Below are 59,985 nucleotides of genomic sequence, written 5' to 3' on the forward strand. Positions count from 1 at the left end.
CTCAAAGGGTAGTGCAATACACTTCAATCGCCATGCAAATTGCTCTTAATAACAAAACCATAAGATGATGGTCTGTGAGGGAAACTGCAGGTAGAATACAAGTTTGGCTGGACTTAGAACAGTGCAACTAAAACCTACTTTGAGAAGCACATATGATGTACTCCCTCCATCCCATATTAAGTGACTTTCTATTACATGTATCTAGACGCTTTTTAGACATAGATACATCCATATTTGGACAAATTTGAGTCACTTAATATGAGACGGAGGGAGTATATACATATGCTGTGGATTGGTGGTCGCTATCCTCCGCGGCTGAAGGTGTTGAGGAAAGGAACAGCCACTTTGATTCCGCTTGTGGCGTGGTGGATCTGGAAGCGTTGCGACCATAGCACCCTTAACGAATTCATCCTAACAATCAAATCAGATGGATGTTCCTAAACTACAGCATGAGCAGCAGGCCTCCTACTTTTAGGCTCGGAAACACTATTGTTCCCCATTCTGTCAATACATCGAGACACAAAGCTTTTACGTTCTTTGGAAAAAGAAAACGTATACAATTACACATATAAACCATCAGGATGCTTACCGGTATTGCTTTCTTGAGCAAGTGTAAAATGATAAAGACCAGATATGTCAAGGGACATATAAAGTTACCTGGAGATGATAAAAATAGGACTCATAATTAGATCCTTCTGACCCTTATTGCTAGCATGTCTTTTGTCCAAAAGGTCCAAAATCTCAGCTGTAAAAGACAAATCGTAATGAGTAAACATATTGCTACGCAAATAATACAAGTCATGACTCGTCATGGGCCAATTCAGCAATATCTCACTCATGGTACCTGTGAAAGTAGAGTAAAAAATACCCTGTCCTTTGATGAACTTTGCACTACTTCATGTAAAACAAACCAATACACCCCTATCATGGCTGAGTAGTAAAGATTAGTAAAATTTCGTAACCATGCTGACTGAAAAGTATTCAACTGTATATAAAGCAAAATGGCACTGGAAAGACAAGTTTCTTGAACTGAGGTCATTGTTAGTATTGAACAAACCGGAAAAAGGCACATGTTAAGAACCAGTTGCTCTGGAGAAGAATGAAATTGTCAATGCACAAGTGGAGGAATATAGAGGACTTATTCCATCCTCGCAGCAGCAGCCAGTAGTGCTAGAATGGAAGAACAGGAAGATGGCATCTCAACTACACATTTTGATGAGCTGATATGAGTCGAACTGTTGAACTGAACGAGCCAGGATAGTCCAACACAAAAGGTGCAACAGCCAACAGGTCAACATGAGCTCACGTGAGTAAAAATTTCACTTCGTTTGCACCTCATAACAAGAGAAAAGTCAACCGGCTAACACATCAGTCATATATAGATTGCAAATACTAAAAGACAGCTAACATTAGCATGAAGACCATATATATTAGCCCTGAAATTTGTTGCCATATATCAAAAAATTTGAAAAATGTATTGCAACCTTGGCACCTAGAAATGGGCTTCGAAATATTTTGGCATGCATTTAATCAGCAGTTCTGACACCCGTACCATCTATAGTCTACCCCTCGCTTGCCATGCAACTTTGTTCGAATTTTCAGACAAATATCAGCCATACTATTCCTAAATATTCATGGCAACAGCAGACGAGTGTAAAACCAAATAATTTGGGGACTTATTGAGGGAAGTAGAAATGTAGAATGATCATAATATTCAAAACAGGGATGCGTAACACTGCCAGTTTTGAAGTGATACAGAAAAAGCATCAAAATGCCTGCTCACTGCAACAGAAACCCTAATATAAATATTGCTAGACTTGCCTCAAGCTCGAGCATGGACAGCCAACCTAAACATAGCTCAAACACATATCTCTTGGCAAATCTTACTAGAAAAGTCTACTATGGTAGCTGCACCAAATGATGCAGTACCATGCAGTCTAAATCAACAAAAAACGTTGAAAGTACGTGACATTACTACACACAACCTACCATTGATCAGGCTTGCCATACTGTTGCCAGCAGAAGATAAGGAATGCATATTCTCTATTTTCTTTTTGCCAAATATTCCACATCAGGCTATTGGTTAAGGATATGGAATCCTAAGACAAAAATACAAATAGTAGCACAAAAGAAAGGATACAACTGAACTGCAAATATAATTCTACAATCACGTGTGCCAAGCATACATCACCTAATTGACCAAAACAGGCAAGAGAGACTGAACAGGAGAATAATACCAGATGCGAGCATCCTTTTGTTCACCAGTACAGACATGCCAAGATTAAAGGAAATGCTTGATGGCTACAGAGACTAGCTTGATATACAAATGCCATCGAGGGCCCAACACTACTCCAAAGATACCCTTTCTGATACATTGAGCATATCTACTCCAAGTGAGCCTCTCTCCATAACAGCAGAACAAATCAGATGAGTTGATCACCTGTCAAGTAATAAAAGTTATATGAAGCTACATTCAGCGCAAACATGACCGTTAAGAGTAACACACTATTTCATTGTCATATGATGTTTTCTATGTGCAATCGATAAATATGACAAATAGTCCGTAACCAAAACCTTTGACCAAGCCAAGCTACTGGACACCCTATCTTTAGAGAGGAAAACAGCACTATATATGTTGTCTTGTAATGAAGAATGGCAGCGTTTGGAAAGACAGAGCTGCAGGGGGAGTGAAAACAGGACAGTTGAAACGTATCCATGATTTGTAAATATAGTATCCGACAACATAAGCAGAGAGCAGCAGCAAGTATCATAACAAATGTAACAAGCCCATGGTTTGTAAAGATACAGGAGGCCCCAATCCTCCACTTTAAACTTGTTAACTTGCAACCTGCGTATGTACATACCTGCTACCTATGTGATTAAATGAAGCAAGAACATGTAACCTCATCAGAGAGAGATGGTCGCTTAGCCTGACTAGATCTACTTTGCTCAAAAAATGTGCCCGAGTCTACAAGGTGTAGTATCAATCAGAATTGCACATATTCATCAGGGAGTTACCAGTAAGTTCTGCTATTCTATGGATACAGTATGATGAATTGATTATAATATTGGTACAATCCTGCTCGTGCAATGTGTATCAGGTCTAGCTGCCTCCCTCAGATTGCCCCTTGGCTGCGGCGACCAGACACCTAGTCAGCAGCAAGTCGGCATTGGATGTTTCACTATGGCACATCACCGTACCCAAAACACATGACATTAGCACAAATTACACCAAGATAACCTGACCACAACAGGCAAGAGATTTAGCAACCTGATACTGAACCAAGTAACTGTCAGCTAAAGTTCTTCGTTCTTATGACAGATAATATTCAACTCTGCACCTACACTAAACACCAATTTAATGCTATCGACGGAGCAGCGAATTCAGTCCACGCCTCAAGAATATCATAGGAAGTTAAAACCAACCCAATGTGACGTAATCCCTGGACATAATATAGTTGGTGAATTACATTACCCCGTTCCAGGGATCACATCCCCACCTTCCCACAATCCTACTGTATTTTTAGCAACCTTCAGATCCACACTCAGAAGTTGGAGGATACACATGTTACATATACCAGCAACGTCAGAAATTCAGGATTACTAATACAGTCTGCTACTCCAGTATAGCTGATAGAAATTAACATTGAACTGCAATCTCAGCATGTCTCTCTGTTTCGCACATTATCACACCAAAGCGAACAATGCAAGCAAACATATAGTAACCAGCAAGTTAATTCATGTATTTCGACAGCACCAGACAGCAGAAAACAGTATAATTATTCGCATGGAACTTGAATCCTCGAACGAAACAACATAAGCGGTTGATTCCGCTGAAACAGCAAACCCTAGATTCAAGCGCCCCACCTCACTTGCAGTAGCGGTCGGCCTTCTTCCGCACGCGGTCGTCCAGGGCCTCCTCGACGGTGCGGTCGCGGGAGGTGCGGGCGGCGTTGGTTGGGTCGTACCCGAACTTCCTCGTCTCCACGGGGAACAGCTCCTCGTACTTCATCCGCTTCGCCGCGTCGATGGTGTAGTCGCCGCCCGCGTCTCCACCCTCGGCACCCTCCGAGGGCGCGGGCGCCGCGGCTTCCGCGTCAGCGTCGGCGGGGACATCGGCGGCTGGCTTCTTGTTCTTCTTCTGCTTCTGCTTCTTGGGCTTGCGGAGGGTGGCGGCCTCGCCGCCCTTGAAGACGAGGCGGCCGGGCTTCGCTTTCTTGTACACGTCCGACATCGAATCGCGGGTTCGAGATGCTGGTGCGTCGCGCTCGCGCGGCTGGTATCGAGGTCTGCGTTGTATGAGATGCGGTCGAAGTCGGACCGGGGTATAGCCGGCCCGGCACGCCCGCAACTTATCGGACTTAGCCCGGCCCGGCCCACTACGGCGTAAGGCAAGCCTAAAGTAAACAATTTTGTACTACCTCCGTTTAACAAATAATGTCTCAACTTTGACTAAATTTAAATGCACCTATACACTAAGTCATGTCTAGATACATCTAAATTTTGGCAAAGTTCAGACATATTTTGTTGGACGGAGGGAGTATGAAAAACTTTATAATTTTATATAGAGCACAACTCTATGGTATAATGCTGTCGAGATTCAATGGAGGTCATGTCCAACGAGTATATCAAATCACCTATATAAATGCTAGTGGAATTAGCCCAGTTGCACCAACAACGGATGAACATTGGGCCACCAAGCTTTACTAGTGTGGTTGCAACGACGATGAAATAAGTGTGAACGAAGTATATACATGTAACGACTATGCAATGCGGAAAAAATGATAAGATGTTATTCTACATTCTCCGTAAAGAGACAGTGATGGGAGAGTGAGCTACTTTTTGAGAGACATCATTTCTTCGATATTAGGTGAATTCGTTTTTGTTATACGTCTTTTCCATCCTAGGTCCTTTCACATGCTTTCTTGTTCACCCATGCATAGGCGGAGCCAGAGCTCCGACAAAGCCTGGGCACCAGAAAATCTGAATAAAACAATTTTCAAGTAACGTATATTCAATACATATTACGATAATACAAGTGCTAGGGTTGACATTTAATAAAGAAAAAGTCATGACAATCATATCTCAATTAGATCACAATATTGCTTGTAAACATAAATAACGCAAAATATGGTAACAAACAAGTCACTAGCCAATAAGCCACCATCAACTTGCAACAAGTCGATAACAAAAGTCCAAAATTCGATGTCAGTCCACACTTGATCAAGGTCACAAGAGATAATCTAGATAAAAAATGAATTAGTAAAACATACATTTTTTGTTGCAATTATGAGATATCAATTCATAGGAATTGAGAAAATAAACATACCACGAGGTGCTATTTTTTTTTTACGGAACAATGAGGTGCTAGTTAGGCCTATGGTCCTTTACGAGACGTCATGGCTTGAAACAAAAGAAAAATCCTAATTTCAGATCAACTAATCAAGCAATGTACCATGAAAGAAATACTCTCTCTGCTACCATGCTGCATATATACAGAGTGGGCAATTCAATGTCTCAAACCCTCAAATCACTCGAATGCGATTAGAAAAGGTGAAGGAGGAGGCAGATCGATCGGTTTCAGGCTTCGTCACTTTGATCGATTCGGCAGGAGAAGACCAGGCCCAACCGTTCAAGGCCCAAATAAGAAGAAGAGCCCATAACAAAATTAAAAGTTTAGAGGCACAGGAAAAGAGAAGGGGAGATGAACTGTTGTGGCCCAGCCCGGACATAACAGATCGATCTATTTGATTGTTTGTCGTCTTCGGGGGCACGACAGGGTCCAGATCCCTCCATCCTTCGCCATGGTTCGACAGAGCTCCGGTAGGAGGCGGCCTGGAGCCCGGGCACGTGCATGTGGTGTCCCCACGGTGGCTCCGCCGCCCCATGCGCCCTTTTTTTTATGCACCGTTGGTAAACTTGCATGGTTGGCTATATCGCCGCACACCCTTTACTCGTGTGGAGCACGGTGTCATCATTGTTGCCGCCTAGCTAAAGTGTGGATATTAAGTAGACCGGGTTTTTTAGTGCAAGAGCTAGGAGATAACAAAATAAGTTAAGAACGAACAAGGTACTAAAATGTGGAGAGGTTTAGACGACTCACCACATTGTTTTCTTCTTCTAAAAATAACGTCGAGAGACTTAAACGACAATGTCAATTGTCCTATAGTAAACAGATGTTTCTACATGAGGGGCATAGGGAAATGTTGTATCACCATATAGCTCCATTTTATACGCGCCAGCAAGCAAATTATACTTAACAATCCAACCGTGTATCAGCTGTCTAATTGGAAGTCCATTCTCTTCCGAAATGTGGTTCTTGCTGGGAGTTGAAATAACGAATCAATCGCTACAAAGATTCATCCAAGCAAACGGGCAGAACGAAATTAACCCTAATCCAAGATAACCCCAAATGCAAGTACGGAACCGTCCTTCCCAGCACAACACGGCACCGGGCCGCGCTCACTGACACAATGACACGCAAGTACGCAACCAGACACGCCAGCGAAATTTTTCAAAAACTTTTTGAAAATACAAAACATGGCCCCGGAAAACGGCAAAATTTATCGAACCGTCGGCGTGTTCTTCCCAAAAGCAATTGGCGCTCTGTTCGGCGCCGCCCCGCTTCTCCCATTCCTCAGGCCGCCCAAAATTTCCCGGCCTCCTCGTCTTCCCCCGCAAATTCTCGCGCTCCCCACAGCCGCGCCTCCTCGGATCCTCGCCTGCTGCGGAAGCACGGAGTGCTACACCCGCACCCTCCCGCGTCCTGCCCCCAAACCCTAGACCCCAGAGGAAGCCGCAGGCCAGCAGCCGCCGCCCCGATGCGGCGAGCCTTCGAGGAGATCTCCGACGAAGAGTGGTCAAACCACACCTTCAAGCCTTCGCGCGTCCTCAAGCGCCCCCACCGCACCTCCCAGCCAGCGGCGCCGCCTCCCCCTCCCATCGAGTCCTTCCGCTACGACCGGAAGGCTTCATCCGCTGTCGGCACAAGCAAAGTCACCGTCGTCCTTTCGGACGACGACGATGACTTCGAACTGGGGGGAAACGTCAGGTCGCGCCGCGCCGGGAAGAGCTCGGGCGTGCTCAAGCCTCCGCAGCATAGCAACCCTCCTAGGCGGGGCCCTGTCTCCAGTGTACCCTTCCGGCACAACCCTCAACCCTCGAAGGCCGCCATCACCGCGGCGTTCTCTCACGATGACGATTTCGTCATCTCAGACGATGATTTCGATCTTCCTGTTTGGAGGACATCGCGGCGGGGGCGCTCCACTGGTCGTCGTCTGGCAACTGCCACTGTTGACCTCTCCGAGGGAGAGGAAGAGTTAGACCTCGCCTATGAGGACTCCGACCTCGCTGACGACGACTCTGATGACCTTGCTGACGATAATTCTGACCACCCTGATCCAAGGCCATCACGGCCGCGCCGCACCACTGGTCGCCGCTTTGTGATCGAGGACGATGATGACAGTGATGGCTCTGCTGCTGTGGGTGTCATGGAGGTAGGAGACGGAGAAGAGGATGATGAGATTAACTTGTCTGAGCTAGAGAAGGAGGACGATGATGATGGGGACTACAATGGGGAGAGGAGTGTGAAGGTGGAGGAGGTAGATGGGGACGTGGTGGGGAAGGCATTGCGCAGGTGCTCACGCATTTCAGCTGATCTGCGGCAGGAGCTGTATGGTTCTTCAACACGGAACTGTGAAAGTTATGCTGAGACAGATGCCTCCACTTGCCAGATTGTCACTCAGGTACACTTGTATGTTTTGATGCAGTTTACAAGTCTTGAAGAATTGTTTTTTTCCTGCCTTTTTTATGCAATGGGATACGTAAACAGGAAGATGTGGATGCTGCATGCACATGTGAGGAGTTGGACTTCGAGCCAGTGCTGAAGCCATACCAGCTCGTGGGGGTGAATTTCCTTGTACTGTTGCATCGGAAAAAGATTGGCGGAGGTGAATTATTTTTGAATTGAGCTTTTGAAACTGCATGCTTGTTGTTTGCCAGTAAAGTTACCTATGCTTAAGAATCACTTGTTGTTTGAAGTATCACATAGCATGCCATTAAATTGATGGAGTCAGTAAAGTTACCTATGCTTAACAATCACTTTTTGTTTGAAATATCACAAAGCATGCCATCAGATTAAGGAAGAGACTTCACCCCACTATTTGTTACTTTGCGTTAATTTGCTTATATCTGGCTTAGCAGTAAGTACATTCATAACATGACACTTGCAGCTTTAATCTTCTGGAACAAGAAGCTGTTACTCCCTCCCGCCGGAATTACTTTTCGAAATATTACATGTATCTACACGCTTTTTAAACATAGATACATCCATATTTGGGCAAATTTGAGACAAGTAATATGGGTCGGAGGGAGTAGTTTTTTTCTGTCCATTACATCTAAAATGTCCGAAATAGAAATTAACTTGTTGAAAATCACTTGGATGCTAGAAATATTTTTGGGTCACATAGAATTTATATACAGGTGTGACCAATTCACGGCAAAGTTGCACTGTGTATGGATCAATGGTTTTGTGTTAACAATCAGGATTTCCACTCAGCAAAGGAGCTAAACCTTCTCCCATGCCTGTTATGAGCTAATGTACTGGACCTAACTGTAGAGATTACGGTTCCTAACTAAATGTATTCAGGGGTATCAGAGTAGTACAAGTCAATAATCATACTGATTCTTTTCAGTTATTCTTACCATGTTATATGTTTTCCCATGCTCGACTGAATTATTCATGCAAACCTATCTCTTTTTTGTACAGCAATTTTGGCTGATGAAATGGGTCTTGGCAAGACAGTCCAGGTAAGAAAACCAATAATGTCAAGTAAAATGGAAGAGAACCAATCATTGTAAATTGGTAATGACATCATATGATAGCCTAAGTTAGAACAAGGTAGGGAGGTTTGCTGTGTAATGAAATATCAGAGCAGATAGATGATTCCGTCTTATGCTAGCTAAGGCATTCAGTAGGTTGGGATGTAAGGTATACCGGTTCAAATTTGTTATTTTCGCACCCAATCCACTCATATTTTGCCATAATGGACTGTTGTTCTTGTTGATATCAACCTTTTGGTCATTATAAGCATGTGCCATAAAATGTGACCTGATTGTTTCAACGTGAGATGTCTGAGAATAAACTGATTGTAGGGTGCTCTATACTTAAGTACTTCTAGTGCCAATTCATTATTCATCAACCCTGAATGTTCAAACTTGGGTCTTTTTTGTAGGCTGTGACTTATCTTAATCTTTTGCAACATCTGTATAATGACCCGGGTCCACATCTCATAGTTTGCCCGGCTTCAGTGTTGGAAAATTGGGAAAGGGAACTTAAAAAATGGTGTCCTTCATTTTCTGTCATCATGTTTCATGGTGCTGGAAGGGCTGCCTACTCGAAGGAGCTAAGTTCCTTAGGCAAAGCCGGCTGTCCACCCCCATTCAATGTCCTTCTTACTAGCTACTCACTCTTCGAAAGAAAGAGGTTTGTAGTTATTCCTTATGTGGACAACACAGTCCTATAGATATCACAAATGACCAGCATATGTTTAGGAGATTTATGTGTTACTTTGATCCATAATGTAGTGCTCAACAAAAGGACGACCGCAAGGCCCTCAAAAGATGGAAATGGAGTTGTGTATTGATGGATGAAGCACATGTGCTAAAAGATAAGGGCAGCTTCCGATGGAAAAATCTTATGGCCGTCGCTCAACATGCTCGTCAGCGGCTCATGCTGACGGGTACTCCACTCCAAAATGATTTGCATGTGAGTCTTGCCTACAAGTGTTTAAATTTAGTTGAAGTTAATCCCAGCATCCCATGGTTGTTTTGTAATTACATATATAAAAATACATCTGCATATGTGATGGAGAAATGAAAGGACACTCCACTTTGTAAAAGCACTGACTATATGGTTTGGGGACATTTTACAAATATTCTGCATAATCAAAGATTAGTGAAGACATGAAGGTAATTAGCAAGTCAATTAAGGATTTGTAACAAGTACTGCCTTTTGGTTCAGAACTAATGTTCAATGTTGCTCAAGATCATATGCTTTGCATTATTACTAGGAATCAGTAATTTAGTATCTAAAGCCTCTTTGTTGTACATAATACTTGTGGCTCAGTGCTATTCACTATGAATGATCCCTTTCCATCTTATGGTTTGGTGTTTGCAGTTTACTTAGATGAAATACTAGCACTGAACTTCTGATAGCTTTCTATCCGTAGTAATCTGAAATAGACACTCCAACTGCTTAAACTTTATTTTCTTTTAGTTAAATTACCACATTTGGCATTTTCTTACATGAAACTGCTATTTGATTTGATATGATCTGCAGGAGCTATGGTCATTGTTGGAGTTCATGATGCCTGATATATTTGCCACTGGAGATGTTGATCTGAAGAAGCTGTTGAATGCAGAAGACCATGAGCTAATTTTGCATATAAAGTCCATTTTAGGGCCATTTATTCTTAGACGTTTGAAATCAGATGTTATGCAGCAACTTGTTCCGAAGACGCAACATGTATATGGTCTTAATCCTTGGCTATCAGCAATTGCTGTTATGTTGATATTTCAATTTTGAACTTAACATTGATCCCGGTTTGCAGGTTAATTTTGTCTCCATGGGCTCAGAGCAGTATAAAGCTTATAAAGATGCCACAGAGGACTATCGAGCTGTTTGTCAGGCTCGTAGTGCAAAGTCTTCAGTCCAACTTTCCAATAATTTGTCTGGGTTAATTCCAAAGCGTCAAATATCAAACTATTTTATGCAGCTCCGTAAGGTGAGCATATCTTCTGGTGCAAAGTTCAGGAAAGTGTTTATGTCTGCCTCTAATGTTGTCTCATCGCTCCACAGATTGCGAACCACCCTTTGCTTATAAGGCGCATTTACAGCGACAAAGATGTCGAGCGAATTGCAAGGTTGATGTACCCTAAAGGCGCATTTGGTTTTGAATGTCCCTTGGACAGAGCAATCCAAGAGCTAAAGAACTCCAATGATTTTGCTATTCACCAAGTATTGTTATTTCCTCTACCTGTTGTCGTAATCAGCTGGTTCACCTTCTATATTGACTTTGGTTACTGAATTATACTGGGTCTTTTACTTTGCTGGCTAATATCCATTATTTTGCTTGTTAATATCTTATCTTCTACTATCGTACATGTCAAATAATTAAGTATGGCCACAAAAGAATACTATGGATTTGTTATCATTTCTCAATGGTTGTACTGGGTAAAGCATGATTTTGCTGAGAACATACCTTATGCCCTAAATTAGATTGTTCTTAATATTTTCTTTGGGGGCAATTGTATAATTTGTTTCTCATTTTCTCCTGCAGCTATTGATTTCATACGGCGATACGGGTACAAAGGGCGCCCTAAAAGATGAGCATGTTCTTGGATCAGCAAAATGTCAGGTGTATTTCTTTTCTCTAATAAAAAAACATGAAAACTTTCAGTCCTAATCATTAGATCTCAGATAAACGGATCAGACTAAAGGTGGAACCTGTAATCACTTAACGCATTTAAGTGATTAGTGGTTCCACCTTTCATCTGGTTCGTTCATTTGAGATCTAATGGTTTGAATTGAGAGTTTTCATTCAATGAAGGTTCTCACTTGATACGTCCTATAACAATTCATGGTTTACCTTTATTTCTACTTTATTCTTCAGGCCTTAGCAGAACTTTTACCTTCTTTAGCAAATGATGGCCACCGAGTTCTCATATTTAGCCAGTGGACAACAATGCTGGATATCCTTGAATGGACATTGGAAGTAATAGGAGTTACCTATAGACGTCTTGATGGGGGGTTAGTTCTTCCCTCAGCATTTTTTAAATGAACTGTAGTATAATTCTTTACTTATAAGCTCCTGTTTGTTTCAGCACCCCAGTTATTGAAAGACAGACTATAGTGGACACTTTTAATAATGATCGTTCTATAGTTGCATGTTTGCTCTCCACAAGAGCTGGAGGCCAGGGGCTGAATCTAATAGGAGCTGATACAGTCATAATACATGACATGGATTTTAACCCCCAGATGGATCGGCAAGCTGAAGATCGTTGCCATCGTATTGGGCAGCAGAAACCTGTCACTATCTATAGGTGATATTCCAATGCTCTTTGGATTTATTTATTTTCGCTGCTTCTAGCTGGTTCAGAACATGATTCCACAAGCATATTTGACACTTTCATATTTCCAGCGTAGTTTATTTCTTTTAACTTGGGAGTATGTTGAAATATTAATGACTTTTTCTTAGTACTAGTAATTTGCATTTATTATAGGTTATAGGTTGTTTCTTTTACCCTCCTTTTGGATTCTTTAGTATGGTTACTGGTGATAAGCATTTCAAAAGTATGAGCTTTGCAGGAACCTCTAGTGAATCGTTCTATTGTATTTCTGAAGACAAAGTTCCTATTCTTTTCATCCTTTCTGATATGTTTTTGGCCTTCTGCATTGCCCATGCAATTCAAAGTCTGGAGGATTGTGCTGGAAATTACAAAAGAAAAAAAATTCCTCTGTCACTGGAGAGAGCATTTTGGCTCCTCGGAGAACAGACTTAAAAATACCAAGCATTCTGATTTCCTACACATGTACATGTCCGTGACTTGTGCGCGTGCAAGTTGTCTTGAAAAAAGTAACATTTTTCGCCCTGGGCAAAACTAAAGAGCACAAAACTTGTACCCCCCCCCCCCACCCACCCAACACACACGTGCGCGCGCGCGCACATCCATAATAATGTCTTGGATTTAGTGGAAAATTTGTACTAAATCCAAGACATTATCATGCAAACATAATTATAAACACTGAATGCTTTCTTTTGATTCAGGCTTGTGACAAAGGAGTCAGTTGATGAAAATATATATGCGATAGCACGGAGAAAGCTAGTATTAGATGCTGCAATTCTTCAGTCTGGAGCGGATGTAGATGATGAAACTGATGTACCTGAGAAGACAATGGGAGAGATTTTGGCATCTCTTCTCCTGGTGTGAAGAACTTATCATTGAGTGGCTTGAAGGTATACAAACCTACGCGCAGTGAATGCCCTTGGCTGGAATACCTGCAGAGAATGTCCTTGGCCGGAATAGCTGGAATAATTCTCCGTTCTTTGCTTCATAAGTAACACACTGATGTGGCTTTCTTGATGCTGACCTTTTTAATATTTCATTTTGTTGTCATCTAGTACTATTTTGATCTACAAGTGATCTTCTGCAATCCACTGGACAGCCAAGCTGCTTCTGTTCGATGCTCTTCATCAGTGACAGTGTATAAGCTTAACAAGTTAACATAGCTTGCAAATCAGAAGTCACAGAACAAAAATATACTTTTGTACTGGATGAGATATCAAAATTACATGCTCATTACTGAAAGGGATGATAGCTGAAGTTGCAATTATATGGCTGAGATTTGACTCACCAATTAACATTTTGCCCACTTCTGTCTTCAGGTATACTTTTGAATTCTGTATCTGTAAAACTGCAGCCTGCTGCGCCTCTATTAGTTACTGCCCTTCTATATGATATTTCTGCTGAATTGGTCATCGTAATTCATACATGAAACAGGATTCTGTTCTGCGGTTGCGTCCTGGAGTGAGCCCAGTGATTGTAAATGTGGAAATGGAATGTTGTACTACTTGATCTCTGTGAAACAGTGAATTTGTTTGTGTAGTGTGCTCTAGTCCCTGTCTCTGTCGACAATGATTTTGATTGATCTTGTTTGATTTAATACTTCTGTAGTGATTTTCTGATGTCGGCAATAAGGTCGTCCCGTCGCTCATTCGTGGTAGTGATCTGGTTTATTGATACTAAAATCCTTTTGACTACATGTTCAAGGCTTTCCCCATGAACAAGAAACATATATTGTAGTGGCGTGGGAGTTGTTGGATGCTGTAGGAGTGTATTCTGTGCGTGTATGCATGTAGTTCCTTCCGTTGTTTCCTAGTTAAATGAAAGCTGAAAGTCTTCTCCCTCAGCATACTGTTGCTTGAATAGTGTGGTCAGATGTTAAGCGCCGGTACGTGCAGAGTTTAAGAAAAAAAACACAATACCTTATGTAGCTTGATATTGACGTGGTTTCCGTAGCGAGAAGCACCTACATGTAAAACCCTTTATTTGTTTCCCCTCATAAAATGGAAGAACCATACGCTCTTCTTTTGATCGCAAAAACAAAAAATGCATCCACATTACAGTGAGTGATGATCCTTCCACTGCGCATGACTAACATAATTCCAAGGATGCTTCTATTCAGATAAACCACATTCCGGGGAATGCTGCTGCCGACGCCAAAGCTTGTACGTATCTCTGCTGCACGGCCCACTGGTTCTGGCAATCTGGCTCTGTGATGTGTGCAATCAATCAAGTAGAAGGCTGCGTCACGGCCTGGCTCAGGAGCTGCTGTCTAGCCGCACACATGATGGAGGGAATCATTTGGAACGGGGGAATTTGTCTCCGGACGATGGAAATGACTTCTCGTGGATGGATTTGAATTTGTTGTCCGTCGCTGCTGGGCAAAGACTGGCTCGTGGGCTCGGTTCTTGGGCCATTTGTTGCTCCCTCTGCGCGTCTTTTAAGCCTCTCTCATCGCCGTCGTCCGGATGTCTGGGAATTGTCCCGGCCTGTGTCTTGTGTTTACGTACTTCTGGCAAGGTGTTGGGCTAAGCGACACCGGGAAGCGGCCATGCCGCGGCGTACTGGTGCGGTAGAAATCATCGGATGGGAAAGGTGAGGGGGAGGGGGAGCGTTCAAACAAGTCAACTAAACACTCCCGTTCTCTGGGAAATTGAATGGAAAAAGTTCAATCTGCTGTCGTAGCGATGCGAGCTCACAAGGCCATTCTTGTCACAGCGTGTCTGTTGAAGATTCGCTTCAAAATGTCAGCTATCTGCTTTCTTTCGCGGTGTCCAACATGATAGCCTGGTCTTAGGCCTTATCCGATGTAACGGTGCAAACTTTACTTTTTCTCTCTGCACCGGTTCATCACATTAGAGGACCAAAAGTTAGGGAAATCAAACTCCAAGATTCCTTGCACCGGTTGATGTATATGAACCGATCCAAACTTGTGAAATGGTGGCGGACCTCACATGTCATTAGGATGAGAAAGGAAGAAAGAATGCATAGTTGAATAAATTAACTGTTACTTTTCAGCAATGTGGGTCCCAGTAGGTAATAAAGAGATGGTGCATGCCATTGTAGCCAAATGCCAAAACAAGCACCGGTGCAAACTTTTGGAGTTTGCTTCACCTACACCGTGAAAGGCTTTATATATATAGAAAAACTCTTTTGCGGTACCTTGAAATTAACTTGGATCGTACATTTTGTTTGATATAACTATAAGGGTTTGATTAGTTGTTACTTCTTGATACTCTAGTTTAGATATACGAAGGATTAAAACATAACCTAATATGAAGTGTTTATGTAACCATAAAGCTAATTTGAAAAATTATACTGTACTACCTGTGTCTCTTGAGAAGTAGATGTACCAACCTAGATGTATATATGTGAGCTGCGCCAGTGAATAACTGAATATACCGACCGCAAGGTGAACTTATATGGAAGAGCCATGTTAAACATGAATAGATCCATTAACTCCACTTCTTCTGGGAACTCACAGGTTGCATTTCCCCTATGCCATTCTTTGTGACCATCAACTCTCGTACATCCCTCCGGCCGACACCCTCGTACATCCTCGTGTAAATAAGTTACGACTTGCATGCATGCATGCTCTGGTCCTTCTCCTTGTCATGCCCATGCATGTACTGATGAACACAACACCGAGGGGAATCTTTGCATCGTTTTGTGCCCATGCATGCATGGAGGCGCTCGTGCGTGGGGTCTACTGTCTAGGGCGCACGAGGCCCGTCCAGCCGGCCTGGGAGATCTACTTGGAGGCGTCCCGTGAACCCTCTTCTCTTTTGTCCCAGCGTTTTTATCTGGCGCGCGCAGGCAACGTCGGTATCATACCATACGTACGTACGGAGGCCGGCCGGGGCGCCGGCGAAAGCCATGATACATATGCATGTCTTTTGGACCTGTCAGTGTAAGATCCCGTTCGCTCTCCGGTCGCTCTCGCCGGCGACACCAATCATGCATTTGCAAAAGCATGGTTTTCCACTTTCACTTCAGCTCGATCTCTTCTCGCATGTACACTATGTTTTTCCTGTTGTAATTTGTTTGCGCGTAGCATATAGTACTTCCCAGCTTAGACCTCCTTAGATGTATACTCAGTTGCACTAGCGTTAACCTAAGCACCTAAGTTTTGTGGGCTTGGATAAACCCAAGAAAAATGAAGAGTCAAGGCCTGTTCCACGCACTACTCATTGCACATGGATAAACCGAAAACAGTATGCATTTTTTTTTTAGCAAACCGAAAACAGTATGCATGGACGGTTATTTTAATGCAAACGGTTTTTATGCAAACCAAAACAGTTTATGGTTGGCCAACAGCCCACTTAGGCCCATCAACCCAAAGAGGACGTCAAACCCTAATCCACGGCTCCTCTAAAAAAATCCACGGTTTCTCTCTCTTCTCCCTTCGCTCCCTAGATGCAGCGCATACATTCTCTCCTTCCGGGCTCCATACTGCACGTCGCTGTCGTTGTTGTGTTTGTCTCAACCTTCAACCTTTTCATCCGTACTTCTGCTTTCCTAAAGAAAGAAATTCCCCGCATGCATATAGATCTTGTCAATGGGCAGAGTAAACGCGAATTAATGCAGCCTTGGACTATGTTGCCGGAAAAAATAGAGTGCTATACGGGCTAGCTTTCGACATCGTCCTTGTTGTCTGTTTTTATCTTCTTTGATTTGATGATCGTGCTGTGAGACTTTGACTTGAAAGCAGTGGCTATGCATATCCGCACGGACACGCTATCCGAGAGGGGCTAACGCCTAGTAAACCTGTAGCCTTCGCGAATTGGGCATTTTCATATGATTTTTTTCGTCACGTACGAAAGACCTTTTCATTTTGGTCGATTTTTTTTCTTCCGAGGAACAACGACAACCAATGGTTCCGTCACGCAGGAGGCTACACGCTAGCAGTACTGCAGTAGCGGTAGACAGGGGCCGGTGGCATGGGGGAATTCCACTCCCGGCATCGATCACATCTTGAAATGCTTCGCTGCCAAGCATTTTGCTGCGGCCGTTTTCATGCATGCGTCCAGCGTCTACCCTGCAGGCAAGGGAAGTGGAAATATGCCCGGTTGATTGGGACGGCCGGCGGCACAGGGAGCACACAAAATCACAAATGATCTTGGACTTGGGTCAGACACACTTGTGCTCGATCGTGACAGCTCCCAGATTCGTTCATTAATCAATTAGTCTCCATGTGAGAATATATATCTCGGTTGTCGATATTACTAGCAGTTTTTTTTTGGCTGTTGAGTTTTCTACCGTGTCCAAATATCTTGAAACTTTTTCCGTTGACACAAGCATGCAGGAACCTAAAACTTTTCGTTTACTCAAGCCTCCTTGCATTTGTGAATTCAAAGCATATCATTTGGGATCCTGATTAGTTTGGAACCGCCCTAGCTAGCTCGATCCACAGAACTAGCCACTATATATGTATACGCCCGCACCCACTACTAACAGTGGAATTTAGCCTAGCTACAAAGCTAGTGAACAGAAATTTCAGAAATATGAATTCAGCTTTATATTCAGCGTATGATGGTGCATACAAAAGCCCAACTTTCGGGGTTCAGACTTCAGAAAGCCCTGCTTACGGAATCACGAATCATGTCGCGTCGCGCGTGTATGTCTCTAACGCATGTGTGCAAGCACAATCGCAACGCAATGCGTGTATACGTGTCCAAATTCCATGAGTTGTTGGGCCCATAGACCGATAGTTAATTTGCTGCATATATACGTGCAAAAGAATGACTCCAAGAGGGTATGGACAAGCACGTAGTCCCTCGAGCGATCTACTGCCTGCGGCCCGCGGCCGGCCGGCCTGCCGCCTGACCATGCATGGCACGGCGCGCGCGCTGCAGCGATAAAACGCCAGGCTTGTGCTTTTTAAGCTATTGATTTTGTTTCGGAATAAGGGCCATATCATGATGGCACAACGGGAAGCAGAAGCAACTTGCCTTTGTTTGTCTCCTCGATCACTTCCTTCCTTCTCTACTGTGTCTCTTACACATGACTTGTTGAAACAAGTCATTGCACTGCCCCCGCTGCAGCCATGGGCAGTGTGGCCCTTCTCCCTGCTCTCTCGGTATGCTCGCCATGCAGGCAGGCATCGTCAGTGGAAAGAAGAGTCGATTCGGAGAGGCAGGGACAGGAGAGAGAGCGCGCGCTGAAACTTGCAAGGACCATCCAGTCACGGGAGAAGAAAGGAAATGAGAGAGGGGAGGCATGGACGCTTCCCCACTTCTATCACCTTTCTTATCTTCTATCTCATCATTTCCTACTGGTAGCTTTCATTCTGCAACTTTGCAAAGTATAAGAGTCAGAGCATTTAACAGTTTAACTGCATGATTCAAGCTAGTCAAAACAACTTAGAGAGGCAGAACACAACTGCATGACTATATACTCCGTACCTACGTGAAAGCTTTTACACGAGCTAGGCATGGGATGGGCCGGCCGGGGCAAAATTATGGTCTGGGAGGCTGTTGCTGCAAGTGCATGCTCACAAGGCAACAGTAGATGAAGATGGTGGGGGCGCAGCTTCTGCATGCCCCTGCCTGCGATGCTGTAAACGTTGGATGTCGGAGGACGCATGTGTACAGCAACAAGTCGATCGTCGGGCGATCCACCGAGAACGACGCTCGTTTACAGATTAATTCGTGCATCGCCGTTAACCTGCAAGGGGGCGCGCTACTGCATCTTTGTCTCGATCTTCTCTCGCTTGCATGCTAGCTGTAGCTCGATCTCACACGTGATCACGTTGGTCCAGATCGAGCGCCGATCGACCGGATTACTGCCTCGCAATCGCAATCGCATGCATGCATATCCTGTCCTGTCAGAGGTGTAATTATGATGACGATCAGCCGGCCGGCCGGCAGAGGAAAGGTTAAACATGCACCGTCACGTACGCACGGATTTCCTCCAACGGGTCCGTACGTGCACGCACACATGCAAGCAAGCAACGCCATCTGAAAGTTCTGAACCTCCTGCCGCCGGCCGGTCGCGGGTACATGCAGTGAGCCCCCCACGGCACAGTGGCCCAAGTACGCGCCCAGCTGCTCCCCGACCAGACGGGACAATCAGGGCGGCGAGCGCGGGCATGCCAGCCCGGCCCAACGTACGCGCTCTTCTCACCAGAGCTCAGCGCATGCACCACGCTAGACGGCTAGAGCATCTCTCTGAGTCTCTGTAGACTGTAGAGTACCCTCCCGGCCCCGGGAACTATTCTCCGACCCATCAGGTGCGGCTCCCAACAGCGTCCCCCCTGCCGCCCGGTGGATCCCTCCATGTTAATTACTCCTACGTTACCTTACCACAATTAACACACACGGGGCCAAGGCAATATGCTCGTTGAATTCTACGGCAGGCGGCAGTTCGTGTGTCACATACGTACGTACGTACGTGCGTGCGCGACCGTCCTGGCACGTACACACGCAGGCGAGGCGTCGCTAGGGGACAGCCATCAATGGCCAATGCGCTGCAGCGCGGCCGGCCGGGGCTCCGTCGCGGGCAACGCGACGCTAGCATTCCGGTTCCCCACACAGGGCGAAGATGGTCCAGGAGCTGTGCGCCTGTGCATGGCGACGACGCTGTTGGCTGCTGCTGCTCCTGCATAAATCACACGGCACAGTCCGGCCGGTAGAGGTGAGAACGTACGTAGTAGTAGTAGATCACTCGTAGCTAGCTAGCAGGTCACGCTCGGGTCTCACGCGCGTGCGTGGTGGCCGGTGTGTACGTACACACATGTGACTTGCCGTGGCAGTTGCCAGCATGCATGCATGTCTCTGCCTGCGCCCAATCCGATGATGGATCTGCTTTTGGGTTGGGATCCATGGAGTGGATCGACTTGTCCTGGCTCGCTCCTGCGCCCTCGTTTTAACGTAGTACTGTGCCAGGATCCGCGCGCGCGAGCGAGCCAGCCGCCTGTGAGCGCTGTACCCTCTTGCTCGCTTGCTTGCTTACTTCCCGCGTGCATGTGGCTCTCTCTCTCTGGTACTGCACATACTGTTGGAGTCAGTTAACTTGCGGCAAAATGCTATAGTACGTGCGTGCTGCACCCAGGCGCATGTACGTGCTTGCTGAGTTTTCGAGACTCCAAGTTTGCAAAATATCTGAAATAATCATTTATGAATCGATGTAAGTTACTTCACTGTAATTTAAAAACCTACTCCCTCCGTCCCATATTAAGTGACATTTTATTACATGTTCTAGACGCTCTTTAGACATATACATTCATAAAATTTGAGTCACTTAATATGGGACGGAGAGAGTACATAATTCCATACAACAGCATGTCTCTATTTCTTTGCCCGCAAAAAAAAGTATGTACATTTGTTGCATGTTATTAAAAAAAAAAAAACGGGTTTGATACGTAGAAGTCGCCTATTTTTTCTGTTAACCAGTCAGTTCAACCGTCAGATCTTAAGATAACGGCAACATGTGGGAGAGGGGAGAGTGTGATGTTCACTCGGATCTTAATCCAGCGACTCTCATGCGTCGACTGAGATTTAATTAATCCTTATGCTTAAAAATCAAGTGTCTCAGTTATATTCACACTGACCCAAAAACAAATTTGCAGGAAACGTTAGCCCAACGCATGTGCTAGCTCCTTGGGTGAATTTTTCCATCTCTGCTTTCAAAATACCCTGAACTAATTTGTTGATGTAAACCTGCAAAATTATGCCCAATAAATGTCCATTTGTGTGCTCCCAAAAAACAAAATTGTACATCATCACATAGCTTTCTCTAGACATATTTCCTCTTTTTTTTTATATAGAGCACTAATCATTTAATTTCTTAAATTATACATTCCACACTATACCAAACCATATGTAGTTTTCAAAGTTTTTAGGATTTTTAAAAATCAAATATGTGAGTTTTCATTATTTTAAATACACCAGAAAGGAGCATGTTCATGAGAGGCACAAAATGCCATCTGGTAATTAGGAGCTTTCGTTTCTTGGATCGGCTAGTCACTTGACCACGAGTATGCATGTAAAATATATGATTTTCTTTTCACACGTGCAGAGGTCCATGAGCGATTGTGTGATCACGTCGATCCTCTCATGTTGTTCGAACCATTTTGTTTCTGCTACTCTATGAGTTTTGATTTGGATATAGCTGATTAATTTGTTTTGTCCACCTTTCATAAACGAGGTTTCTTTTGTTATCTGGAAACTACAGTTTCTGGCCTTAATTTGCAACTATATACACAAGGTCTGTCCTGTTTTTCTTCTTTTTTGAGGCCTTTTTTAAATGGAACACTAGTGTAAGTTGGGTTTACCACTACTCCTTTGTCTTCACTGACATAGTGTATGTTTGGTCTGTCGCCGAAATGTATATCTGATTTTCCATTGTCTTTTAAATTTTTATTAGGACAAAACTTCCAAACATTTTTTGGGGAAGCTTTCAAACATTAATTTTAGGTAGTCTTCTGTTTTTGTATTTTAAATTTTTAGGGATGGAGTTCCTTTTTTTTACAAAGTTTCAGACTTAAGGAAAAAGCTTCCTTTTTAACTCTCAGATTTTAGGGAAAAACTTCATTTTTTTACAAACTTTCAGATTTTAGGGACAAACTTCCTTTTAGTATTTTAATTTGCGAGGCTGCTTTGTGGGCCACTGAACTTCCTTTTTTATTCCCCAGTTTTTCTATATCTAAGTTGTCTTCTTTTTAGTTAGAGATGAGTTGATTCTTCAGCCATTGGATATGGTTTGTGCTTTAAAATTTGGAAGGAACAGCAAACTGAGCGTAGCACGGGTGGTTGGTTCCTTGTGGTGGAACCAGCCCTGCACCTAAGTTCAAGTCTCTGACTAGACATAGGTGCTCGCATTTTCTGTGATGACTTTATCAATCTCAAGATGTTGTGTCGAGGGTGTGCGTGCGTGCGTTCATAGGGATGAGTGTGTGTGCGCAATTGCATGTTTCCTCAAAAAAAATCGGAAGGAACAATTGATTTTTTTTTAGGCAAGGAGAAATTGAAGAGCTGCTGCCTGCTGCTTAGCACAAAGCACACGGGACCGCGCGGAAGCGTTCTGTCGCTAATAAACTGTAAACTAGCCCAATTGAACTTCAATTGTGCACGTAATTATATGTTCCCCCCTTGTACATATATAAATCGTGTTTGTTAACCAGAAAAGAAGGAGACCCGGCCAACCACTACATTCCGTGGATTGGCAGTACCCTGCTGCTCCTGCCCCAGCTGGCCCAGGGGAATAAACAAACTCATCGATCTAACCATCCTGTCGTGCGTGACATCCCCTCACGCCCGCGTGGACCCTTAATCCGCTGTTCCAATGATGGGGTCGATGCCGAACGTACCCGATCGACAAGAGTTATCCCGCTCTGATCAGAACCGCATGCATGAATTCATGATTTCATCAGTTAGTTACACGGCCGGAGAGGCGGAGACTCCCCCAGCTAGCTGCTCCGAACTGAAGTCGTTTTCTGAAGGATCGTAGAAGAAGAACTACTACTCCTCTTGTGATGATATTTACCGTTTTTTGGAGTTCGAAGGGACACATTCATGGAATTCCGTAGCTGACCCGGCCGGCTTGTGCATCATCGTTAGAGTGGACCTTTCCATTTCCTGTAAAATTCTCTGTTTTTCCGTCGTCATGCCATGTGTGGTAGTCGACGCTTCAGAAACGGGTCTTACCGGTCTTCTGCGTTGCCTCCAAAAAAAAAAGCCCGTGTCGACATGACGTTAACACATTACAGGGACAAAGATATTAATCAGACATCTAGACGAAAAGGTCACAATAATTTTGCCCTCCCGCCTGGTTATCAAATCAAAGAGAAACTACGAATTTGTTTGACTATCATGACTTCAGCTTCTCCCGTACATCGACAGGTACGTAGATGTCTGAATCTGGAGATAAACATAGTTCGGACGCAGTAGCAGTAATAGAGTAATAGATAGTAGCAGAGCAGAAAGGCCATGGTCTCGTGTGGATCTCGTCTATATAATAAGGCGATACAGGAGTGGCCTAGCTATAAGTCGAAATTTTAAGTATATTTATAAAACTTGCATTTAAATTTTTTTAAAAATTGTTGGTGAAAGTTTTACAATTGTACTGAAATTTTTGTGTGCAACTTCAAAATTTGCATGGATATTTATATGCATTTTTCTTAGGCTCACGACCGCAAAACGGTCTATATGCAACGGAACATCAGTAACGGGTCCGACGCGACCGTTACTGATGAACAGAGCGGGCTCTGCCCGTCCCCGCCCAGTCACACATCAGTGGCGGTCGCGCGAGACGACCGCCACTGATGAATAATCATAGCTCGCGAGTTACATCAATGGCGGTCGGCTAAGAAGTGCGACACTGATGAACAATTCATCAGTAACGATCGGCCTAGCGCGACCGTTACTGATGTGCCAACGATTATCAGTAACGGTCGCGCAAACCCCGACCGACACTGATAATCGTCGCGGTTTAAATACGCTCGGCAGAGCCGCAGCTGGTCGCGTCGCGCGTCGTAACGGACCAGCTGCGGCCCCTTCACTTCCGGCGACGGCGAGGTGCTGCCCGACGGCGCCATGGCTGCCGGCGAGCCCCCCAGGTAGCCCCTCCTCCCTCCCCCTTCCTCCTCTCCCCCACCCACCCCCCCCCCCCCCCCCCGCGCGCCGGCGGCGCCGCCTCCATGGCCGGCGGGCGGCCATGGCCGCCGAGCTCCATTTTTGGAGCTCCGACGGCAGGCGAGCTCCGATTCTCGACCCCGAAGCTTCCCTCTCCCTCCCGATCTATCTCTCCCTCCCGATCTCTCTCTCCGGCCTCCAATTTCTCTCCGAAGTTCTCCAATTTCAAATTTTTGAGCTCCGCGGCCGCCGGCTAAAATGCGGCCTCCTCGTCGTCGCCCGGAGCTTCCCTCTCGCTTGCGAGCTCTCTCTCCCTCCCGATCTTTCTCGCCGGCCTCCAATTTCTCTCCGAATGTCTCTAATTTCAAATTATTAGTTAGCTTCGGTTAATTAACACCTTAATCCCCTTGTCAATGATTAGGCTAACTATTTTGTTTTGTTTGTTTTCTTGTGTATTGTGTTGTAGATCGAAGGACCGTTCTTGGATGTACGTCAAGGAAAGAATCAATGCTCGATGGATAACCGAATGGATGGTCTTTTTTGGAGTCGGAAAAGGTGATATGGAACGAAAATGACTTTTGATGATGCGTTGTCCATGTCGCAAATGTGGAAACACATGCATGATGAAGCCTGAAGATGTTCAGATGCACGTGCTGACATTGGGTTTTGTGGAAGATTATTCTCGCTGGACTTGTCACGGGGAGGATGCGGTTGATGTCGGTAACGGGAGCGAAGATGATGATGTCCTCCGGTATGATCTGGCGAATGATTCCGAAGAAGAAACAAGGGTCGATGAGGAGGCTAATGTGGAAGGTGAAGGAGCTTCACGTGGCAGGATTGCCGAAATGCTAGATGACCCGTACCTACGGGACCAGCTGGAGGACCCCGAAGATGAGGCAGAGTCTGCTCAGTTCAAAAAATTGTTGGAGGACACAAGCACACCCTTGTATGATGGAGCTGGCGAAGAAAACAACGTGTTCGAAGTGACGCTCGAACTTTTGAAGCTGAAAGGCAGCATCATGCTGGTCAGACAAGGGCTTCACGAACTTGTTGAGTTATCTTGCTTTGGTTTTTCCACAGCCAAACAAGTTGCCCAAGAGCACATACGAGGTGAAGAAGATTACATGCCCGCTCGGATTAGATTGCGTGAAACATCATTCATGTCCAAACGACTGCATGGTATACATTGGAGAGTATGAGAATCATGAGAAATGCCACATATGCGGTGCGTCGAGATACAAATGCCAGAGCCGGCGAAGACGATGGGGAAGAAGTGATGAGGGGCAGTCCAGCAAAGACTGTCTGGTATTTTACGGCAGGTGGCCGAGTTGAACGTTGGATGCAGAACGTTAAGGACGCGAGGTATCTCGTCCATCACGATCCGGCGCAGGCTGCATTCGATCCTGACGGGCACTACCGTGTGCTGGGGTCCTAAGACACCCTGCCGATGGGACTCAGTGGAGGAACTTCGACACGACATTTCCGGATTTCAGGGCAGAGCCCCGAAACCTGAGGCTCGGTCTCAGCATTGACGGGATAAATCCTTTCGGAAACATGAACAACAAGCACAACACATGGCCAATGATCTTGTTTGTCTACAATCTTCCTCCATGTTTAATCATGAAGAGAAAGTACATCCACATGTGCATGCTCATACAGGGTCCAAAGCAGCAGGAAGCTGACCTAAATGTGTATCTGCAGCTAGTGAAGGATGAGCTGAAGCAGCTTTGGAATCCTGGCAGAGTGGTTTGGGACGCAAACAGGAGGAAATACTTCACGATGAGAGCAGCGCTTCTGACCTGCGTTCATGACTACCCTGCGAATGGAAATACTTCATGCCAGGTGACACATGGGTACAAGGCCTGTACAAAGTGCGGGGAAAACACGACATCGGAGAAGTTGCCCACTTTATTCAAAATTGTTTACATGGGCCACCGAAAATGGTTGGATGCTAAAGACCCTTGGAGGGATGACAAGGAAATGTTCAATAGGAAGACGGAGCACGGGACAACGCCGAAGGAGAAGTCTGGTATGCAAATCCTCGAAATTGTGAACGATTTTCAAGTTGTCTCCGGAAAGATTGCTGCGAAGTAATATAAGGAACCTGAAGGCGTCGTGTGGAAAAGGAGGTTCGTATTCTGGGACCTGGAGTACTGGGCACATTTAGAATGCCGCCACAGCATAGATGTCATGCACGTGGAGAAAAATGTATGCGACAGCGTGCTGGGGTTGCTGATGAACATTCCAGAGAAGACGAAAGATGGACCCAATGCACGGAAGGACCTGGAACTCATGTCTATCAGGAAAGAGTTGTGGGGCAAAGATCAAGTGTCGGCAGCCGACAATAATGGTTTCGTGACGATGACCACGCGGTGTCGTCTTGCATGTTACAACCGGTACAAAGACGAGTTGCATAGGATGTGCCAGTGCCTGCAGGGCATTAAAGTCCCATCGAACTACTCGTCGAGCATCAAGCATCTAGTTGACATCAAGAGTCACAAGCTATCTGGCATGAAGTCTCACGACAACCATGTCATACTCACTCAGTTACTTCCAGTCACAATCAGAGGTATCATGGAGCCGCACGTAAGGGAGACAATCATGAAGCTTTCTGACTTGTTTGACAGCATCTCGCAGAAGTCAATCACCCTTAGACGATGCCAGATACTGAAGGATAGTATGATATAGATTATGTGCGAGCTCGAGATGTTCTTCCCTCCATCATTCTTCGATATCATGGTCCATCTAATGATCCACATATGCGATAAGATCTTGTCCCTAGAGCCCTCGTTCCTGCATAACATGTATGGCCCAGAACGATACAACGAGGTTCTAAAGCGCTACGTTCGTAACAGATCGCGTCTGGAAGGTAGCATCATGGAAGGCTTTAGGGCAGAAGAGTGCATCGAGTTCTGCACGGATTGGTTGGCCGATCAGAAATCAATAGGTGTTCCCGGCTCACGGCATAAGGGCAAGCTCGATGGCGAAGGTGGCTTTGGACATACATACCTTGATGTCTATGGAAGAGAAAGGGAAGTTGATTTTGAAAGAGCACATTTGGTTGTGTTGCAAACTGTCGGTTGCTGCCGGCCTTCTCAGCAAATGCACACGGAACAACTGCGAAATGAAAACCCTAAAAGAGGAGAAGTCTGGATCCACTCGGAGCACAATAAAACATTCGCAGCGTGGCTGAAGAATTATTGGTACGGCAGAAAGACGACCAATGTATCAGAAGAGACGGTTGCATGTTTGTCACGGGAATCTGCTTATCACGTCTCTACTTGGCAATCATATGCGATCAACGGCTATAACTTCTACACTGCGTCTCAGGACCGTAAAAGCACGTATCAAAATAGTGGTGTAGTCATGACTTCTGAGACCGCGACCGATGACAACAGCAAAACCAAAGCGTTCTTCGGCGTTATCGAGGAGATCTGGGAATTGGAGTACTCGATCACAAAGATCCCAATGTTCCGTGTAAGATGGACCAAAGGTGACAAAGAAGAAAGTCAAAGGTTCATGACGATGGTGCTACTTCCTGAGATCCCTCGTGAACAAGTTGACGTGAGAAAAATCCCGGCAAGAGAGGAACCACGGGTCTTTGCTAAACAATGCAAGCAGGTTTTCTACATAGACGACCCGGCAAATAAAGGCCACGTCGTAGTAAGAAGAGGGAAAATAAGCATTGTTGGAGTGGACGGAGTTACTTCACAAGAAGACTACGAAGGTTTCCATGATCCGACGATCGCCACAGATGACGAAGAAGCGGAACGCACGATATTAACGAGGAAAAGGAGAGGGAAAAGAAGAAGTGATGGGAACGAGAGCGAGAAAATACCACAAAAACTCTACCTCAGAAGCAGTTCTGCGAGGAGTCAAGTTATGACTTACCGAAGGAAGGAGAAGCACTAGTAGTCACATTGTAAAAATGTACTCGTACTGAATCTTAATACAAACTTTGTACTAAGTGAAATTATGTGTGATCCATGTACTTTTGTGTATGCATGTTAGTACATGGCTTTATGTGATGAATTTTTTAAATTAAATTTAGCACAGATACTAGACAAAATGCATGAATTTATTCATCAAACTTTCGCTTTTTTGTTAAATTGGTACAAAGCTCCTGTAATTTAAATTGGTACAATACTAGACAAATTGGTACAAAATACATTCATATAATTTAAATTGGTACAAAATACGTTCCTGTAATTTAAATTGGTACAATACTAGACAAATTGGTACAAAATACATTCATCTAATTTAAATTGGTACACCTGTAATTTAAATTGGTACAAAGCTCAACAAGTATAGATGCACATCAGTAACGGTCGGCTGGTTAACTGTCCGTTACTGATGTGCATCTATACGGTCGATTTCTTGCCTGACCGTTGCAGATGTATAGATCATCAGGAACGGCCGCACTGCAGCTCACCCGTTACTGATGGCATCCATACATCAGTAATGGTCGCATGGGAAGGCGACCGCCACTAATGTACTCGGGCGTATATAAGCGAAGCGCCGAAACCCTAGCCCGTTACGTCTCGCCTGCGCGTCGCTTTCCTCTAGCAGACCAGCTGTGGGCGCTCCTCCTCCCCAGGCGAAGCCCTACCGGATTTTCGCGTGCCGCCGCCTCCCCCGAGCCCGACGCCGCCCCCGAGCCCGTCGACCTCCTCCCCTGAGCCCGCTGCCGCCGTCGACCCTGCCTCGGCACCGAGCCCGAGCCCGCCGCCGCTGCCATGCTCCTCCTCCTCTGCCTAGGTGCGCGTTCCTCTGCCTCCCTCTCCTCTGTTGCTGTTGTTAGAGTAATTTAGGGTTAGGGTTAGCAAATTAGGGTTAGCAAATTAGGATTAGCAAATTAATTAGGATTAGTTGCTGTCATGTATTAGATGATTATTAGATGCTGTCATATATGTTAATTTAGCAAATTAGATGATTGTTAGGGTTAGGGTTAATTTGATAATTGAATTGTAGTTTGTCGTAGTGGATAATTGAGTTAGATGGGCACACATATTGTGAATTTGATATAGGGTTAGTACATTGTAGGGTTAATTTTTTATATATAGCACACATGAGTAATTTTGTGGGCCCGACCATCGTGTCGGGTTATTGGAGAAGGGGCCGGCCATCGTGCCGAGGGGTACATATGCGAGTGGGTTTTTTATGCAGGTTTCGGGCTCCTAGTAGAGAAAATTTGCTAGTTTTTTAACGTAGGTCATGCCGAAATTTTCGGCCGATATATATTTGATGGTTTTGATTGCATAGGTACGAAATGGGCAAGAGTAGCCAGAAACCAGTTCTTGATCGGGAGGAGGTAGATCGTGTCGATGAAGAGTCTTCATCGGGAGAGCAAATTGCCAGCTCTGGCTCTGGCTCAGCTAGAAAGTGGATGGACAAACCGTACGAGATCATCAAGAAGAAATGACCGTCAGTAACTGATGAGGCCGAATGGGAAAAGTTCAAGAAGGAATCGTTTGACCCTGGCTTCATTGCGAAGAGTGAACGCATGAGGGCGCTGCGCTTGAGGAAGCCCTTGAACCACATGCTAGGGAGTGCAGGGAAAGAGGGAAAGAAGAAGGTCTGGCGCAAGCAGGACCGAATTCTCGAGGCGGCAGGCAGGATGCCTCCAGTGCATGACATGCTGGAGGACCAACGTGCTCGAGAATATGCACGTCAGCACATGACACCCGAGGAGTGGGTGGGCGTTGAGCCAATGCAGCCGCCTGCTAAAAATTTTACGGTAAGAGTTCACGTGCATTTAGTTGTTTTCGGCGTTAATTATGACACTCCTGATCCATATAGACTCACGTCTTGTCTTATATGATAACCGGAAAATGCCCACAAATGGGAGGAGAGCAGGAGGTCAGAAACCTCCGACAACTCCGTGCAGAGCAAGAGGTGGGAGTCGGCTGTGACCGCCGGCTTGCAAAAGGCGGAGCACACAGGCCGTGTTCTAGGAGAAGGCAAAAGGGTCTGCTGGGATGATTATTTCCCGCCTGCTCCGAAGTGAAGCAGGGTCCAGAAAAAGCTCCCCGCTTCTTCTGAGATAATAGAACAAGCTAAGGCGGAGGCGCGAGAGCAGGCATCTATCGTGTCTCAAGAGGTATTGCGGAAATATGCAATGCAAGCCGTCCATCATTTGGTGTCGGCATTGGCCAAAGACCACCCCGCCCTTGGCGCCATACTCGGGGGAGGAGTGGAAGGTTTGAGGAACCTCCTTCCTCCTCTTCCACCTCTTCCCCCGCGAAAGAGCACCCCGCTGAAGAGCAGCGCCGCCTCCGACACACGTATGGAGGACGAAGACACCTACACCCCAGGTTATAGCCCGGCTCCTAGCATGGACAACCCTCCCGCTAGCCAACCTTCCCCAAGCGAGGGCAGCCGGGATAACGATCCGGGTCCGAGCGACAACATCCTTATAAGCAATCTTTTCAAACTCTTTTTCACTCCTTACCTTCGTGAATAAAGATCTTACACACATATGCCTTCTTCTTGTTACGCGCAGGCACCGGTGAAGTATTGTATCCACGTTGACAAGCCTGGGAAGCCTGTAGGCGCCATTGGCTGCCTGATGCCCAGACAATCACCGCCACTGGTGCACGGCATTCTCATGAATGATGCACAAGTGAGTGTGATGGTGGACTCCGTCGTCGAGGAGCTTCGGGATTATGCTATCCCGCTACCTTCGGAGGAAGGCGTGGATATCCTAGGCAGTTGTCCAAACTACCAAATTATGTGGCCTAGGAGCTTGGTATCTCTCTACAACCAGCGCCGGCCCTCTATGACTCCATCTCCCTCCGCCCACAAAGGTACTTCTCATTCGTCGCTCGGCCTTTCCCCTAGGATACTTCCTCCTGTCGATGCCGGCGGAGATGAAGAGCGGGCAATGTCGATGCTTGCACAGCTCAAAGATAGCCAGATCACAGGGTCGGCACAGGCTGGAAGCGTCCCTCCTACCTTCTCTCTCTTGGGTGCCGCTGAGTCCATGGGTGGCCACAAGATCGATGACAAGTACAAGGCAGAGGAGCAGAAGGCATGGGACAGTAAGAGGAGGCATAAAAAGAGGGGGCGCGGCGGCAAGACCATCAAGGAGTCCTCCAATGTCACTCAAGATGAGATGCACCATGTGTCTGACATAACTGGAGTCTGGGAGGACAATAGGCCTGACATTCTCATCAAGAACCCATATCAAGGCCAGAGATTCGAAGACGGATCCTATTTCGTGGCTAGGGAGTTCGAGCGGGTGCTTCTTTACTATCCTGGAAGACCGATGGTCACCGAAGATTCCCTGCGTGCCGTGTCCAGAGAGATGCAAGAGCTTCATCAGTTCTACATGCAAGCATCAGCTGGTTCTCAACAGCATGCCCAACAGATCAATGTTAGAATCCCAAAAGACTATGGCTTCTTTGACCAAGAAACTGGAAAGATTCAGGAACGTCCTATCACTTTTGGTGTGGAGTTCAACGAACTGTTCCACCTCTCAACCGCCAAAAGCTTGATATCAACCTCTTAAGGCTGTGGTCTACCTACCAAATAAGAGAATTGCGGCGATTGGAGGTCAAAAAAGTAGCCATTCTAGACCCCGCGATGTTCAAGTACGGTGACATCGGTCTTGAGCCAAACAAGGATGCCTCAAGAACCATGGCATCTAAATACTTGGTGCCATGTCTCGAGAAATACGCAGACCACGACTTCATCCTCTTCTTCCTTAATTTGGAGTAAGTTGAATTTTATATATGGAACCGTTTGTATTTTGTAAATCAGTCTTTCTTATACACGCTTAGATACTAAAGTTTGTTTCTTTTGAAAACAGAGACCATCGGGTGACACTACTCTTTGTTTGCCTTGGTCCGCGGTGTACTACTTCGATTCACTACTTCCGAAGAACGGTGTTTGAGGTAGGTTCTGGAAACCCATCAAATCACTCATTAACACTGCCTGGAAAGTGGCGGCCAAGGGAAAACTAGCTGGTAAAGGCTATAAAGACGAGCCTCACCACAACCACAGGTTCACTTGCCAGAACAGCCGCCTGGCAGTGTGTTCTGTGGCTACTACTGCTGTCACATCCTTATGGAGAATGCCAGCATGTTCAAACCTGAGTGGAAGGGGTTAGTCGTGGCGATGGAAGAGTACTGGCGGCCCCGAATGACAATGGGACACCGACCTAAATGGGTCGTCTATAACATTCAAAGGGAGTTCGCCCATCTCATAAACAACGAGGTCATCAAGCCTAGTGGGGACTTCTTCGAACGCGTGGAACAAGTCGTGTCTAGGGTTCACCCACGACAATAGATTCAAGCTTGAAATGAGATACATTTGTATTCTTTATATGCTTCCATGAAATTTTGACACTTTGTAATTATGCTTCTATGGAATTTTGACACTTTGTAATCAATGTCGTGAAGTGAGATACATTTGTATTCTTTATATGCTTTATATGATGCGGCTTATATACATTTGTATGCTTTAAATGATGTGATGTGATGTGATGCGGCTTTATATGTATTTTTCTGTGATGAGATACATTTTTCTGTGATGAGATACATTCTGTGCAGTGCTGTATATAATTTTCTGGGTATTTTCTGTGTATTTATTGTGGTTTTAATTATTTTTTTAAATACCGAAAATGTATCAGTGTCGGTCCCTCGACCGACACTGATGTGGAAACGCGACCGTTACTGATGATATATACATCAGTAACGGTCGGGTAGGATCGACCGCCACTGATGTATATGTACATCAGTAACGATCGCTCCGACCGTTACTGATGATGGTACAGCAGTAACGGTTGGAGCGACCGTTACTGATGATGGGTATCATCAGTAACACGAAGTTAGTAACGGCGGCCTCGACCGTTACTGATGTTGTTTTTCGACCGTTACTGATAAGCCTTTCTGTAGTAGTGGCTGAAACTATAACGACGATCAAATTTTAAAAAATTGCAAGTGAAATTTATGTATAATTTTAAAAATTGCAGGTAAAATTTTATGCGTGGTTTTAAAAATTGCAAGTGAAAGTTTATGCACGATTCTAAAAAATTGCAGGTGAAAGTTTATGCGCGTTTCTAAAAGATTGCAGGTGAAATTTTTGTGCGATCCTAAAAATTGTAGGTGAAACTTTATGCGCGATTCTAAAAATTGTGGATGAAAATTAGCTAGCATTGCTATTTTACGCTTAGTGCAGAATAGAAGTCATAATGAAAACAAAGGATGTGAAGGGAACAAAAAGGAAGCAAAGAGAAATCAAGAGATAAAAAAACAAATAAATAAGAAAACAGAAATAATAAAGGAATCGAAAATAGAAAGAATAATAATAGTACAAACAAGGAAAGTCAAGGGGACCAAAAATAAAAACAAAAGGGGAAAAGAAAGGTCAATGTGCTTCGAACACACGACCTAGGCAGAAAGACAGCCTATACTAACCACTAAACCAATCAGGTGCTCTTCTTCTTACTAACCACTAAACCAGCGACTCACGACGCGGATCCGACGGACCACGCCGTCGACTGAGAATTACAAATTCTCAGGCGACTGTTTCCTAGCTATTCTGATATAATAAACAGTACATCTGAGTTGTGACAAATATTCCAAACGGATACGTACATGTGCACCTCTGTTACCAAAAGTAGCTTCGAGCGAACAATTAATCTGCGGAGACATGTATCCCTCACGTAAGGCGACGACCAACGACTTCAGCTTATTCAACTGGAACAAACGAGCAGCATTTGTATTCATGTGTCTTTCCTGGAGTAAGAACCATTATGATTTCTTGCATATCCTCGTCTCATCACATGCTTTATTTCAGGCGACCGAGCTGTACCTTAACAACGACACTAGCTGCAGTTCCTGCAGCAACTAGCTAAGCTACCTAGTATAGGAAACGACGTGCATGCCGAAACATACGCATCAGCAGCAGCGCGCACCGCAGGCGCAGGAAGGCGTATGATAGTACTCAGTACATTCTCACAGACAGTACACAGCCATACGTGATTCCACGACGCGTCCGTCGAGGAAGAAACAAGCAGACGAATCATGCCGGCCGGCTTGAGAACGCTTTCTTATTCCAAAGCATGATGCATCTGTGTGTCGCGTCGCGAGCGAGCTGAGAAGGCCGGGTGACGTGCGTCCATGGAGAAGCCTGCGTTTTGCTTGCTGCTTCATCCTAGCTCTAGCTCTGCTGCACATGCATGCATGTCTTCGCCTGAAAAGAGGAAACAAAGGTTCCTATTCCCTCGTTATTCCATTCTCGGGTTGCGCTTCCGGCCATGGATTCGAGCCCTAAGGAGAATGCCCGAGAATAACTCCGGGATAAGTAGCTAGGCATGAGGTTGACATCTCACGCACAGGGAGAGAAAGGAGAGAGGGGGGAGAGACACGGACGGGACCATGGCGTATACTGACTGTACCACGAGAGTACACTACTGAGGTCACAGGTCTACAATCAGCCTCGTCCATCTCTCTCTCTCTCTCTCACTCACTCATCTCTCATCTGGTACGTGACCTGGCCGGCTGAACTAGTGCACACGCTGTAAAGAAAGGCAACTTGCAGATATCTTGGATCCTGCTCTTTTGATCGACTCATTTTCTCCCCGCCAAAAAAAGAAAAAAAAACGGAAGCTCCTTTTCATGTCTGTTAACAACTTCACTACTATATTTACTTTTTTGGTAGCTCTCTTGAAAAGTTTCTGTTTTACGGAAGTGCTCTTGGAAAGTTGTCAGTTACTATTAGATCTTTTTTTTGCACCAGCACGTTACCATATGGTCAGTTTTACAGAGTCCAGACCATCTAAGGGCTTAGGGCCTCTTTGATTCGTCTTTTTTTTTTTCCAGAGAAGGGGGCTCTTTGGTTCGCAGGATAGTAAAACCATAGGAATAGGAAAATCACAGGATTGCAATCTCATTCCCATTCGAATCCTACGGATTGTGATTAGACCAATATTTGTTTGTTTGAGCATGGAAAAAAAATAAAGGAATTTGAAAAAGATTGGAGTGGATGGAAAACTTCCTATGATATCTAGTGCAATAGAATCGTTAGGAAAATTTCCTATGTGGGTTCAATCCTACATATGGGGAAAAACTCCTAAGGATTCAAATTCTCCAAAATTCCCATGAAAATCCTTTGAATCAAAGGGGGCCTTATACTAGAAGCAAATATTTGGTCTGTAGAATGCCCCTGTCAAGGAATGTGCAAATTTTGGCACCTAGTAACTATAAGCTGCACTTCCTCTGTCTCAAATAAGTGTCACAATTAATTTTGCAAAAATAACGAACCTACACAATGAAACTTGTTTTATCTAGACAAAATTGTGATATTTATTTTGGAATGGAAAAAATACGATTAAAGAAAATACTAAATCTTATTTATAGCAAAAATACCGAAAAACTTCCGGACTTTTTTCCAGACAAACGTACAAGGAAGTAGAATTTTGTATCTGAAGAAATCTTGCAGCTGAGGTGGTTGTCAATTCCGGAAGCTGGTTCGCTCTCACAAAATTAAAGAAAAAGAAAACCTGAAGATGATAACTACTGAAGGAGTAAAAGGAAACCTGTAGAAAAAAAACATGGAATAAATAACCTGCACGCGAACAGTTGACGAGTACTACTGCTACTACTGATGCAGATACCCCTGAAGTACCGCGCACTACTTTAATTTGTACCCTCTGCTCCATCCGTCCTCATTTCTTGTTTGCACTGCGGCGTACTGTACTGCTGGAAAACCGTGAGTCCTCACGGCAGCATCACGTACGCGTAAAACCCGTTCCGGGCCGGGGTCTGCCCACAACGAAAGCAACCCGACGGCCCGGGAGATGGAATCTCGATCGGGGAGGGGCTCAGGCACGGGCCGGGGGGCTTCACGGGCCCCGTCAGCACAGTGAAACCACATTCCCCGCGCGCCTCGCATAGTAGTATATCCTACGAACCCCGAGCCACATGAAGCGAGTACGATTTACTGTGCGGCAAAGGGAAAACCGTCGTATCGTGTTGGAATTTATGTCCTCGGAACGTACAAAGCTGGCTTAGAGCCCCGGCCGGTTGGTTACCCTGTGCTTGATTAAACAAATTAACCGGATCAGCGCGGCTTGCTCGCTCGGGACAGTATATATGCCCGCGTGATTCGATCGATATGTCGTGTGCGCGTCCAGGCAGCGATCAGTCCAGTACAGTACTGTGAATAATGCCTTTTTTATGGGGTACGGTGAGACTATTGTCGGGAAACAACCGCATGATGCCAGGCGCCACCACGAACGGAATTCCCTCACCTAATACGTACAAAAATAAGTGTAGGTCTCTCGGCCGGGCCAGATTGTGTACTGCTACTCCAGTAATCTAAGCTGCATGCCACATCGATCTAGCTCTAGGTTGTTGATATATCTCGTGGCGTGAGCTCGAGCGGTTTTAATTAAGATTTGATTCTCTAGAGAATGAAGAGATGCGTAGAGGTTGATTGGGTTTTATATTGTTCGGGACAGCCAGCAGGGGCCAGGGCGGGCCGCCGATTGAATAGGGTTTCGTGACGGCCGTGATTTGACTTGTTTGACTAGCTAGCTAGCCTAGCTGCTTCAATTCCTCCTTGACATGATGGATCGATTGATGATCGGATCAGATGATTGACGATCGACCCAGCTGATGCACAGGCTGCTTAATTATTGGAGCGTAAAGTACACAGATTAATATATCAATCTCACAATTTTTTATTTTGTCCTCCCCGCGGGTACGAGTTTTATTGGTCAAATAACATCCAGCATGGAGTGGGGTCATATTTATCGTTCTGCACGGATCAACTTGGTGTTCATGTATGGTTGCCTATAGAAGCCCGTGCGTGCTAATTAGCCATGGTTGCATACATGCATTTTGATTTGGATGCGTGGCTGCATGCATTTTGTACTAACTAATTTTGAGATTTAAATTATTTTATAGCTTGAACCGTTTGTCCGATTCACAATCTGTTTTCGCCGTTAGGTTCGTATCAACGAGAGCTTCAAAACTAGATCTCACTTGAATATTTTTCGATGGATTTTTACGAGCTTTTCTTGTTACCAAGCAATAACGCACAAGTTACCATCATACTCTGAAAGAAGTAACCATGTGGAAACTTGGTACTAACAGAGTGGCAACTTCATAAATTGTTGGGTGGTAATTTCAATGCATAAGTAACCATCATATTTTGAATGAATCGTGTGGTTACTTCTTACTAACATGGTGGCAACTTTATATATTGTTGGGTGATAACTTAGCGCATAAGTAACCATCATAATTTATTTGAATTTCTCATGTGGCAACTTGTTATTAACAGGGATGTTAACTTCATATGTTTATGGGTGGTAACTTTAATGCCTAAGTAACCATCATAATTTATTTGAATTTTTCATGTGATAACTTTATTAATAGGGATGGTAGCTTCATATGTTCATTGGGTGGTAACTTTAACGCATAAGTAACCACCCTATTTGCATGAAGTTTTCATGTGGTAACTCGTGAGCAACAGGGGTGGTAACTTCGTATGTTAATGGGTGATAAGTTTATCACATAAGTAACCAACTATTTTGTGAGATGGTAACTTGTTACTAACAAGCATGATAATTTCATATATGATTGGGTGGTAATTTTTAAGACAGATTTTTTTGGCATCGAAATATATCAATATGGGAGCTAGTTTCGAAGATCTCATCGAGACAAAGCTAACCGTGAAAACAAATCGTAAATAGAGTACACGGTTTGAGATATATAACTTTTTAAAGTTTCGGATTTTGCAAATGCATGCATGTATGCAACATACTCCTGCATGTACGCGCATCCTGATCAACGCGCGTACGGTCGCGCATCAGCAGAGTCCATATATCAATTCATTATGTGAGCTTTCGACGCTTGGTATGTGTATTAGGTGTATATACGTACGTGTTTAGCAAACACTACGTACGTACGCCAAACAAAAGGGGGAATTTTGCTTAGCTAGTATACATCTTCAGTTTTTGCTCTTTTATTTCTGGGTATACGTGGCAAATAAATAATTTTAAAATCGTCCAAGCTAGCTACATCTCAAATTAAATTACTAATTTATAGTAGTAGTATATACTTGTCGATCTGAACATCGATCATGGCCGGGAACATGATCAATCATACATGTATACACTGAATAATTCGACACAGGCCACGCACACAACATGTGATCTCACAGTTCGTATACTGGTACATTAATTAATTCTCGTATTTTTAAGGTGAGTACACCGTCCGCTATGTATATACAAAATCGGTCGCTCCGTATTCTTTCTCTCGAAGAGGTTGTTGCTCTCGTGCGTGCCAACTTCCCCAATGCAACTACTACTACTACTGACCTTACAATTTCACATATATACATGTGTGTGCAAGCTCCATGTGACAAAAGCAGGCATGAGGCTATACGTTATCTAGGCTAGCTAGGTACCGTGCCGTGTGCCACGTCGGTTACACGTGGGAATTGCAACGGGCGCCGCATCGGAGCAATTTCAGGGAGGGAGGAAGTAGGAACCTCCGTATGCCTAGCTTCCGTTTCCTTTTTCTTTCCTTTCTTTCCTTTTCCGTTTTGCGTTACACTCCTGCTCCTCTGAGACTGCCTCTGGATCGATGGGCGCTCCTGAATTGCCACCACATATACGGTATACGGCGGTCCATGTGTCAGTACGCCGCGGGAGCTACGTACGTATATACGTGTATCCAAGGGGAAGCTTATCTCTACCGCCAGCGAAGAGAGAAGAAAACGTACGTCGATTTTCAAAGAGAGTTGAAGGCCGGCGGTAGTGACGACACACTATAGCCCAAAGACCAAAAGACGTATACACGCCGAGGTAGAGCTAGAGTATATAGTGCGGCGCAGGCAACGACAATCTCCGTGCTTGCGTTTGCGTATGACCTCTCTTATAATTAGACTTTTTTCCCAGGGTAAGCACCACCGCCAGCAAAGGCGTGCGTGTACATGCGTGTTGTTGGTACATGGCATCCGAACGTTTTTTGGCCTCGATCGATGCCCACGCAAGCGTTTCTTGGTCATTTTTGGCCAGTTTCTGCGCGTTCAATGCGAGCACCGCTGGATGTTGTTGCCAGTACATTGTTTCTTTCCATCTCTTACCACGTCACGGCCTCTACTGATTAACTCCACAGCTAGCTACTACCCGTTCCTAAATATAATTAAGATCAATACGATTTTTCTCTCTCACACTTTAGCCCGACACTAGACTTTTAGTATGAGGTCTACAATGCAGAGATCATTCGAGTTGTATTTTAAAAAACATTACTGACCAAATATTGTTCAAATGATATAATTTGATATAGAAATCAATGCTAGCTTTATATATTGGGATGGAGGGAGTAGTAGAATGTTAATTCTTGTTGAGACTTGAGAGAGCGACGACGTATTCAGTTACAATTGGCGTGGAGGGAGGACAAAAAGTGACGGTCCGGCCAAAAAGTGAGTATTCAAGCTGGTTTTGTTGTTTTGGTCTGCCCCTGTTGCTATCGGCGGTAGAGTGGAGTACTCATTACAGAATGTCCTATTTGATCACATGAAAAGAGTAGACACAAAAAAATATTGTACCACCGTTTTTGGAAGTATACTTGTATAGTATTGAACGCATCTGTGTGTCACATACATGCCTGCCGTGATATATAAAGCCATAGTTGTTGAGTTCAGCCGATAAAAAGTTTAATTTACTGCCCGGTGTTTAGGTAGGATTTGCATATACACGTAAAATTTTACACATATAATTCCTACGAGACACAATCAACATACTGTTGATCCTGTATTAAGTATAGTTCTTCTGCATTCTTTGTGCTGGAGGTCTTCATACCGCATATATACGCTAATTCAATTCCCATATCTTCTGGTCACCCTGCCGGCAACGATGTACTGCATCATGCACATATATATACTACTCCCTCCGATTCATATTAGTTGCCTCAAATTTATCTGTGTACACGGCACGTACCTATTTGATTAGTCTGCAATAAATATGGCAGAGGCCAGGTATCATTTCTCCCCTTTTCGAAAGAAAACATATATTAGAATATGACAGTTGCTTGAGCACTTCGATCAAGACCCTATGTAATAGATGATGGATCTCTTACAATTAAATTATACTATAGTGAATTTTCGACCGTATATCGTTGCACAATTTAAAGATCCAATGTCATATTTACTCTACCCTATTGTGACAACATCACCGTCCATGTCGCTCTACAATTACATAATCATCACCTGCATGTTTTAAACCCATGGGTTAAATTATTAGCAAGTCAATTCCGTTTGGACCATCAATAGCATCCCCAACTAACTTGACTTATGCAAATAAAAGAGAACAACTAACTTACTCTACTTATTATGCAAATAAAACAAGACGGTGCACAATTAAATGGTGCATTTGTTCCATTTGGATCGTTCGTTGTGCGATCCATCAGTCACGTGCAAATAAAATGCTACAATTTATCCACGTGTTACACGTACATAAAGCGGTTGGTAGTGTTGCACGAGTCAGAGCCGCAACATCAAGTTTACTAGATTCTACCGGCACAATATCACAATTGCAGTTGTCGTTTTGCCGGCCGTTACATAATCAATTGCATCTTTTGAATCTGCAGGTTAAACCGACAACTCGTGGGTTTTGTCTGGGCAATCGGTAGCTCGATCCATCCGTTACAATTAAGTCACCCTAGATATGCTAATAAATAATGCTACTATCCATGCATCCGTTGCATATCTATACAACGGTAGAGTTTATTCCGGACCATCTATATCGCACAATTCAAAGTTTTAATTTCAAGCTTTGGCAATTAGTCGATCCAATTGTCATAGTACCGCTATTAGTGTCACATGATTGTTACATAATCAATATTGCATTTTGAGTACATGGGTTAAATCAGTGGTAAGTGAGTATTGTTTACAATGTGCATTGTTTAACTAATTACTCTAGATGTGCAAAAAAAATATAGGACTCTCGTTCATGCATCTTCCTTGGATACATATACAATTTGTAGCAATTCAGATCATCTATGGCACAATTATAAGTTGCAAAATCAGTCCGGTTTACTGTATCATATTTTCACGTTATCACCGTTATAGTCTCTCGACATACCATTACATGCATAATCATCAATTGCATATGTTTTGAACCCAGAGTCAATTTTACTCCCTTACAAATCTGTGTTGGTGCCTTCGGTCCCCCATGTTCACACGTAAATTGTGATATACATTACATGGCATATCTGATCAGAGCAAATTCTCAAGGTTATCTTTCTTCAACAACCTTGCCAGAGATAAGCGTGCAAAACCCAACATCACCAGAAAAGGTTAACAATCTAACAGAAGTTTGGTGAATAGTGACACAAATCCATGATGTGTAAAGAGTTAGGACGACACGATACATGCGCACACGTACGCCCGTAGATACACACACTTTCAATTTTGCAAAGGCACAAGCCTAGCTCTAACAACTCAAAACTAACCCGAGGGGAAAAGTTTCCGGGTGCGTACAGGGCCAGGGCGAGCGTGTGTGTGTGAGATGAGATGGCGAGGTAAAGCCCCACGCAGTCGGTGGACCCAACTCTCAGACGCTTCACGACACCGCTGGCCTGCGTGAGCATGCCTCCCCGGCCCCCGCTCCCCCATCTCATCTCTCTTGCTCCGATCTGTATATAAAAAACCCATCTTTATATATTTCCCTGGTGTGCATAGGCTTTGGAAAGAGCAGAGGCAAAAAATTCAGAAAATAATTTATAGAGAGGGGGGGCATATAAGAGCGTGGGAGGAAAGAGATAGAGGGGCAGAAAAGTATTGACAAGGAGATGAAAGAAATGAGACAACAACCTTCTTAGCCTCCCCTCCTCCTCCTCCATCCTCTCTCCTCCACTTCTATCTCCGCAGTAGCAAGGAGGAAGCAAGCGGAGCAGAACCAGTAGGGAGAGTGAGGTATCCCGTGTTTTTTTTCTCCATCTCTCCTTCCTTGTTGTGGATCCTTGCCAATTTTTAAATACCTGTATGTGCTTGTGTGGTGTCATATATGAGTTCTGTGGGTGTGGGTGTTTGGGAGCTTTTGTTCGTATGCTTTTTTACTTGTTTTGAGTGCAACTGTTTGTTTGGATTTCCCTGTCCACTTTGTTGTTTTGTTAATCTCGGAAGAGTCCTAAGCGGCCGAAGCCTTGGAGTTTTTCTCGGCTACTTGTCGATTTGTTTGTTGTTTCAGATCGATTCCAAGCGCATACATATGAGATAGGTATAGCCATCACTCGCCAAGGGAATTTTGGGCCTTTTCATCTGCTCTCTCCCCCTTCTCTCAGTCTCGGCTGCTTCTTTCGTCGTCGTTCTCTTCCTTAATTTGCCTCGGGGAACAAGAATCTTTCAGATCTTTCTCCCATGGTTACCTACCTGCTCGCATGCTGTACATGTATAGTGCTTCCTTGTTGCTGCTTCTGTTCTGAATTGTGAGATCTCACATGGAAGTATTGATTGCTTATTTCAGCCTAGGAGAAAGGGAGAAGACGAAGAAAGAAACGGAGCACTGCCAAACCAAGGAAACAATCCAAAACGGAAAAGTTTTCTTCTTGTGGTTTGAGGTGCAAGGACCGAAAAGGAGGTGATGGCATCGAATTCATCGGCTGCAGAGGCGGCGGCGTTCTTCGGGATTAGGGATGGGGACCAGCAAGACCAGATGAAACCGCTCATATCGCAGCAGCAGCAGCTGGCAGCGGCACTGCCAGGCATGGTTGCAAACGCGGCAGCTCCTGCGACATCCAGCCAAGGCGCTCCGGCTCCGGCAGCACCACCGGCCAAGAAGAAGAGGACTTTACCAGGTAATAATCCAATCATGGACCTGTTTTTTTAATTTCCGTCATACTCATATGCATGCATACATGTATCCTGCTAAGCTGCGAAATCTTGTCTGGACTGATTGGAGCCTTATCGTTTGGTTCCTGACAGTGCAAGCATCTTCTAGCTCTCACATGCGCACTTGAGTTTTCTCTCTCTCTATTTTTTTCTTTTTTACTTTTTATTACGTATTCAGTTTCTTACTTTGTTTCTTCCGTTCCGGCTTGCTTCCTGATGAGCACTGGTCCTTACAGGTCACAAGAGAATTGCGTGTTTTTTTGTAACGCACATGTGTTTAATTAAGCGGCAGCCTGTTTTTGCTAGACAGCAGTAGAGTATTGGATTTTTGTGAAATGGTTCCCCTTTTTTACCCACTCCTTAATTTCTCTTCTTTTCCCTGGTTCTGTGGATCCGTTCCCCTATCCTGCGGCTATGGCTCTACTTCAGTTCAAAGCGAATTGGACCTTCAATCTGCTCCTTCTAATCAATACTTCATTTAAAGCTCTAGCTGTACTGTCACCTGAATGAAAGGCAATTAATTCAGGTGATGCATAGGACATCCTCCCATGAAGGACTACTTCATTCATGGTAGACTCTTTGTCTCATGTTCTTCTCAAGTCTCATGTTTTCCAAAATTCATAGCACTTCTTGAGCTTTTCTTTTTCAGAGGAAAAGAAAGAAGAAGAACCATAGAGTTGCATACGTTTCTGACAAATAAAATATCCAGTCATTTTTTTTCTTCAAGATTCCATGCATGTACATGAGCTGTCATCCTCTTCACTGGAGTTCATTCAATTCTTTTCCCCAATTATGAGATGCAAGCAGGAGCCATGACAGAATCCATGTCGATTCCTTTGTTCTCTATATCACTTCCTGCAAACTTCCTTCTTCCCCAAAATCTCATGCAAATATTCTCTTCTCGATGGCCTGGTTTGTCTCTATCCTCAAGCCCACCGGCCCCCACCGAGAGAAGAAAGGAACAATATCTTCCCAGATTAATCTGTAATTAGTGCTAGCTCGCACAAGCATTACTCTTTGATGATGCGTGCCTAACTAACTCGTAAGCGGCAAGTACTAGATAAGTAAGACTCGATCATATTTGTGTTCTTCTGATCAACACTCTTCTATATTAGCATCTTCCTAGCTAGCTTCGTCCCAATCCTATTAATTCAGATCATCCTTGCTTTCCCAGCACTCAATATATCATTTGCAAAGTGTTCATCATTTACTTGCATAATTTTCTCAGCAAAGCTATATCTGTTTCTGCAAGATGCATGCATGCAGAATGTTATTATCCATGCATGTCTAGATGAACTAACTCTGATGGATGGATGATTGCAATTGCAAATTGCAGACCCGGACGCGGACGTGATCGCGCTGTCGCCCAAGACGCTGATGGCGACGAACCGGTTCGTGTGCGAGGTGTGCAACAAGGGGTTCCAGCGGGAGCAGAACCTGCAGCTGCACCGCAGGGGCCACAACCTGCCATGGAAGCTGAAGCAGAAGAACCCGAACCAGGTGCAGCGCCGCCGGGTGTACCTTTGCCCGGAGCCGACGTGCGTCCACCACGACCCGTCCCGCGCCCTCGGCGACCTCACGGGGATCAAGAAGCACTTCTGCCGCAAGCACGGCGAGAAGAAGTGGAAATGCGACAAGTGCTCCAAGCGCTACGCCGTCCAGTCCGACTGGAAGGCCCACTCCAAGATCTGCGGCACCCGCGAGTACCGCTGCGACTGCGGCACCCTCTTCTCAAGGTACTTCTTCTTCACTAGCTCCTTCTTCTTCACTAGCTTTCACAGTACCTTATATATATATGCATGCATGCAATGCAAGCTTCTGTTTCTACTGCATGCTGAATTTGTGTATTCGCATGCATTGCGTACTGAGCCTGCATGCTTGATCGTCTCTTAGAACATCATGCATGGGGCGGTCGAGCTTACGGTTCTTGGATCATGTAGCTGTTGTTTTTCTCTAGGGTTAGGGTTTTGCTTGTTTGTTGGGCCTGTGTCGATCGACATTGGTGTTGTAGTTCTTCTCTAGCTAGGATGCGAGAAGAAGGAGCCGGGGGCCTGGGGGTGACGAAGGAGATCGATCGAGGGCATGCATAGTGCTGGAACTGCTCGCACGTGAATGGCTTCCAATTTTTGTTTAGCCCTTTGGCTTTGCCCAGAAGCCATCCTTTCCCTTTCCTGACTCTTACCTTGGGAACCTGAAACCAAAGACAAACTACCTCTCTCTCCTCTCTCTAGCCAGACATACGCTACAGAGACACACATATGGGTGTGCACTGTCCTGTAGACCCGCATTTCTCCTGGCCCAACTCGTCAGCACCACGCATGCAGATGCAGGCCAGTACTCTCTTTTCCTCTCTCTCGTCCATGCAAAGTTAAGTTTCTCTCTCTACTGACTCCCTAGCTAGCTTGGCTGCCATGTAAGCCTCGTTAAACTTCTCATGTGAGTTGGCTAGATAGCTAGCTGTCCAGCCGGCTAGAGATGTGGCAGAGCCGTTCGTTGGCCTTGCCAGTGAGCCAGGCCGGCCCCATACATACCTTTTCATGGATACGTCGCAGCAATGCCTTCCCCATATCTAGTCGGCCATGGATCGCCTAGGTGTAAGTGTAAGTGTGACTTCAGGAACGGTTCATTTATTGACGGAATTAGGCATGCATTCAATCGTGGTCCGTGTGGTCAGTGTTCCTATCTTTCATGGTTTGGGCATAAGATTTATCCAATGGGGAGTTAGCACATCAACAGGAGTTGCATATGAGCCATGGAGTTGAGATCCTTTTCACTGTTCCTGCAAGACACCTGATACTTCATTAAACACTCATTCGACATTTCTTAACCATTTTGCAAAGGAAAGCAGTAGGGAACCGGTTGCGAATAATTGGCTTTTCTTGATTTGAGTTCCTTGATTTGGGGGGCACAGGCGGGGGTCAGTCTTCCCGTAGGCTTTTTAATCTTACCGGTGCAGGCTTTTGCTTTTTTTCCTGTGTCATTGAGGTCTGGGGAAGTGAGCTTACCAGCTCCGCAAAGTTTTCTGCTCTGGCCTCCTTGGTGTGTGTGTTCGTGTGCATGACAATGTCGCATGCCTTTGTCTCCATGCCTTTCTCCTTTGAAGCTTCCTACTAGTGGGAACCTATGAGCCGTAGCATGTCAAGCTATGACGATGAGATTTCTCCACTTTTCTTTTCCCTCCCTCCTTTGATTGACATCGGTTTCTGGGATCTTGAGCTAGCTTTGCGGTGCATGATCAGAGGATATATATACTGTATACCCAACACGTAGCTTTGATCCATACTATTACTCCGTATATAGTACTCCTAGTTTTTGGAAGTAGTCTTTAGACAGCAAGGTATGGGAGTACAAGCGACAACAGTCAAACCCCATTCTTCCTTAGGAAACATTTACCGGAACAGAGAGAAACTACATTGCAATAATGCTCTTTTACTGTCAGCTAGTCGGCCGGAGAGCATATAAAGGTGAAAATGCGCACACGCACCCTGTAGAGAGAGACTAGGAATCGCTGTTCAGATGCATGGACACAAGCTACAAACACAACATTCAGTGGCACAGTCTCCGTTCCCCCAGTTTTTGCAGGTGCTCACATGTCGATCAGATAAACAAATATCTTAGCCCGAGATGCCTCTGTCGAGCTCTGCCCTGCTCCTGCGCCTCTGCTCCTCGGTGCGAGCGCCGGCCGCGTGTCCAGCGTGTCAAGGAGGAGCTAGTCCAGGCCGGCCTGTTTCTCTTTTCAGGCTTCTCTCGCACTTCTCACATCAACTTCAGTACTGTTTCCTTTTACTGCGCGCTCTCATCTCGTCACAGCCCATGCATGGCATGGCATGCAGCGGCGTCCAGCTCTGACCTAGAGCAGAGATGTGACTTGATGTATCATGTATTCGTGCTCATTTTGCTTTATTTTGATGCCAAATTGCCAATGCTTGCAGGAGGGACAGCTTCATCACGCACAGGGCGTTCTGCGACGCGCTGGCGCAGGAGAGCGCGAGGCTGCCGCCGCCGACGAGCCTGAGCAGCCTGACGAGCCACCTCTACGGCGGGGGCGCATCCAACGCCGGCAACATGGCGCTCAGCCTCTCCCAGGTGGGCTCCCACCTCAGCTCCACCATGCACCATGACCACCCGGAGCTACTGCGCCTCGGCGGCAATGGCGGCGGCGGCGGCGGCAGCAGCATCGCGGCGAGGCTCGACCACCTCCTCTCGCCGTCCGGCCCGTCCGCATTCCGCCCGCCGCTGTCCTCGCCGTTCTTCCTCAACGCGGCGCCGGGACATGGGCCGGACTTCGGCGGCGACGACCACCAGAACGGGGCCGGACCCAGCTCCTTCCTGGGCCAGCCCAGCAACAACAAGCCGTTCCACGGCCTCATGCAGCTCCCGGACCTCCAGGGCAACGGCGCGGGCGGCGGGCCTGCGGCGGGCCCTAGCTCGGGCCCCCACGGGCTCTTCAACCTGGGCGGCTTCTTCTCCACCAACGGCAACAGCTCGGGATCCAGCGGCCACGAGCACGCCGCGAGCCAGGGCGGCGGCATGATGAACAGCAACGACAACAACCAGTTCAGCGGTGGGTCCGACGTGTCGGCAGCGGGGATCTTCGGCGGGAACAACAACTTCGTCGGCGGCTCAGGAGATCACCATCAGATCGCGGGGATGTACAACGAGCAGCAGGCCATGCAGCATCAGCAGCAGCAGCAGCTGCTGCCGCAGATGTCGGCGACGGCCCTGCTGCAGAAGGCGGCGCAGATGGGGGCGACCTCGAGCAACAACAACAACGGCGTCGCGGGGTCCATGTTCAGGGGCTTCGTGGGCTCCGCCTCGGCCCACGCGCAGCAGCAGATGGGCCAGAGCCAGAGACAGAACGAGCAGCAGGCCCACCTCAACGACCTCATGAACTCGCTGGCCGGCGGCAACCCGGCCGGGATAATGTTCGGCGCTGCGGGCTCCAACACCGGAGCCGGGATGTTTGACCCGAGGATGTGCGACATGGAGGCGCACGAGGTGAAGTTCAGCCAGGGCGGAGGCGACATGACAAGGGACTTCCTGGGAGTTGGCGGAGGCGGGATCGTGCAGCAGCGCGGGATGTCGGCGGCGACGCCCAGAGGAGGAGGAGAGCAGCACCACCAGAGCAGCAGCGACATGAGCTCCCTGGAGGCGGAGATGAAGTCGGCTTCGTCCTACAACGGAGGCGGCGGCGGCGGCCGGATGGCGTGATCGATCCCCCAATTCCCCAATCCAGCGAGAGCGAGCTTACACAAGCCGTAAGCTCCAGCTCCGCCTGCAAGTGAGTGAGTCTGTCTGTCTGAGACTTTGAAGCAACAAACCAGCTGGAATTAGCGCATGTGCATGCATGGATGAGACTGAGAGGCCGGATCGTGTCAGTGAGGTTAGCGAGGTACTAGCGACTAAGTCGAGCGCATGAGTGAGTGAGAGTGCATGCATGCATTTGGTAACGAAGACTTGGAGTATTCCGAAAGAGAGAGGCGTCTTCCATCAGTGACTAATTAAGTCGGAGTAATTAGCTAGCGCGAGCGGACGCATGCATGCATGTGATGACCCTTGGAAGTCCTCCAGGGGTTGTTCTTGTTCCTTTGTTGTTTGTTTTTCCTTCCTGTAATTGGATCTTTGTTGGGTTAAGTATAGTTCCGGACCATAGAACAACCAATTAATAAGACTATTTTAGTTTATAGCTATCCTGATGGCTCGGGCTTAACTGTCCCATAAAATCCTCCTTTTGTTGCTTTTATTACCTTAGCTTTCAGATTACAACGAAATTGCTCTTACAATGCAATGAATCATCTCTTAGCTAACTTTCGTTCTGTTCTCTAGTGTTGCTACAAATTTTATTGTTTTTTTTTCGCACAATTCTAGGACAGGAACATGCATGGGACATGGCACATGTTGGAACATTGATTTTTTTTACCAATAAAGATCCATCGGAACCTCCCAAATCATCAAGTAAATTTGCAATACAGTTTTAATTTTTCTTCCAGGGGAATTTCTATCTTAATTGTTTTTAGGAAAAGAAACATCATCTTCTTGTTGCCTAGTTCAAGGCTGGTTTTCTCTCTCGACCACAAAGATTTTGTTTTGCAATCTTAAGCAAAACCAGGTTTCTCTCTCGACCACAAAGTAGTTAATTAGGGCCTTTTTTATTTTGTGGGATTTAAAAGCTTTGGATTTTTCCTTCTAAAAGCTTGATTTTTTTGGCTAGAATCCTCACGAACTTTTCTTATAGGTCAGTTTGCAGTTTTGCGCTCGTTCCAAAGGAAACTCTTGGAAATTTACCTTCCGTGTACGATTGACTTTGGAATGTACCTGGTATGTTTTGTTTCAGCCCAAGTTTGCCATGTCAACTATTTGGTTATCCAAAATGTCGGTGAAGATTTTGCTTGCCTATAAGTTATGGCCAATGTTGGCAAGAAAAATGATCCAGGGTTGCTAGCTCGTGGGGGCATTGGCTTGCCAAAATTTTGGCTTCAATCCAAACAAAGACCAAAAATTGTGTCAAGGATAAGTTTTTGCGGCCATCCAAACATACCTTGCATTTTCGTGTTTTGTGGAACCAGAAAACTTATGTTACTTGTTAGTAAAAAAATCAGTAGAAAACAACATGCCAAGACAACACAATTCCTGCATTTTTCGGTTCTCGCATTTCATGAATCTTGCAAATCAAGGGCTACTGGTATGCATGGTATGGTACTTTTTGTCCAAATATATCAGTCCACTAAATTTGGAAAAAAAATGTTATACAAATTTGGTATGCAAATTATTGGGATGATGGGATGTTATACAAATTTGGTATGCAAATTATTGGGATGATGGGCCCAAATAGTCAGGCCAATAATTTGCCTACTAAATTTGTATAACATTTTTTTAGATGAAGTGGGAAGAATGACCTAGCGACCCACTGGGTGTGTTATCAATTCACTGTTCTTATATATTATACGATACTTTCATTTATTGCTGCAAGATTTTGCCGATACATAAATTGTTTGCACCGAAAACTGCTTGTTTGTGGCATTACTTATAGATTAACTTACTGAGGAGATTTTTATTTGTGGCCTCTTTAAGCAGTGGTGTGCTTTTTTTCACACCTATGTTTTCTTTTCCTCCGTGTTAGAAAAAAGTAAAATCTACTACTCTGATTCATAATAAGTATCTCAAACTTAGTACAACTTAGTACTGGCTTTGTACTAATTAAATCTGAGACACTTATTATGCATAGGAAGGAGTATATGTTTTTCACATCCTAGTGAGGGGTGATGAAGATGGTAAAATTGACTGTTGCATGTGCGCCAGAATTTGCGTGTCTTTTCTGCATCTTTTTGATACGCCATCTGAATTGGTGTTGTTTGCTAATGCACGACCAGCTGAAAACTCCATGTATAAGACACACATTATTTTGTTGAGATTGGGAGAAGAATATTGTTGATATGTTTAATTTTTTAAGACCAATATAGGTTGACTGGAACATAAAAGGTAATGGAAGAGAACTCCTCTCCAGGCAGCTTCAGGATCTGCCGTCAGAAAACCCTTCGGGGCTTGCTTGGATTCTTATATTTTTAGTGAAAGGGTTGGTATTTGATTTAACTTTTGGAGAAGTTGAACTCAGCATTTCAAGCAGGATCGACATCAATTGTCTGAACAGCCAGATCGACACACCTAATCACTACAAAAAAAATCGCTTTAATACCGTACCCACCACACTAATTTCTTTAGCAGATCGTTAAGTATATTTTGCTCATTATATACCTTAATTATCACACACAGTGCTAGCTAATACTATCTCTCTGCGAAAACACGACAGGAAATGCAGTGTCAGATTACTTGACAGCTTGATAAAGAAAACCAACAACATGCAATTTCCATTTTCCAAGTCGAACTGCGTGCACATCTCGTTCAATTCGAGTATAAGCCATGCAGGGCATCCGTACATGGCCCGATCGATGCATGTCTAGGGCAAAGCACGCAGAGATGCTCCGGCCTGCCTCCATCAGAGCGCCCGTGACCACCTAGCCCCTGGCCTATATGCACTGCGCACTGTGTGGCTTAGCTAGCTCGAGCTTGCTGCTTAGCCAGCCTGCTGCCGCTTGGTTGTGCTGTCTCGCTTCGTTGGACAGGGCGCGCAATAGCTAGATATGGTGTAGCTTTCGCCTCTCGTGCATGCACCCTTGTCCCGGCGCAGCTCGGTATGGGCACCATGTATTATTGTTGCCTGTCACGGACTTCTATAGTATATACTGAACGTTGAGATATCTCAGATATGTGTACAATGTGATCTGTGCACAGATATAAATAATTGGGTTTTGCAATTTATAAATCGAATTACAAATAACTATCTGGAAGTCCATGGTAATAATTGTCTGATCGAATCACTGAGATTCGTGTAAGATTCATGGACTATTTTTAAAATCTTACTCCAAATCGATTGAAAAATAACTATTTTTTTAGTCGACCGTGAAATAATTAAACACCGCCGTAAATAATTGAATCAACTGCTCACAAATATCGATAGTCATGAATTACCAACACTCAGTATTGTATAAAACACAACTAAATAGCTTTGTGTTTGGACTTTGGAACATGCATACCTAGGAGAGGATGTGAGAGGAACGAGTCTCCTCCTTGTGGTGGTGAAGGACAAATCAAGGTTTTGGTGGTTGGTGCAATACACCTCTCAGCAAAGGAATGTTTAGGTTGAACTGCTAGATTCGCTGCTGCGCTATCATTCGGCCGGCCGTACATAAGAAAAAGCTCCGGCGTCTTTTCCCCGTCCGTCGTCAGCTTGCTGGTTACTGGTCGCTCACTCGCTTTTTATTAATTGTCCGTACTGGCTGCGTCGTCGTGTTGACGGCCGATCGACCGTGACCACACGCGGGGACAGGGACGGCTGCCGTGAAAGCTCATGATCGCCTACAAAAGTGCCTGCGATCGAATTTTCCAATGATTATATGGAGGAAAGGCAGGCTCCATCGGCAGTGTAGGGGAAAAGGCCGGGAGAGCCATGGATGACTGATAACAGACACTCGCCATCAGCCTTTAGTTTTGTCTCTGTGTGCAAGGAACGTTGCTGTTCCATGATGCAGGAATTAATGAGAGAAAGACGAGGTCAAGATAAAGATTGCTTACACGCAGAAGCAGAATGGTTTCCTGTGATAAGATAGGGTAGGTGCTGACTAGGTCAACGCATAGAACAATCGGGAGTACTATGGAATTTCAGTATGAAACTGTGAACTGGGACTAGGACTGTAATTCTTATCGCAGGCAAGTTATTTGGTACGTACATACGAGGCATTCATGCTTGTGATGTAAAACTCTGAACCCTGAAGAATTATCTGCAGTTAAACTCTGCTTATTTATCTTAATACTCCAGAGATTGATCAGTGAATCTTTACATTTTCCGAATCTTTCCGAGTGTTGTCAAACGTGGGAAGTACTGCGCGGCAGGAGGCAGTAGGATGTCATGTTTTAACTGATCAATTCATCCCCCCGAGAACATGACAGTTCAGTATCTTTTCGTTGACGGCCGACACGCTCCTGCATGCAAAACTGTATAATAGTACACCGAGATACATGCAACAGGTGTGACAAAACTTTAAAATGAAGAACGCACTCACGTACCGTACGTTGCGATGCAAATCAGAGGTGATTATTTTAGGCGCTAAGATTGGTTGGGACGCGACGTCCTTTGTTTCTAGCGCTGTCCTGGCCTGTTTGGCCTGATCGGTGGAGAACCTTCCCCCACGATCGAGACGCATAATATCGCCCACGGTCACGGGTATCATCGATCGTTCTCGGGCGGGCGAACGAAGGAAGAATCCTATGTCAAAATGTGACGCTGATGCGTGCTTGTGTGCTTCTCCTCTTAATGCGTGCATTTGGATGCTAGTAGCAACAGCTTTCTGGTTGCAATCATGTGTGCACTCTGTTGGACGCGCCATGTGGCCAATGGCCATCGATCAAGGGCGTGCTTTGATGCATTGCAGCAGCTTCGTTCGTACACGAGAATTGCGGTAGTGATAGTGACTTGCATGGTCGTTGCAGTGAAGTGGCTAGCGGTCGAGATGTCTCATGTCCCCTTCCATGTGGGCGGAGACAGTAAAAAACTTGAGGGAGGCATTTAAACATTCTCAAAATGTTATAACTTAAAGGACGGTGCTAGTGGACGGAGCCAGTAGAAAACTTGAGGAGGGCATTTAAACATTCTCAAGAAGGTATAACTTAAAGGACGGTACTAGTGAGTGCCCGTGCACTTATAGCTTGCCAAGGATGCACACCTAAAAAAGGAAAATATTTGTTCTTTTTTTCAAATAAGGCAAGTTTTGGTCACATGTCACGTCGCACGTTCGAAACCACCAAAGTACGCTCTTCTTGCCTCGTTTTGCTCCCCAGCTGTCGCGTTTGTGTGATACATCAGAAAGTTGCCCCTGATTCAAAGCAACTACAGTATATAAAAAAAGCAAAAAGCAAAAGCAGATGAAGGTCTTCCTCTCCCCCGATCCCATCTTCTACAACGTCTCTATTCCCCCTCCTCTCTTCCACATCCATGAATTGAAAAATGCCAGGAGTTCATCCCCCACACAAATTGCCACATGGGTCCAGAAAAATCCATCAAAATATAGGCACCATGTAACTCTTTAAAGGCACAGAAAAAAAGGAAGAAGCTACCATGCATATAAGTAAGCTAGGAGCAAATTAAGTGTTGCAAACCTTTTTATGGGCAAACAAAATATGCATATTGTGGTGCTTTGATCTGTTCACTACAAAACCAAAAGGCATTTTCTATGGTGCATCCACCTTCCCCCTTTACAAGGAAAAAAAATTAACCTGTTGCTGGAAGCTACAAAGAAAAAATAGTGCTACATATCGTGGACTTGCTGAAAACAATATTCTTACACAAAACACAAACTACAGCTACATGATGCATTAGGTAAAAAATTGTACCCCCACAGCTTTGTTCCTTGGCAAAAAGACCACCTAATAACACACATACTGATGAATTAGTATGAACATCGTTTCTTGTCATGTAGCCCATCTTCTGATTTTGCTTCTTGTTACTCTCTTTACAAAATTCTTGGGAAAAACACCCATATAAAAATAGGACTTCACCAACTCGGAACTGCACCCCATTTCCAATGGATTTGGACATGTAAGGGCGCATGAAGGACACATTGAAGGGCTCAAAATCAAGCTCAAGCACAAAGTTGCTGTTGGTGCCGGTGTAAAGAAAAAGAGAGATTCAAATAAGGTTATTTTCACTATAATGTACAAATGTTGGCAACAATTTGCTAAGATTTCATCCTGAAACATACTATTCATCAACAAGCTGTTCCTTGAATGCTAAGTACTCAGAAACTGTCAGCTCTTTGACAGCCAACTCGCTAACATTCACCCGTATGTAGTCCCAAATACCAGCCGAGGCATGATAGCAAGCGCAACCCAGGGGGGCAGCACAATTGCTTGCCCATCCCAAAAAGATGCTTCACATTCACATTATGTGATGCTCTATTTCTTCCAACCTTAGCGTTGCAAAAAAGACAAGAGGCAAGCGTCAAAATCAGTTTAAGTGGCAAGTATAAACCTCAGTGTTATGCGGATATGTCAAGCAATTGTCCAGCAAATATTATGCTCTTAGGAAAAGCAAAAACAAAAACATCAGAAAAATGCAAATACCATGGGTGTTGTGCGCACATGTATTAGAAAACAAAATAGCAATTGAATCGACTACTATGCATCTATATGGAGCAACTATATTGTGGGCACATTTATTATGAGAAGAAAAAGAAAAAAACAACTATATCAACCGTTACACAGCTATGTCAAGCAACTATTTATAGCTATTAGGAAAAGCAAATACATCGGAAAAAAGCATATAGTATGGGTGTTATGGGCAAATTGTAGTTATTAGAAAAAGAAGGGAAAAAGCAACTATATCGACTGCCATGCAGCTATGTCAAGCAACTATCATGCTATTGGTAAAAGCAAAAAAATCAGAAAAGTCAAATACTATAGGTGTTGTGGGCACATGTATTGGAAAACAAAAACGCAACTAATCGACTACTATGCATCTATATCAAGCAACTATATGTGAAAAAAACAATTATATTGTGGGCACATTTATAGAAGAAAAAAGGAAAAGCAACTATATCAACCGTTATGCAGCTATGTCAAGCAACTATGTATAGCTATTAGGAAAAGCAAATACATCAGGAAAAAGGCATATTATACTATGCGTGTTATGGGCACATTGTCATTATTAGAAAAAAGAAAAAACAACTATATGACTGCTATGCCAAGCAACTATTATGCTATTAGGACAAGCAAAAAAGCATCAGAAAAGGCAAATACTGTGGGTGTTGTGCGCACATGTATTGGAAAACAAAAGCGCAACTAATCGACTACTATGCATCTATATCAAGCAACTATATGTGAAAAAAGCAACTATATTGTGCGCACATTTATAGAAAAAAAAAGGAAAAACAACTATATCAACCGTTATGCAGCTATGTCAAGCAACTATGTATAGCTATTAGGAAAAGCAAATACATCAAAAAAGGGCATATTATATACTATGGGTGTTATGGGCACATTGTCATTATTAGAAAAAGAAAAAAACAACTATATTGACTGCTATGCAGCTATGTCAAGCAACTATTATGCTATTAGGAAAAGCAAAAAACATCAGAAAAAGCAAATACTATGGGTGTTGTGGGCACATGTATTGGAAAACAAAAGCGCAACTAATGGACTACTATGCATCTATATCAAGCAACTATACGTGAAAAAAACAACTATATCAGAAAAAAAAAACTATGGGACAAAAAAAAGCAACTATATTGTGGGCACATGTTTTAGAAAAAAGGGAGAAAAGCAACTATATTGACTGCTATGCACCTATATCAAGCAAATATATATGCCTTTTGAATCCAGATTCTCAGGGGCAATAAATACAGGGTGCAGAGGCTGCTTTAGCAAAGCTCTCTTCTTCATTGGGGTGTTTGGGCGAACAACTACAACTTCATATGGATGGCAGGGAAAACTGAAGACGCAGTGAGGTCCTTTGTACCTCAATTAATTTGTGAAAAATATTGCCATGGGCGTGGAGGCACATGCTTAGTGTTATACTCCCTTCGTCCCACATTAAGTGACTTTCTATTACATGTATCTAGACGTTTTTTATACATAGATACATCTATATTTGAACAAATTTGAGTCACTTCATATGAGACGGAGAGAGTACACGTTTTTTTATTCTGCTTTGGTTTTTCTCCTGCAACACTACAACAAACCAAAATTTATGAGTGCCTTTGGTTTACACTTTGATCTGAAGGTTAGGTTGATCTTAACAATTGGAAGATAATCAACACATAATTACTCCCTCCGATCCTAAATTGATGTCGTGGTTTTAGTTCAAATTTGTACTAAACCACGACAAGAATTTAGGACAGGAGGTAGTAGGTAATTTGCCTCTAATGAGCACAGTAAAGTGCAAGCTAGCATAGTCGTCCACTTTTACCACCAAAATGAACACGTTAATTTACAGCTAACCCTAGAACACTTCTTAATCTGTTCAGATTAACCTATTCTAATTCCAAAAACGCTTTCCCCAATGCATTTCTGGCCTAATCGTTCGAATCGCAAAAAAAAGCATACAAATCTCATAGCTCTTAGCCCATGGGAAACTCTCGAACATCTGCTGCAGCAGCAAAGCTAGATCGCGAAAAAATGCCAGGATATTCTAGCCATGAGTAAAATTTAATTGGATTAGGGATTGGTTTCGGGGCAGGATAACAGAGGTTCTGACCGTGAATAACTCGATGCTGCAGTAGATGCGCATGCGGTGCTTGATGCGTCCGCGCTGGTCGATGCGCCGGTCGGAATCGTCCTGCCCCGCGGTGCCCGATTCAACGATGGAATCGCCTCCTCGTAGCCCTCACTGCTCCCCCTGCGACATGCAGAAGGTCCCGCGCCCTATCACCACCGGTGAATTGCGTGCTGCCGCCAAATCAACGACTAAATCTCCGTGGCGCCGCGGCCCCTGCCGTCGCTGCAGACAACCACGCCCCCTGTTCCTCTGGGCCTCTCTCTCCGGCACCCAGCGCACCGGCACCCGCTGCTCTGGAATCGCGAGCAAACACCGGAGAGCTCCTGTTTCGCGAGAGGAATGGGGATGGGGAAAGTGGCAGAGACGGCGAAACGACCGGCGCAAAGCGCCTTAAGAAAAAGGGAAGCCTGTCCGAACTTGATCTCACGGCACGGCTTGCGCAGGGTGAATCGGACGGAGCGGAAGCCCGCGCGCCCGTTTCTTCCAATAAGTGCATAAGCAATTAGGTAACTTAAATTAGTGGGGACATCAATGGTGAAAATCTAAAATTTGTAATGGTATATCAAAATTGAGTAGGGGCATTAGTCCCCATAGAATACATGCTAGATCCGCCCATGTCCGCGTCGTTCCAATTTTATCAAAGATCCCACTCGCCTTCGCCATCTGGCACTGCAGGAACCAGTGCTTTCCAGCCTCCTTTTCCTCTTGTAACTTGCCTCCCTTTTCAACTCCCGTCTCTTACTCTCACTTGCCAAACTGACTGTCAACGCAGCGTGCGTTTTCCGTTTCGCCTAAAAATGACCGGCTATTCTTGGCAAAAGAAACCTGGAGACAGACAAGTGAGAGGACATCTGCCTTTTCTTTTGGTGTTCGAATCGAACAAAGTATCTCGTCTAGACAAGACTTCCTGAATGATGTTTTTTCGTTTCGTTGAAATGGAAAAGGGCGAAAAGCCTATGGTTCTAAAAAAGATTAACTGTTCTGCGTACATGGAGCACTGACATTGACGCGGCGCTACTAAAAGCAGCTGGATAATACAGTCGGATGAAGATAAAGCGGCGCGATACGTATCTTTTGGGACCATGTCAGATGGGGTTAATCACAATGTACACCTGGAGATTGCTCGTAACTTTGAAGGGTGGTGGTTTTTGGGTGCATATTCAAAGTACTCGCATATTGAAGTGTACTAGACTACAAAAAATAAATAAAAAATTATGACATTTTGAACGAAATTCATACATCGTGTATATTATATTGATGCCTCAAAATTTTAGAGCCAACTTTGATTGACAGTTCGAAAACAAAAGACAAGTCAGAATGCATATAGTATCAATATGACATTCTTCGCTTCATATTTGAATTTGGCACTCGCCCCTCCCAAAATCGCGTATCTTATATTTTTATGATTTCTCCGTCCCTGACTAGGGGGAAGCTTCACGTTGTCGCGGCGAAGAGGGCCAGCTCCAAAGGCTCTCTCCACTTCTCATAGAATGGCTCCCTAATTCCCTTCCACTTCCAACCGTTCAATGTTTGTTCACGTAGCAACAGTAGCCGTCATCACGTAGTTGCCGTGCTTCTGCTGCTACTTCATCCTGTGGAGGAGGAAGAGGAGGGTGAATCGTTGAATCCCCATAGACACACAGGCGCCCGTTGGCCGTGTCCCGGCGCTAGCCATCAGGCACACTGTCGACGTTGCCTCGGCTTCTCCGCACCAAGGCTCCCAATCAGTGGCGGCGATGGCTGCGGTATGTGCAACTCTTCTGTCTACCACAAACAGCCAGAAACTATGGACTGCGGGCACAATTCCGGCAGTCGCTGCGAGCAAATCTCTCCTGCCCAATCCGCAACAGCACATAAATTATTCTTTGCGAACAAATAGATCGCAATTGATGGTGTTAATTTACTCTTCTATGGGCGAGGCATCTTAATTTCTTATTTGTTTCTTTTTCCCATCTCTTCTTTTTGCAGGCGAGGCAAGCCCTCCGATCGCCATTTGCGGAGCAACAATGGTCTTGCACCGAGCGCTAGTGTAGATGATGCGCCATTGCCGCCGGCCACTGGAGCTTCGGGGGATATATTCGTACCAGATACTCATTAGCAACTCATCACAGAGTGGCAGCTCCTGAGGAGAAGTCCGTGCTAGGGCCTAGTGACTAACCTAAGGGGGCGCGGGGGCACTTGCCCCTCCTATCCAATTTCATCTCGCTTATATAATTAGAAAAATTCACATATAATTCATCAAATTTAGTTTTTTGCAAAAGATTTGGCCCATGCATGATAAAATTCGCCTCTCTTGAATCCCGGCTCCGTCCTTGGCTTGGGGCAAGCTTCACGGCGTCGAGGCAAAGAGGGCCAACTCGAATGGCTCTCTCCCACTTCTTGCACAATGGATCCCTGAGTCCCTTCCACTCCCTGCGAGCTTTTCCACTTCTGACGAGTGCAATGACTTTTGCCGAAATTGTGTCTCATCGCTGTTAAATAGTGTTTGTGCTCACGTATTCTCCATTGCAGCAACATAAGTGATTCGGACTCCCTCCACGACATGAAGCGTGTCGACGTGACGGCCGGCCTCACATTGGTCAGCCCGACGATCAAAATAATAGTAGTAAAGTTGTTTTCTTATGATTAATAAGCATTCATATGGATCATAATTTTGTTTGCGTGAAAATGGGATAAATGACAAGTTAGTTTACTTTGCATTGCAATTTAGATATGATTAATAAGCATTCATATGGACATCACGTTCTATAATTGAGATGATGCACACATCCCACTAATACTCTCTTGGCATTTGATCTCTCGTCCAACCAAGTTTAAGATAAAGAAAACATTATTTTAAGAAATTTAACATGATGTTGAACTTTCATGCAACCTTGAACAAACAAGACTATTATTAATGTCACTTCATAGCATAATGCACGTATATTCATTTACCCCTAGTGAGGTAAACAACGGAAAGGTTAAAACCTTAGTGGTTCCCAAATTTTCTGTCACTATTCAGATTCCACTAGTTTATTCCATCTAACACACATGTCCAAGCAAACTCATATGATCAATACAAGTAAACAAGAATGGGTAGACTTAGGCATCTGCCATTACATCAAACACAATCTGAACATTGCAATCTCATAACTCATCTTAAAAAAAAGATCCACCTATAAATATTCAATGATAATTATAATCATGTTTAACAGCTCATATAATTCTATTACATGATATCACATAAGAGAGAGAGAGAGAGTGTGTGATCTATTTCCACAAACCCATAGTCCAGGGGGACTACTGCCCCGTCGTCATGGTGATGATGGAGAATATGTTGAAGTTGCACCTTGAAAAATAACATACATCTGGTCTTCGAAAAAGATTGCTGATCCTGATTAATGCTCTTTCAAGTTTCAGCTTGATTTGCTGATCAGAACACCCGGAACGAACACATTGTACGTGAAATTTTCTATCCTCGTTATGCTGAAACGTTCCTCCGAATCAAGCTGCTGGGTACCGAGGAATCGACTTCATGGCTTGGTTCCACTATTGCAAATCCTGTTATGATCTCGAAGGCAAACGTCCCACCAAAGGTGTGTGTTTTCACCTAGCCACAAATTCACTTGCGGTTCAGGA

General features: G+C 44.8%; 3 protein-coding genes across 8 annotated transcripts; 2 read left to right on the forward strand and 1 right to left on the reverse strand.

Annotated features, from left to right (window-relative positions):
* Window positions 1–2,120: 2,120 nt before the first annotated feature.
* On the reverse strand, window positions 2,121–4,311 carry LOC100826306. The gene is made up of 2 exons (XM_003580290.4): window positions 3,868–4,311; window positions 2,121–2,440 (listed from the first exon to the last, which is right to left on the reverse strand). Exon 1 carries the CDS (start codon window positions 4,232–4,234, stop codon window positions 3,869–3,871), a length of 366 nt encoding a protein of 121 aa, XP_003580338.1. The 5' UTR covers window positions 4,235–4,311; the 3' UTR covers window positions 2,121–2,440; window position 3,868.
* A 2,245-nt stretch (window positions 4,312–6,556) lies between these two features.
* On the forward strand, window positions 6,557–13,944 carry LOC100834167 (protein CHROMATIN REMODELING 19). 4 transcript variants are annotated; one of them, XR_733201.3, is made up of 14 exons: window positions 6,559–7,745; window positions 7,832–7,949; window positions 8,768–8,808; window positions 9,234–9,484; window positions 9,586–9,766; window positions 10,340–10,525; window positions 10,611–10,784; window positions 10,859–11,017; window positions 11,340–11,417; window positions 11,673–11,809; window positions 11,884–12,102; window positions 12,828–13,016; window positions 13,182–13,445; window positions 13,561–13,774. XR_733201.3 is itself a non-coding variant. In XM_010241966.3 (12 exons), the coding sequence occupies exons 1-12, from the start codon at window positions 6,822–6,824 to the stop codon at window positions 12,988–12,990; spliced, it is 2,631 nt and encodes an 876-aa protein (XP_010240268.1). In that variant the 5' UTR covers window positions 6,559–6,821; the 3' UTR covers window positions 12,991–13,513. The 4 variants fall into 4 exon arrangements, 1 of the variants encoding a protein (XP_010240268.1); XR_733200.3 differs by having other exon boundaries at window positions 12,828–13,445; window positions 13,561–13,944; XR_001404887.2 differs by lacking the exons at window positions 13,182–13,445; window positions 13,561–13,774 and having other exon boundaries at window positions 6,557–7,745; window positions 11,943–12,102; window positions 12,828–12,965.
* A 27,432-nt stretch (window positions 13,945–41,376) lies between these two features.
* LOC100826618 (protein indeterminate-domain 5, chloroplastic) lies at window positions 41,377–48,232 on the forward strand. 3 transcript variants are annotated; one of them, XM_010241968.3, is made up of 4 exons: window positions 41,377–41,627; window positions 42,178–42,508; window positions 43,879–44,278; window positions 46,475–48,232. In XM_010241968.3, exons 2-4 carry the CDS (start codon window positions 42,295–42,297, stop codon window positions 47,751–47,753), a joined length of 1,893 nt encoding a protein of 630 aa, XP_010240270.1. In that variant the 5' UTR covers window positions 41,377–41,627; window positions 42,178–42,294; the 3' UTR covers window positions 47,754–48,232. The 3 variants fall into 3 exon arrangements, with proteins under 3 accessions (XP_010240270.1, XP_024311531.1, XP_003580339.1); XM_024455763.1 differs by lacking the exon at window positions 41,377–41,627 and adding an exon at window positions 41,702–42,102; XM_003580291.4 differs by lacking the exon at window positions 41,377–41,627 and adding an exon at window positions 41,703–42,074.
* Window positions 48,233–59,985: the final 11,753 nt, after the last annotated feature.

The sequence above is a fragment of the Brachypodium distachyon genome, chromosome 5 (genome assembly GCF_000005505.3).
Source record: "Brachypodium distachyon strain Bd21 chromosome 5, Brachypodium_distachyon_v3.0, whole genome shotgun sequence".
NCBI lineage: Eukaryota > Viridiplantae > Streptophyta > Magnoliopsida > Poales > Poaceae > Brachypodium > Brachypodium distachyon.

Coding starts and splice junctions, on each gene's coding strand:
- LOC100826306 (XM_003580290.4), bottom strand. CDS start 4,234: ATGTCGGACGTGTACAAGAAAGCGAAGCCCGGCCGCCTCGTCTTCAAG.
- LOC100834167 (XM_010241966.3), top strand. CDS start 6,822: ATGCGGCGAGCCTTCGAGGAGATCTCCGACGAAGAGTGGTCAAACCAC. Junction 9,485..9,585: donor TCACTCTTCGAAAGAAAGAG/GTTTGTAGTTAT, acceptor TCCATAATGTAG/TGCTCAACAAAAGGACGACC. Junction 11,418..11,672: donor TTGGATCAGCAAAATGTCAG/GTGTATTTCTTT, acceptor TTTATTCTTCAG/GCCTTAGCAGAACTTTTACC.
- LOC100826618 (XM_010241968.3), top strand. CDS start 42,295: ATGGCATCGAATTCATCGGCTGCAGAGGCGGCGGCGTTCTTCGGGATT. Junction 42,509..43,878: donor GAAGAAGAGGACTTTACCAG/GTAATAATCCAA, acceptor TGCAAATTGCAG/ACCCGGACGCGGACGTGATC. Junction 44,279..46,474: donor TGCGGCACCCTCTTCTCAAG/GTACTTCTTCTT, acceptor CAATGCTTGCAG/GAGGGACAGCTTCATCACGC.